Here is a 70374-nt window from a genome sequence, read left to right as displayed (position 1 = left end):
TCTTCTTCACGATACAAAAGAGCAGCCAAGAAGCCAAATAGAGAAGAGCCGATGGGAATGTTGGCCACCACCACGTTGTGGTTCACTGAGGAATTCTTGGTGCCAAATAGCTCCGTGGTTGTGGACACACAAGTGGAAGTGATAGCTCCAGTACACACTCCAATAATCGCAGTACTGGTGTAGAGAGCAAGCTCAGTTTTGTTAAGCAGCAAGAAGAACGATCCTGTTATTGGAACCACGAACACAAGCGTTGATGCTGCTCTTGAAATTCGGACCTTACCTCTGAAAGTTTGAACACAGTACAGGTCAAAACAACTTCATAATTTTTAAAGATTCAATCATATATAGTATTATGTTCGTATATGGAAGAGTTCGATATCAAATATTTTACCGGAGTTTTGCTTTTCCAGTTACCTGCAGAAGTAGTCCATGAGAGATGGCATGAGACGGCCAAAGAACCCAAAGGATGAGGACAAGGACACCAAAGACGAAGTAGAGGAGCCTCTGGATTCAGCAATTTGCCCCAAGTTGTTCAGATATACTAAACCGACTGTTGCACCAAAGAAGTAGACGAAGAAATGTAACCAGAAGTCTATTCTTCTCAGCATTAGCTTCACTCCGATTTCTTCTCTGACACGAACCTCACGAAACTCTCTGCTGGTATCCTCCTCTTCTTCCTCTTTGAGCTCCCTCTCCATTCTGCTCTTCTCATTAGGATCGTTGTTCTCCTCCAAAGAACCATGATGGACGCTTTCGGCTTCTTTGTGCGTTTGCCATGACCCCACCAAGTCGTTGATTTTCTCTGAGATCGGAACCGAAAAAGGCAAGAGAAGGGACACCAGCATGCCAATCAGATTTATCGTTGAAGAAAGATTGCTCGGCACAAATTGCAAGCTGCTTAACACAGCACATATGCCACTGGGAATGGTAATAATGAACATCAGAACAAACCCAACGCCCAGTCTTTTAGGCCCTGCGACTTCAATTTCTCCAGTCACAGGAATTGCAACGAGGCTGACTATCAGTGGCAAGACAGAGTTCAAGAGAAGGAAGGCCTGAGCTTTTCTGTGAGGAGAAAGAACATCAACAATTTCGGTATAGATCTTTGCGCTTAACCCTTGATAACTTGTTGATAAACCCAAAACAAGTTGGTGATCAGATGGGAAGTTTCTCAATGCGATGACATTGCAGACAGTGTTAATCCAACAAATGCTATTTCCCGCCAGAAGAGTTAGCAAGAAGACATGCCAATAGGACAGAGAGGAAATGTGGTCTGTGAGGAAGAGATATGGCACTCCATAACCAATCAACCCAAGGCTTGAACCCGTGATGAGGACACGCCAGAGGGGAAGGCGAAGAGAAGCCATGCCGGAGAACCAGCCAAGGAGTTTTCCGGCATCGGAGGCAAAAGCAAGGTTATTGAGCTGCACTTGTGAGATGGAAAGGGTCTGCTTCAGTTGGGTTGAGTATGAAGGGAAATTGGTGTTGTGCCATTTATGGCTTGAAGCCAAATGATGCCCACAAGACCTAGCCATTGGAGAGCAGTTGAAGCCATAATGAAGAAGAAGTGCTGAGATTGATGAATATAACGACAATCTCAAAACGGGACAGATGAATGGGGAGATGGATGGATGCAACGGGAAATATTGGGGAGTTAGATGAGGCTCGTACGTGATAATAAAAAGCCGTGCATGTCAAGGAAAAAAGTTTACACACAAATATAGAGAACTTCAACTCGCAGGTCAATCCCATTTTACGTCTACGTCGTCAAGAAAAAGATCATTACTTAATTTTAATAAATTTTTTACAAAGTCTTACCAAAGTGACTTAAAATTTCCTTAAAATTTGTTACGAACGTTTAGGAAAATTATTTATCCTGCCAGCTTCGATCGGATGCGTCGTCCGTCTTAGTGTGGAGCTCAAATAATTACTCTCTGGAAATACATACTTATATTATTGGACGAGATGAGAGAAGTGGCTCGAAACATATAACTATAAACAGAAGTTAAATTTGTGGTTGAGGCAGCATTCGTCAATTAGGGCGTACAAGTGTTCTAGGCCCTTCAGGTCAACAGCGTAGGAGGAGGGTTAATTGGAGGTGTGGCTGAAGTTTTAGCCAGCAGGTCCTGATCGAAGCCATTGCTGAGTTCTGCATTAATGTCTTCCTCAACCTCCTCATCACATCCCGACACAATTGCTGGACAAGTACCCACGACCTCCTCCTTTACTCATCCCATTTAAGATGATGAGTGCTACGTCGGTAATGATGGTTAGACCCATTACCACGTCCTTCAAACCATCCATTTACATTTTACTTTCGGTATTATATTGGTACACAACATAATCCCGGGCCGACCGGTCAAGACTTGCATGTAAGTGAATCAAGAACCTGATGAGGGAGCGAGCTAGACTTTAGTGTAATATAACTAATTCTACTTTTTACATTTTATATAAGAGGTAGTTAAAAATTTAATTTGATTCTAAATATAAGACTCAGATTTATTTTGTCTTTTATATTTATTTTTGTCCCCAAGTCATTCCTATAGTGATTGTATAGGTTGAGAAGTTTTAATCAAGTGGCTGTTTCAATACACATGATTAATAGAGTATTTTAGAAAAGATAACATTCATTTATTATAAACAACTAATTTAACTAATTTTTTTAATATTCACAAATTAGTTACCTGATACTAATGACAGGAGGTAGTATATATATGCTTAGCTTCTACAATTTGTATGGAAAATTTCTGGCGTCCAAACAAGGATTCAGTAACAGGCATGAACTATGAAGCGGCTTTGTATTGTTTTTTTTTTTGGGGGCCAGCAGGTATAAAATGGTCCTCTTAGCTTTGGGGGGAATGATTAAGGATCCGTTTGGATCAGCGATTGAAAAAGTAACTTATTGAAAAAGTAACTTATAGAGAAGTGAAATTGGATAAAAGCTGAATTGGATAAACTAAATTGTGTTTGGATTAGAGTTCAAAAAAGTTAGATTGCAAAAGTGATATTGGTAAAAGGTTGTTTGGATTATGATTGAGTAAAAGTAAGTTTGGTTGTAAAATGACTAAAATAGATATGAGTTTTAATAAATAATGAAACATGATTAAAAAAATAATTTCACATAATACAATGAAATTAAAATAATTTAATATGAAGAAGTCATAAAAAATATTTTAAATATAAAGTGAAACATGAAAAAATAAAAGTATATTTTTAGGAGCATATTTAAAAATAAAAATATATTTCTAACTTATTCATTACTTTCAACTAATTTTAATTGATTTTTTATTATCTACAAATTAGTTATTTGAGGCTTATAATAAGAACCAAAAGAGGTAATAAATTTTTTAACTTTTTCTCTCTCCATATTTCAAAAGCCATAAGCCATAAGCTATATTTCAATATAATTTAATAAATGACATGAATATTTAAATATTATTTTTATTTTAAAATTATTATTATTTAAAATCACTTACAAAATTTATGTGTAGTACAAATATTAAATAAAAGACCCCATATAAATAAAAGATGAACGAAAATATAAAAAAAAATTTGATTAGCAATTTTAGTAACATAGATAAGGAAATTGAATCTTCAATCAAAATTATAACTAAGAAATAAAATTTAAAAGAAAACATTTTCATATTGTATTTTTTAAAAAAAAATTAAAATAATTACCATTAGAATGAGAGGTAGATTGGAGAAAATTTAGTTACTGAAAATTCATCGGGATTTTTCAAACGCATAAGCTATCTTTTGTTGCTTATCCTAAAAGTGCGGTGAGAGGATAAAATCACGATTCATCGGGATTCTATAAAAATTATCCAAACACCCTAACCATGCTTCATAAGCACTTATTTGAATTTAAACGGACTTATTTGAGATCTCACCGCTTAACCAAACAGGCTCTTAAGCTGTTAATTTTAGCTTATAGCTTATTGTAGCTTTTCAGACAAAAGCCCGATTGCAGAAAAGCTGATCCAAACAGACCCAATTTTGTCAATCGAACTTATAGAGCTTATAAGCTACTTATAAGCTCCAAATAAGTGATGCCAAACAGGCACTAAGTTTCCTAAACGCACGACTAAACGTTCGCAATAAGTCTGAAGAAAATTCTGCTAATAACTTTCCTAAAATCTCATAAAACTGGCTATTACTTTATATGCTGCTCTTAAATATAACATTTCAATCTTTTTGTTTTTTGGTATAATAATTTTTGTTTCTTTTAGCAAAGCATTTCTCCTTTATTGGCTGTTCCCTTTTTTAGTCTATTGTTATATGTACACACGTGTGTGTGTGCGCGCGTGTTACATATCGGGTGTCTGAATAAAATATATGGCGAGCTGTGTGCTTTTTTAACAATATCAATAGCCCAAAGAAAAATACAAATTAAATTTAAGTTTGGTGTGAAGCAAAAAGATAGCAGATGAATGTTGAAGTCATGAATTTAGACGATGATTCGTGTAGTGAGCTTATTAACTACTACTTCCGATTCTTAATATAAAAACTCGTTTGACTTTTATTTTGATCCTAAATATAAGATCCCAATACACTTTGTCTTTCATTATTATTCCCAATACACTTGGTTAGTAAGAATATATTAGGAAAGACAATATTTATTTATTACAAATAATTAATTTAATAACTAGTAGTCTCTTTAATCTATTCAAATTAGTGAACTAGCTTTTATATTAAAGATCGGAAATAACAGTTTTCTTAGCATGGCTGAAAACAATGCACTTGGTATTTTGAAAAAAAAAAACAAACAAAAACGATTTATGCGACGTGCAACTATCAAATAAGTCAATAAAAATACATAAATTAAGAGACATTTAAGAAATTCACTTCAACAATATAATTCTTTTACTTGGTCATTAGATTAACCAGCTCTTGATTAGCGAAAGTTGGATAAAATTAAATTACCACCCTTTCTAATTCTAAATATAAATCATCATACTAATAAAAATAGTTTAAAGTATTAAATTTGTCATAAAGTTTTAATAATTTTTAATATTATTGTTATTAACTACTATCTTCTGTTTTTAATAGAAGAGTTAGTATTTTTAATAAAAGAGCTAGTTGACTAATTAATTTGAGTAGATTAAGAAAGTTTATTAAGTTAGTTATTTGTAATAAATATGCCCTATTTTTCCTAATATACTCTTACTAATAATGTATATTAACTAAAATTACCATTTGATAGAATTTTTAACATATGCAACTACTATAAAAGTTACTTTAAAAAAATAAATAGATATAAAAGACAAAATAGATTGAGATTTTATATTTAGAATCAAATTAAATATCAAACTATATTCATATTTTAAGGATAGAGGTAATATATTAAACAATGACATCATATTAATTTCTATTTTATTTTTCTGCCTTTATTAAATATGACTGCGTATAAAAGAAAAATATTGAATACTTTTTAAAACTATCAAATACCTTGTTACCTAAAAAAAAAAAAAAAGGACTGAAAATGCCTGCTTACGGGACCAGAGCCGAGAGTACCACTCCAGGACTTTGTTATTGATGGAAAGGTATAATAGGTAATTCTTCCCGGTCTTCTCTGAGACAATGTTTGCAAAACCGGACCGGAAACCGGCGAACCGGCTCCTCGTCCGGTCCGATTCATCCACTCAACCGAGAGAATGTCAAACGGATGTAAACCGGCCTAACTCGGTGTGAACCGGACATAAACCGACCAACCCGCAGGGTCAAACGAGTTAGTCCGGTGGTCTGAAAGAAAACAGATGAAGAAGAAACCAAACCCAAGAAGAAGAGGTACAAATAAAAGAAAGACTGCTGACCTTGATTTATTCACTTTTATCTGATTCTGCGGGTGCCTCTTAAACGAAAATGAGGTGTGAAGGCATAAAAATGGAGGATAGAAGAAGAGAATCTGGAACGAAGAAGAAAAAGAGAAGGAAATAAAAGAAGAAGAAGGGAGCAAACAGGAAGAAGGAAAGAGAATAATTAAAAAATGAAGAGCCTCACTCCCTGTACCTGGCGACGTTTAAAAGAAGAGAAGCCTTGGAGATAATAAAAAGAGAGAGAGAGAAATAAAATTTGAAATATATTAAATTAATATTCATAATATATTAAATAGTATGCTAAGGTTAAGTTTCTCCAGAAGATCTGAAACCACAAATTAAATTGGGGATGGATTTGTCTAATAAATATCTATATTATAGAGTTTTATTTGCTATATATAATTCTCGGAATATACATCCTTAATTTTACACATATTATTATTAATTACGAAATAAGTCACCTGTATTCATTATTATTTGATATTTGTTTTTATATTTTATCTTTATTTTTATTTAAAATAACTAACATACATATATATATATATGTATGACGATATATTACATTAATTAATACCGGTCTAACTTCGGTCCAGCCCACTAACTCTTGACTTACTATTTTGACTGAGTAACAGTTTTTAGTACCTTGGTTTCTGTAAATGGAACTTGCGAGTCCTTGCATGTAGGATGAATGCCAAGAACGTCCCAAAGAAACAAATGGAACCCCAGATGATGAAAGTGCTCCTATAGCATTCCATGCCCATACATTTCCCATCTCCACCTTCTTCTTCACGATACAAAAGAGCAGCCAAGAAGCCAAATAGGAAAGAGCCGATGGGAATGTTGGCCACCACCACGTTGTGGTTCACTGAGAAATTCTTGGTGCCAAATAGCTCCGTGGTTGTGGAGACAGAAATGGAAGTGATAGCTCCAGTACACACTCCAATAATCGCAGTACTAATGTAGAGAGCAAGCTCAGTTTTGTCAAGCAGCAAGAAGAACGATCCTGTTATTGGAACCATGAACACCAGCGTTGATGCTGTTCTTGAAATCCGGACCTTACCTCTGAAAGTTTGAACACATGTCAAAACAACTACATGGTTTTTAGAGATTCAATCACAGATGGTATTACGTTTGTACATGGAAGAGTTTTGTTTTTTTTGTTTTTCCTTACACCAGAAATACATGGAAGAGTTCGATATCAAATATTTTACCAAGGTTTTGCTTTCCCAGTTACCTGCAGAAGTAATCCATGAGAGATGGCATGAGACGGCCAAAGAACCCAAAAGATGAGGACAAGGACACCAGAGACGAAGTAGAGGAGCCTCTGGATTCAGCAATTTGCCCCAAGTTGTTCAGATATACTAAACCGACTGTTGCACCAAAGAAGTAGACGAAGTAGTATAACCAGAAATCTATTCTTCTCAGCATTTGCTTCACTCCGATTTCTTCTCTGACATGAACCTCACGAAACTCTCTGCTGGTATCCTCTTCTCTTTCTCCCTCTTTCAGCTCACTCTCCATTCTGCTCTTCTCATTAGGATCCTCGTGCTCCTCCAAAGAACGAGGATGGATGCTTACTGCTCCTTTGCGGGTTGGCCTTGATGACGCCACCAAATCATTGATCTTCCGTGAGATTGGAACCAAAAAAGGCAAGAGAAGGGACACTAGCATTCCAATCAGATTACTCGTCGAAGAAAGTTTGCTCGACACAAATTGCAAGCTGCTTAACACAGCATATATGCCAGTGGGAATGGCAATAATGAACATGAGAACAAACCCAACGCCCAGTCTTTTAGGCCCTATGACTTCAATTCCTCTGGTCACAGGAATTGCAAAGAGGCTGACTATCAGTGGTAAGACAGAGTTCAAGAGAAGGAAGACCTGAGCTTTTCTGTGAGGAGAAAGAACATCAACAATTTCAGTATAGATCTTTGCGCTTAACCCTTGATAACTAGTTGATAACCCCACAGCAACTTGATGATCAGATGGGAAGTTTCTCAATGCGATGACATAGCAGACAGTGTTAATCCAACAGATGCTATTCCCAGCCAGAAGAGTTAGCAAGAAGACATGCCAATAGGATAGAGAGGAAATGTGGTCTGTGAGGAAGAGATATTGCACTCCATAACCAATCAAGCCAAGGCTTGAACCCGTCATGAGGACAAGCCAGAGGGGAAGGTGAAGAGAAGCCATGCCGGAGAACCAGCCAATTAAGGAGTTTTCCGGCATCGGAGGCAAAAGCAAGGTTATTGAGCTGCACTTGTGAGATGGAAAGGGTCTGCTTCAGTTGGGTTGAGTATGAAGGGAAATTGGTGTTGGTGCCATTTATGGCTTGAAGCCAAATGATGCCCACAAGACTTAGCCATTGAAGCGCAGTTGAAGCCATAATGATGATGATGATGAAGAAGAAGAAGAAGAGGGTGCTGAGATTGAGTAATCACAATCTCTAAACGAAACGGACGAATGGGAAGATGTATGGATGGAACGGGAAATATAGGGGAGTTACCATGGGAGATGCTATGGCTCGTAGGTGAGCTGATAATAAAACCGTGCATGACACGAAAAACATATAGACAGAGAACTTCAACTCTCAGGATCTGTTTGGATTAGCGATTAGAAAAGTAGTTTATTGTCAATTTGATTTTTGAAAAAATGAAGTGAGTAAAAGTTAAATTAGATAAGCTGAATTGTGTTTGGATTAAAGTTTAGAAAAGTTAGTTTGTAAAAGTGATATTGATAAAAAGTTGTTTGGATCATGATTGAATAAAATTAAGTTTAGCTTGTATAATTACCAAAATAAGTATCGATTTTATTAGATAATGAAAAATAATTAAAAGATAAATTTTACATAATACAATAAATTTAAATTAGTAAGTTTAATTTTTAAGATTACCCAAATCAGTATGAGTGTTATAAAATAATGATAAATTATTAAAAAAATAATTTTATATAATACAATAAATTTAAATTAGTATTTATTTATGCGAATTCTGTGTATAGAATAGCAATCCTGCATTTTAAAAGTGAACAAAAGAGAATCACGGTGGAAGCTGTGATGCTCTGCTTTCTTTCCCTGGGAGGATAAAAGAGAATCAGCCGAGGCTTTCGAATATAAGAGAATGAGAGAGCATAAAATGAGGGAGAGTGAGAGAGAAGCTACGTGACACTTTGTAATAATTATTTTAACAGTACACTCTCACCAGCCACAATCACCAACCACAAGTACGATGAAAATGGAAAATAAACTACTCAAAGGAGCTTCTCTGATCGAGCCATGCAGAGTGTGTTTGGCATCACAGTTATACCATCCAAACCAACTTCTCTACCGAAAAATGATGAAAAAAGCAACTTTTTGTTTAAATGTCATGTTTGGAATGGTGATCGAGGTAGATGAGCTTTTATCTAAAAAGAGCTTTTTTCCAAAAGCTCAAATTCATTGCTTCTAATTTCTCCGGGCAAGTTTGGATAGGTGGGGTCCGCGAGGGATGAGAGAGAATACTTTATGCATGATGTGTGTGTGTGTTTTTTTTTTCAACCTAGCCACTTGAGGTGGTTCTTAATACTATCTTCAATCTTTAATATAAGATTTTATTTGATTTTTATTTTGATTCTAAATATAAGACTACAATCTATTTTATTTCTCATGATTTATATATATAATTTCTTTATAACAATAAATTAAATTTCCTTATTTTAATAATTTTATTTTCATTACTTCATTTAAAATGGTCACATTATATATATAATTTCTTTCTAATAATAAATTAAATTTATTTACTTTTAATAATTTTTATTTTCCTTACTTATTAAAAAATAGTCACATTATATATATCTAATATTAGATATGTACTATTTAATAAAATTCATGTCCTTTTAAGTCATTTTACATTCAAACTTACTTTTATATTTATCATCCAAATAAGTTTCAGCTTCTTAAACTGGCTTTTTTTCAAAATCCAATCCAAACATAAATCACATTATCCTATCTGACTTTTACTTAGGGTGTGTTTGGATTAGCGGTGGAAAAGTAATTTTTTTTTCAATCTGGCTTTTACGGAAGTCAGATTAGATAAAAGTAGCTTCTTTGAGCTTATTGTATAAGTCTGTTTCAGTGATAGAAGTCAGATTGCAAAAATGTGATTCCAAACACGTCCCAAATCAAAAAAGCTCTTTTTGCCGGTAGAGAAGTTAGTTTGAAGATCCAGATGTGATTCCAAACACACCCTCAATCTGATTTCTGCAGAAGTCAGATTGAAAAAAAGTTACTTCTGTCACCGCTATCTCAAACACACCCCCAGTCTTGCTTTTCGGTCACAAGTCGGCTCACATAAAAGTCAAACCAAACAGGTCAAAATTTAAAATCCAGCTTATGGCACCGATAAGCTCCTTTTTGGCTCCTGAAACACCCAGCCAAACGGGCACCTAGTCACAATCTTGTCAAGAAATAGATCATTACTTAAATTGAAGAAAAATTTTACTGAATTTTTACCAAAGTTACTTAAGTTTTTAGGGAAGCTATTATTAAAATTTACGACATATAGTAGTCTTGGGCAAATTATTTGTCGTGCCGTCAATGGGACGTCGTCCATGAGAGTGAAGTTGGTCGGCCTGATAAATTGTGAACGCTTAATAGCTTCTGCGTTGATTTGTTCCTCCTGTTCCACTGTCCACATCAGTCCATCGTGCCGTGTTTCACGAATCTATGACCTAACAAGTCAACTCTGTTTTTCACTTTCCTATATCATAGCAACATATCCTTCCGGATAACATGGAAAACTCTTCTCTGCGTAAATCCTGTTCGTCATTTCATCTACGAAACGCCATTAGTAGTCACTGCCAGGTCCAGCTACAAAAGTAGTATAGCAGTAACCTAGGTCATAATTCTCTTGAGAAAGAGTAACTTAGGGGCCGGGGTTTTTGTGTTCAGATTCTAAGTGCAAAAAGAGCCCAGTTATCTAGATGATTGGAATGTGAGGCTGATTTTACAAATATCTAAATTGCATTATAAAACGATTCTTACATTTAGAACCGGAAACAGAAGAACACATGATAAAGTGTGATTGGATGATTGGAAAACTTAACATAATAATTATAAAAGTATTATCCTACCATAAAACACGTGTTGAGAAATGAGAAATTAGGAAGTAAATAAAGCTTAAACGTTTAATAATTGATTGCTCAACCAAAAAAAAGAAAAGAAAAAGAAGAAAGAAATTATTGTAGTTCTTCTTAATTATATTTTATTCTTCCAATCATGCCTCGGGTCCAGGATTCATCGAGAAACCTAAACGAAAGAAAACAATGGCAGCCTCCTTCAGCCTGTTGTATCATTTTTTTCCATCAAAAGCACGGTACAAACTGAATCTAAAGGGGTGTTTGGCAAAATCAAAACCACGGTTTCAGAATCACTTTTCCGCAAAACGAAGTAACCTCCTCCACATACTTACTTCGTAATCCGTAAAAGCACTTCTGAAACCATGGTTTGGTTTCTATCCAAACACCTCCTAAGTGAAGCAAATTTTTTTCCCCGGTGAAGTGAAGCAAAGTTTTATAGCCGTAGGATGAGTAATATAATTGCAAAATTAAAATACTTGCAATTTGCTCTATAACTTGCTAATATTTATTTTTAATCTCAAAATCAATCAATAATTTAGGTAATGTCTAAAACACTTAATTAAGCTCAAAATTATTATTAAAATTCTAAATAATAACTGCAGGATAAAAAAAATAATATCTCTGATATTAAATATAAGAATTAATTGACTAATTTAAGTACATTAAGAAAATAAGTTAAGTTAATTATTTATAATAAATATGTATTGTCTTTCTTAGAATATTTTTGTTAATAATATGTATTGATTAGAATTATTATTATTAGAAAAACTATTTTAAAAAAATAGATTAATATAAGAAATAAAATAAATTAAAATCTTGTATCTAAGATTAAAATAAAAGTAAAATGGATATGAAAGTCTTTGACTAGTCAGCAGTTGCAGTTGTGTCTTGACCAGTGTAAAAAAAAACCGGACCGGACCGGCCGGTTCAACCGGTAAACCGGTGAACCGGTCAGTGGTCCGGTCCGGTTCATAAGCTAAACCGGAGACCGGTTCAAACCGGATTGAACGGTCAAACCGGTGTGAACCGGTGAAAACCGGTAAAAACCGGTATGAATCGGTATTGAACCGGTTTAAATAAATATATTGATATTTATCCTATTTTTTCTCATTTAACTCCTAATATATCAATTATTATAGATTTAAATGAATTTTGATGATGAGTTTGGCATCAATAACTATTAATTTTAGTTATTGAAAAAATTATAAAGATCAAAATTCTCAATATTGTTGTACTTTATTATTATTACAATCAAATTTTTATTGTATTTCTTTATATTTTGTTATTAGTAATTATTATTATTGTTATATTTTGTCATTTTTAATTAAATTAAATTATTTTAATATGACCGGTTTGATCCCGAGTTGACCCCGGTCTAACCAATTAACCCTTGAACCACTACCTCAACCGGTTTAATGTCCGGTCCGGTTTTTTATTCCTTGGTCTTGACCAATAAGCGCGCTTCAGTTGAACAGTGTTATGAAGGCCTGGGGCGGGTTTGGTTGTGCGGTCCGCGCCAGTCCAGTGCCGCGCTGCCGCCTTCAGACCTCAAACTCGGTCCTCGGCATCCGCACAATTCAGGAATGGCTTGACCCATTACTTTTACTCGTTCCAATGTTTGATTTGGTGTGATCCATCTTGTTCTCGCATTGGGTGTTATACGAACATATTTCACCCAGAACACAACATCAGGGGACAAGTCAGGACTTGTAAGTGAATTTAACTACTTCTGGTTAGGGCTATTCACGAATGGGACGGTCCGTTTTTTCTTTTTCTTTTTTAAAAAAACTATAATTTTTTGTATAAATTTTTCATGTTATAATGTTTATTTTTTATTAAACTTCTAAAGATAAAAATATTATGTAAAAAGCTCAATTATATAGTATAAAAAATATGTAAAAATAATACTGTAAAAAAACATTAAAAGAAACATTATATAATGGTTTTATAAATTATTTTATTGAAGAAGGAGATTTTGTTGAGATAATACTGCAACTTAAAAGCTGAAAATCACTATAAAAATAATAATAATTATTAATAAGTGAATTAAATGATCTAATATTAATTATTAATAAATATTTTAAAAAAATTACTCTGAGATGAGATAAGACGGGACAACACTGTCCTGTGTCCCATCTCGTTCCATTCTGAAATTTTTTTTTCGTCCTATCTTGAACTGACTCAGATTGGGACGAGACAAGTTGAGTACTTCTACTTTTAGCAAACAAACATGGGGGGTGCAAGACTGGTGTTTGGAAACTATGTACAAAGGTTTTTTTTTTTGTACTTTTGAAGAAAAAAATTATTCTTATATACTACCTTTGATCCTAATTATAAGAGTCAGTTGACTAATTTGAGGAAATTAAGAAAAGAAGTTAAGTTAGTTATTTGTAATAAATAGGTGTTGTCTTTCCTAAAATATCCTTACTAATTAAGTATGTTAGCTAAAACTATAATTATTAGAAGGACTATCTTAAAAAAATTGTGTAAATATGAGAGACAAAATAGATTTTAGTCTTATATTTAGGACCAACACAAAAGTCAAACATGATCTTATATTAAGGACCGAATGTAGTATTTATTATGCATAGTGCAAAATTATTTGGAATAAACTAATCCAAACACTTAGCTTGGTTTTTACGACTTGTATGAATTTTTTCTTTCAAATTAAAGAACGAGTCAAGATTATAAATGGATCGAACCTACCATCCCTCACTTACAAGAAGAATTTCATGCAAAGCCATTGACTTCTATGGAAAATGTCTACCGTCCCAAGCAAGGGTTCAGCAACAGGTATAAAATGACTTTTTTGTGTTTTTGACAAATTCCCCAAAGCCATGCTTCAACATCTGTCCATCCGATGATTGGGGACTAACCATCTCAGGTTTGGGCCTGATCATGATTTCCACTGAGAAATCCATAGGCCGGCCCCACGTAGGAATAATGCCGTGGACCAATCAAAGTTGGGCCCAATTACGGCATGACATTAGTAGCTCTCTCTTTTGTTTGGGGGGGGGGGGGGATCCGTCCAACATAGACGTTTCTTGACCATCCGTAAAAATTTCTTAAAATTCCTCTCCTCTTCGACCGCAGGTTGAATATTTGTCAAGTGAAGTCAAATTAATAACATACTAATGATGTTACAAAAAACGAAGCTTATCGTATACAAGCTTATATATGATTTAAGGAAAAACCATTTTGAAAGTACTTGTATTTTTTTTTATTTTTAATTTGGTACTTATATATTTTTTTCTTTTAATTAAATCTTTAATTTCACTTTTTTAATATTGTTAGCTCTTGTACGGAGACTAAAAATACTAATAGAAAAAAATTATAAGAGCTAATATTGCTAAAAAAAAGTAAAATTAAATGATTTAATTGAGAGAAAATAAACACATAAGTGTCAAATTAAAAATTAGAAGAAAGTATAGGTATCTTAAATATGATTTTCCCATGATGCCCACAAGACTTGGCCATTGAAGAGCAGTTGAAACCTTGATGATGAAGAAGAAGAAGAAGATTGAGTAATCACAATCTCTAAACGAAACGGATGAATGGGAAGATGCATGGATGGAAAGGGAAATACGGGGGAATTACCATGAGAGAAGCTATGGCTCGTAGGTGAGCTGATAATAAAAACCGTGCATGACACGAAAAACATATGAACAGAGAACTTCAACTCCTAGTCATCAATCTTGTCAAGAAATAGATCATTACTTAAATTTAAGAAAAATTTTACTGAATTTTTACCAAAGTTGCTTAAGTTTTTAGGGAAGTTATTATTAAAATTTACGATATATAGTAGTCTTAGGCAAATTATTTGTCGTGCCGTCAATCGGAGGTCGTCCATGAGAGTGAAGTGGGTCGGCCTGATAAATTGTTTGCTGCATGAAAATTCCGACGTTATGTGGAATATAGTTCAAGAAAGGTCTAGTTTTTGTAGTGTTGTTGGGGCCAATAAGAGCGGTTCAGTTCTACAGCGAAGACGCTGTCCCCCCTCAGCTCACCCTAGCCCCGGGCCTTTTGCTCTTCTAACGTAACGTAAGCTCCAAGGCTTCACACCAAGTCTTCACTGACATAATATGCATGCTTAAGTTATTGTGAACGCTTAATGGCCTCTGCGCTCATTTGTTCCTCGTGTTCCACAGTCCCCATCAATCCATTGTGCCGTGTTTCACTAAACTATGACCTAACAAGTCAATCCCATTTTTCACTTTCCTATATCATAGCAACATATCTTTCCGGATAACATGGGAACCTCTTCTCTGCGTAAATCCTGCTTTTCATTTCATCTAGGAAGCGCCATTAGTAGTCACTTCTAGGTCCAGCTACAAAAGCAGCATAGCAGTAACCCAGGTCATAATTCTCTTAAGAAAGATTAACTTAGGGGCCGGGGTTTTTGTGGTTAGATTCTAAGTGCAGAAAGAACCCTATTATCTAGATGATTGGAATGTGAGGCTGATTTTATAATCTAAATTACATTACAAAACAGTTTTTATATTTAGAACTGGAAAAAAATAGAACACATAACAAAGTGTGATCGGAAAACTTGGCATAATAGTTGTAAAAGCATTATCCTACCATAAAACACGTGTTGAGAAATTATGAAGTAAATAAAGCTTAAACATTTAATAATTGATTGCTCAACCGGAAAAAGAAGAAGAAAGAAATTATTATAGTTCTTCTTAATTGTATTTTATTCTTCCAATTGTCCCTCACGCCCAGGATTCATTAAGAAACCTAAACAAAGGAAAATAATGGTAGTCTCACCGATAAGGATTAGATCTAGCAAAGTTAGTTCCTCACAACATGACAATTCAAATCGTTACTGGGAGAGGTACTCGCATTTAGTACTCATCAGTATCTTGAATAGGATTACTTCCAATAGGAAGATATCTATGATTTAGCGGAAAAAAAAATAATGATAGCCTCCTTTAGCTAACTGTATTATTTTGTTGGGACAAATATATTCGTCAAAAGGACGTTTTGCCCACTGTACAGATTAAATCTAAGTGAAGCAATTTTTTTTTGGGTGAAGTGAAGCAAAGTTTTATAGCCGTAGGATGAGTAATATAATTGCAAAATTAAAATACTTGCAATTTGCCCTATAACTTGCTAATATGTATTTTTAATATCAAAATCAATCAATAATTCAGATAATGTCTAAAAACACTAACTAAGCTCAAAATTATTATTGAAATTCTAAATAATAACTGCAGGATAAAAAAAAACTATCTGTGGTCCTAAATATAAGAGCTAGTTAACTAATTTAAGTACATTAAGAAAATAAGTTAAGTTAATTATTTATAACAAAATATATTGTCTTTCTTAAAATATTTTTGCTAATTAAGTGTATTAGTTAGAATTATCATTATTAGAAGGACTATCTAGAAAAAATAGATAAATATAAAAGATAAAATAAGTTAAAATCTTATATTTAGAATTAAAATAAAAGTAAGATGGATATGAAAGTCAAAGACTAGTCATTAGCTGTGCTTTAACCAATAAGCGCGCTTCAGTTGAACAGTGTTATGAAGGCTTGGCGCGGGTTCGGTTGTTGACAAATTCCCCAAAGCCAAGCTTGAACATATATGTCTAACAGAAGATCGGGATAAATGTAGTTAACCATCTCAGATTTGAGCCTGATAGTGATTTCCACTGAGAAATCCATAGGCCGGGCCTATGTATGAATCCTATCGTGGACCAATCAAAGTTGGGCCCAATTATGACATGACATTGGCAGCTACTTTTTTGGGGGCCAAAAAAATTCGGTGCAGCATAGCCGTTTCTTGACCATCCGTAAAAATTTCTTAAAATTATTCTCCTCTTCGACCACAGGTTGAATATTTGTCAAGTGAAGTCAAATTAATAACATAATAATGATATGATAAAAAACGAAGCTTATTGTATAAAAGGTTATATATGATTTGATGAAAAAAATGATGAGCACCTGCAATAAAAAATATCCACACCACAAAAAAAAAAAATTGCTTCATAAGAATGTGTCGATCCTACTTGAAATTTGACATGAAGAATGAAAATTATATGCCTAATGTTAAGCAAGAAGTGTGTCATCACTAATCCCTTTTCTTTTGAGATTAAAATACTCAGAGAAAATTTGTGTTTGTGTGTGCATATATTGTTGGAAAAATCCTACCGCTAAATGGACAAGCCCAAATCTACTTTAACCGGGGCATAAATGAAAATAAAGGAATATATGAGGCAATATATGCAATATACCCCTTATGGAATAACGGGAAATTTTAGTTTTTGACATGCACCGATGCACATACTTCGACATGCAAAATCACTGTGATACTACTCCTCCGGTCCTAATTATAAGACCCAATTGACTTATTTGAGGAGATTAAGGAAGTAAGTTAAGTTGGTTATTTATAATAAATAAGTGTTGTCATTCCTAAAATATCCTTGCTAATTAAGTATATTGGCTAAAACTATCATTATTAGAAGGATTATCTTGGAAAAAAAATGCATAAATATAAAAGACAAAATGGATTGGGTCTTATAATTAGGACTAAATAAAAAGTCAAATTGGGTCTTATAATAAGGACCGGAGGAGTACATAGATATTATGTAAATTACCCATAGATATTACATAGGTCATTTTGTGACCATTTCGTTTATGGGGCCCTAAGATATTATTTTGCGAAGTCTCATGTGTTAAGACCATGGACATTGTGAACAAGCGAGTCTGTATGAAAATGTTGCGTCCATAAGTAAAAATTATTACCTCCGTCCTCCGGTTCTAATTATAAAAGTTGATTGACTAATTTGAAAAATTAAAAAAAAAGTTAAATTAGTTATTGTAATAAATAGATGTTGTCTTTCTAAAAATATCCTTACTAATCAAGTGTATTGATTAAAAGGACTAACTTGGAAAAAAATATAAATATAATAGACAAAGTGGATTGTGGTTTTATATTTAGGACCAAAATAAAAGTCAAACAAAGTCTTATACTACCTTCGGTTCTAATTATAAAAGCCAGTTGACTGATTTGAGGAAATGAAGAAAAAAAGTTAAGTTAGTTATTTGTAATAAATAGATGTTATTTTTCCTAAAATATCATTATTCAAGTATATTGCTAAAACTATAATTACTAGAAGGACTATCTTAAAAAAATTAGATAAATATGAGAGACAAAATATATTAGGGTTTTATATTTATGACTAACATAAAAGTCAAACAGGATCTTATATTGAAGATCGGACGTAGTAATTTTTTTTTTGGTTGGTACACAATTGACTAACTGAGATAGATTTGAATGTTTTTTGGGTCGAACTGAATTGAAGGATTGAGGACCGGGAACAAGCCCTTGGGCTGTGGCTGATTGATTGGCTTCGCTTCAGAACGCAGCGGGTGGTCCTCACGCTCTGCTAAACGTGTGATTCTAGTTTGCGCGCGAAATTGCGGCAAATCATTAGGAGATCTCTCCCTTTCCTCTCACTACTCGACACGTGTGATTTCTGGAATGACTTGGATTTTCCCTTTCAGTGGGAAGCGGCACACCGAATCCTATTTCCACCCCCCATACCGAAATAAAAAATCCCCCCGGCCCAAAGACTGTATTCTCATAATCGAATGTGAACGGTTCAGATCTTTCACTTCTCTCTAATCAAACGGCTACCTTCACTTGTCGGATCACCCTGTCTTCCGCTCTCCGGGTCTCTTCTTCTTCCGATTTTAGCATCATCGGTTCTCTGAAATTATATCCCTGAAGCTCGTCTGTATGCATCTGTACAAGGATACGAACACCCTCAGGTTTTGATTTTTTTTCTTATTTCTGGGGTATTTCGGAATGTCAGCGTTGGAGTATCTTTCGCCGTTAACTTACAGCAAATTCTATCTAAATTCGAATTCGAATTTCTATCACTGGCAAGGATGGGGCTTTTCCCCACAGAAATCGACGTTTTTTTGCAAGAATTCGAGTCATTACGTTGCGAATTCCGGGGCGGTTCCGCCCTTTAGAGCTTACAAGCAAGTTAATTTGTCGAGGAATTCAGAGAGGTTCAATTTGTGGGGAGGTTTTGTGAGGAACTACGGACTCAGAAAGGGTTGTTGTAGCGTTAGAGCTAGCGGTCAAGAAAGCGATTCGACCGCGGCGGGTTCGGGTTCCAGTGAGCAGAGTGAAGCTGCGAAAGCCAGCGAGGGTCAAGGGGTCAAGAATTCGCCGACTTCCGGTTCGAACCGGAGGAGGGAGAAACATGGGAAAGGTGGGTGGTGGTGGAGTTCTAAGGGAGGGAAGTGGAGATGGCAACCCATAGTTCAGGCTCAGGAAATTGGAGTTTTGCTCTTGCAGTTGGGAATTGTGATTTTCGTTATGCGGTTGCTTCGCCCCGGGGTTCCATTACCTGGGTCGGAGCCGAGGACTCCCACTACGTTTGTTAGTGTGCCATACAGCGATTTCTTGAGTAAAATTAACAGTAATCAAGTGCAGAAGGTGGAGGTTGATGGTGTCCATATCATGTTTAAATTGAAGTCTGATGTTCAGGATAGTGAAGTTGCGGGAGCAAGTAAGTTGCAAGAGTCAGAATCGTTGATTAAGAGTGTCGCTCCAACGAAAAGGATAGTTTACACAACAACAAGGCCAAGTGATATAAAAACTCCGTACGAAAAGATGTTGGAAAATGAGGTAGAGTTCGGGTCACCGGATAAACGTTCTGGTGGATTCTTTAACTCAGCTTTGGTAAGGAAGTTGCATTTGAGACTCGAGAAACATTTTATGCTTTTGTAGAGTTAGCCACAGGCGTTAAGATGGTGCGGATATGGTGTTAGAATAATCAGAAATGTTAATTGCTAATGGTCTTAACTCGGGAAGTAATTTGTACATGTGTGTAACTAATGTATTTGAATTTACATTGATTATGAGGACTTTGATGCAGGGATAATTTATAAAGAGTTTAGAATTAAATGCTCTATTTTTTGTACCATGAGGAATCAAAAACCAAGGGAACAAAAAAGAACCAGATGGTTTTAATGCTGTTTAATGGAAGCTTCTTTTTTAATCTTGATTTTATGAGGTAAATCTGTCTGTATAAAACCCAACTTCTTTTTCACTACTGCTAACTATTCCACAGTGTAGATTGATATCTAGTTCCTTTTTACTGTGATTGTATAGTATCATGACTACAGAATGAATAAGAAACCTGTTTTTATACATTTGCCATGTCACCTTTTCATTCTATCAACTTTTTTTCATTTCATTCTACATATAGTGTGTCATACTCACTACATTATCGTATCATATGCACAGATAGCCTTGTTCTATGTTGCTGTGCTTGCTGGGCTTCTGCATCGATTCCCTGTGAGCTTTTCTCAGGTGGTAGATTGCTTGCCATGTCTTTTTAAGGCTTTCTCCCACTTTCTAGATGGTTAAAATGCAACATTTTTTTTTTTTGGTGAAATAAAATGCAACATTTTTCTGAGTGTATATATGCTCTGTACAGCATACTGCTGGTCAGATTAGGAACCGGAAACCAGGTACCTCTACTGGTGCAAAGTCATCTGATCAAGGCGAGGCTATCACTTTTGCTGATGTTGCTGGTGTTGATGAGGCTAAGGAAGAGTTAGAAGAGATTGTGGTAGGCTGGACTCTCTTAAGCTCATATTCTGCACTTCCCATCTGTAGGGTGTTTTAGACGCTAAAAGTTTTACAGCATGATCTTCTTTCATTCTTAGTTCTTTCCATGACAGAATTTTCTTGTCCCTTGTGCCCATGCCAGGAATTTCTTCGAAACCCAGACAAATATATTCGACTTGGTGCTCGTCCTCCTCGGGGTGTTCTCCTGGTGGGTCTTCCTGGAACAGGCAAGACTCTACTAGCTAAGGCTGTTGCTGGGGAAGCTGATGTGCCATTCATAAGCTGTTCTGCTAGTGAGTTTGTGGAGTTATATGTTGGCATGGGTGCCTCCCGTGTGAGAGACCTCTTTGCACGGGCAAAGAAGGAAGCTCCATCCATAATATTTATTGATGAGGTAAGAATGCGCATTACCTTGTTCATTGGGATGATTGGGTTCAACAACTACTTATCAGTATTTGATTAATCAGAATCTATTTTGGCATACAGATAGATGCTGTGGCCAAAAGTCGTGATGGGAAATTTCGTATTGTCAGCAATGATGAGCGAGAGCAAACCTTAAATCAGTTGCTCACTGTTAGAATCCCTTTGAGATCATTTCTTATTTTCTGATTATTAACTAATCCGTCTCTTTAAGGATAATGGCTAAAATCACTTTACAGGAGATGGATGGGTTTGACAGCAACTCTGCCGTTATTGTTCTTGGTGCAACTAATCGTGCCGATGTTTTAGACCCTGCACTTCGTCGACCAGGGAGATTTGATCGTGTAGTTATGGTTTGTGTTCTAGTTTCAATATCCCATTTGGTTTTCAGTATTGAATTAGTTCGTGGCTCTCCATATTTTTAGAACAACTGCCTCATTTATATCCCCTTTTCTATAGGTGGAAACTCCTGATAGGAGTGGAAGAGAATCCATCCTAAAAGTTCATGTTGCCAAGAAAGAACTTCCTTTAGCCAAAGATGTTGACCTCAGTGACATTGCTGCTATGACCACTGGTTTCACTGGGTAAATGCATTGGTTTCCTTGTGACTCCCTTTTACTTTGAATATGCTAAAGTTGAAATTTTCATCTGAATTATTTCACGCATCATTACAGGGCAGATCTTGCAAACCTTGTAAATGAAGCTGCCTTATTGGCTGGAAGACAAAACAAAATTGTTGTGGAGAAAATTGATTTTATTCAAGCCGTGGAGAGATCAATAGCTGTAAGTCATGTTTGTTATTCTAGCCAATATCTTTGCATTACTTTTCTATCCAGAGTAATAAGAGACATTTCTCATTTAAGAAATCATCTATCTGATTTCATTCCACTCTATCATCAAAATGGGTCTTAAGTTTGACCGTTTTGATTCTGTTGAAAAGAAAATGTCATTGAGGCCATGCATCTGAGGTCAACATAAATGTCGTGGCATCTATGAGCTAATTCGTTCTGGGTTTGGATGATAATACCTGAGGTTAAAATGACACAGTGTCTTTTCACCCCCCCCCCCAAAAAAAAAAAAAAACACAAGCAGGAGAAGAAGAAGAAAAGAGACAGTCTCTTCAGTGAGCTTGCTTTTCTAAGACACATGTGAATCAGTGTGGGGATGATTGAGTGGGAAAGAGCAATATATAATTACCAGAACTATTCAGAAAGTTGCAAGCTTAAGATGCATGGATAATGATTTAGCTGTGAGCTTGATTGTCAATGGAAACTACATTGTAGCTTCCAATATATTATGCTTTATGGTTATGTGGAGATTTCATCCAAAGAATTGGTTGTTGATAGAATACAATGGTGCTGTTCTCAGAGTACGAAGTCATTCTAACAAAGTGTCCAGCACTTATATGGGTCCTTATTTGCAAAACGTTACGTGGGAAAGATTGTGCGTGCTCATTTCTTTTTTCTCTTTTTTTTTTTGGGGGCCCGGGGGGGTGTCCTGTTACCTGTCTTTTGCCTGTGTCTGTGAAACTCACTTTGAAATTAATTATCATCGGTCATGTCATGGCAATATCATCTTTGTCCTAGTTCTGTTAATTAGAAGTTAATAACATCTGGAGTTTCAGATGGCCAATAGTTGACTCAGTTGGAAATTTATTTCCACAACTGAATAGTTGATTTGACGTGGGATGTGTGGCAAGAAGCTATATTTTACTGATTTTTATAATAACTAGTATTCCAATCACTAGTCTTAACTATTTCTTCATGTATTTAGTTGTCGCATTCTCAATAATTTTGGGTCAATTTTTCTTTCTTTATAATGGATGAGCTATGTGTAACATGCTATGTAGAAAATCTCAGTTTCATTAATGCGACTCTAGTTTAAAGAGTTGGTCAAGAAAATGAACCAAGCTGCTTTTTTCAGGGTATAGAGAAGAAGACTGCCAAATTGCAGGGCAGCGAGAAGGCTGTGGTTGCACGACATGAAGCTGGTCATGCTGTTGTAGGTACTGCAGTTGCAAATCTTCTTCCTGGACAGCCACGTGTTGAGGTAAACTATGGAAGATATTAGGTTTATGACTAAAATATTTGGTCACACTCTCATGTATTGATGCTGTGCTTGCATTGTTGTGCTTTTTGTGTTCAACCCTTTGGCATTCAGCTCGAAATTTAAGAACTGTGCCTGTACTCATAGTTACTTTGGTAACTAACAATTTTTGGCCCGTGTAGGCTAAATGTGAGATTTATACTATTCAACCTTTGAAAAGCTTTTTATTCTTATTCCTTTGAATTTTCTAATCAGTTCATGAATAAGACCTAGGTTTGATGAATGATGTATAAATTGATATTCTCAACATTGTGTAATTATAAACCAAGACTTCAACAGGATTGGAGGTTTTCGCTGTCACTAAATGCTTTGGCCCTTAGTCTTTCTTTTGAAAAATAGCGACTGAGTTTGGATGACTGGCAATCAGGGATTGTGCTCTCTCTTGTATGTAGATGAGTTTGGGTACTTGGAATACTATGTATGATTTTTTTCTGCAAGGCTATGCATATTTTTTGTGTTATTGCTGCTAGTGTGCGCGCATGCAATGGGTAAATTCTGTATTTGAAGTTGCTAGTTGCCATGCTGCTTATCTTTTCATTAATTATTGCTTATTATAGATTTCTCAGTGCCTTACTTCATTTCTTTTTTGTTATCAGAAATTAAGCATCTTGCCAAGGTCAGGAGGGGCTTTGGGATTTACTTATATTCCTCCAACCAATGAGGATAGATATTTGCTATTCATTGATGAGTTGCGTGGTCGCCTCGTTACCCTTCTTGGAGGACGTGCTGCAGAAGAAGTTGTTTACTCAGGTAGAGTGTCAACAGGTGCACTTGATGACATTAGGCGAGCAACTGACATGGCATACAAGGCAGTAGCTGAGTATGGTCTTAATCAGACCATCGGCCCTGTTTCAATAGCCACACTTTCTAATGGAGGAATAGATGAGTCTGGAGGAGCAGTTCCTTGGGGAAGGGATCAGGTCCTGCAGTTTATTTAGTTCTTTCTTTCTCTTGTTCAATTTCTTCCATATGCTGATTTCAGTCTGAACACTAACAGGGGCAACTTGTTGATCTGGTACAAAGAGAGGTGAAAATGTTGCTGCAGTCTTCTCTGGATGTAGCACTTACCATCGTGCGAGCTAATCCTACTGTTTTGGAGGGTCTTGGTGCGCAGTTGGAAGGTAATATCTTCTAGTATTTACGGATATCTGGTTTGGCACAGTTTATGATTGATAGCCGACAAATAAGTGATGAATATATATTTTAATTTAAATGAATGGGTATTATGCACGTCAAGTTCTTTTAAGACGTTGCTATCTCAGAAGAAGGCTTAGGCTAAAATCTTTAAATACATAGCTCTAGGTTCATTCTAATTTGTGAGAAGCAAGGATAGTGGGGGAAATGTACTTTCTTTTCTGTAGCAGCCATAGCTTCTTAGCCTCTATGAAATGTTTCTATTGCATTCTATCTCATCACATCCCAGTTTGTCATGCAATATCTTAGAATTGCTGTCAATACCTCGGTGTTGATCCATGATACTCCTTTGTTTTGCAGTCTAAGGATATTTAAACAAGCCAATTAAGAATTCTCAAATGTGTTAGTACTAGCAAGTGCATGTTCAATGCAATCATTAGTTCTCCCTAGAGGCCCGGATTATCATGAGCAGACATATTAATGACAAGGAAAGCATTTTAGCTATGTTACTAAATGCTTGCTTTGCTTTTGTAGCCCATATGCTGTATCGCACCATTAATCGATAAATGAATGAATGGACGAGTATTAATGATAGATTCAGGTTTTGATCTTTAGATGGTAGTTCAATATATAGCGCTCTTCTGAAGGGATTTTTTTTTTTTTTTTTTTAAATGACCTCATGATATGGAAAACAGCTTATCTTTTGGGCTTATGTTATACACTGATGATCTTTAATCACTCTGTTTGGGATTATCACGCATGTTGTCTTAAACTTATTCTTCAGAAAAGGAGAAGGTGGAGGGTGAAGAGCTGCAGAAGTGGTTAAGATTGGTGGTTGCACCAACGGAGCTTGCACTCTTTGTCCAGGGCAAGCAAGAGTCTCTTCTCCCTTTGCAAGTGGGTTCCTGAGAAGCTGAAGAGTTCTCTTATGTGCTAGCAATGTGGGGTGAAACCCGGAGTATTATCTTTGACGTACATACATGGCCAAGCTGGGGAGCTTGTCCCCCAGCTAGCATTAGCTTACCTTCACAACCTTTGTATATTCCTTACTGAGGTAAAATTTGGCGCCATTTTTAACACATAGCCAGCCTGTCTCGTGTTGACTTGCAATTTTCTCAGCCGAAGTCGAGAAGTCAAGATGAAAGAAGTACATACATCAGTGCCTCGTCACAGGTTCCATAGCTGTTGTCACTTTAACTACTTTCCTTACATAAGAGCAGATAGTGAAATCTGTTGTATATTGATTATTATTCATGTGATATCCCGCAGTCTGCAATTGTAATTTTTATACAGTTGTATACATCATGATTTTGTGAAATATATAGTACTCTGATATATGTTACTCCAAAATATATTTACTGCTACTAGATGGGATTTCTGTGTATGGCACGGAGCTTGGGAAGTGATTTACGTTGTTAGTTTCTTGTGAGTAATGTGACTTGTTATAGCTTTTATGTATATTGATTACAAGTGACATGGTCGAGTGGCCCTTCAATACAGTGCTGTGTGTAGAATGATTTGTCTGTTAGAAAGGAACTTAGGGTGAAGGGAATTGTTGTTTTGTGTGTGAGGAAGAGGGAATTGACCCCATGTGTTGTTGAGTCTGCATCATCACTGTCTTATATGGGCAAGTGACTTGATCAGACTGTTGCTAGTCTTTTGCCCAGACGTGAGTGATTGCTGTGATTTTTGTACTCGTTATGGCCATGATCTCTGATATTTTTGAAGGGACACTAAAATATCTGTGTTGCTTTCTCAATGCATTATATCTTTGAACTAGTGTTCGTAGCAAAAGCACATAGCATGCTTTTGGTTGGACCGTTCTCCTTTGTGGATGAGTTTTCTTGAAAGGGAACAGTGCCATGAAATTGATTTCTCGAATTTAAATTATTTAGAGTTATAATTATCTTATATATTAGAAGAATTTCTTTTATTTAGATTTAGAAGTAGTTTTTTTGTTGTTGTTAATTTTGAAAGATCAAATCATAATTTTAAGGAGTATGAGTAATTCCACAGAATAACTTCTATTTAAGATTGGGAGGAATAACTCTTTGTGATAGATATAATACATTTTATATGGCAAATGAACTCAGCCATGAACTTGAATAGAAAAGATCAAAAGAAAGAAAGAAAAGAAAATGGTAGATTTTAACTTGATCTTTCCATATGTTGGAAGATAGAAGATATTCTTGATGTCGCATGGACGTGGACGCTTCACTACCGGGGGAAAAAATTTAGGTAGAATTATCACGACGAAAATTGGATAATGTGTGTGCGCGCGTCCGCGCGCGCGTGTGATTTATTAAAACGCAGTTGGTATGGTTAGTTAATTATTTACGATTGAGTTTTTTTTTTTTTAAAAGACAAGTTCCGAATATGCATTTTTATTAAGTTCTAAATATCAACTCACTAAAAGAAAATAAAATAGTTGTGCAAGAGTGTTTCTGATTCAAGAGTGCAAACAAGGCTCATAATTTACATATAAATAATACTTCCTATTTGTTATATTCCGTGCCAATATATAAGAAAACATGCTTATGTTTAATGACAAAAAATATTTTAAGAAAAAATAAAGCAGAAAAAAGACATGTTAATGTCATAGTACTATTTTGATTAAAAGACAAGGAGGACTGTAACTAACAAATTAATGGTTGAGATGATAAATGATCTTATTTTCAAAATAGTTTGAGAATATTCCAAATTATACGCTAAAAAAAGGAAGGACAGTAACTAAGGGAGCAATCCTTTTTTCCCCCTCCATGTAAGAGAAGTATTGACTGTTTAAGAAATTTCCACCTTTTGGGGGACAAATTACTTCTAAATTGGATTAACAAACTAATACGGCACCACATTCTCAGTATAACCTAAATTAGTATTAGTTTTGTCAAATCAAATAATAATTTGGGAAGTTATTTTTAATCCTCCCTGTCCATATAAACCCTTCAACATAACACAAATTCATTAAACTTTGACAAAATAAAAAAAATTAAATTTGAATAACTTTTTGTAAATTTTAAATAATAAGCTATGTGATTTTAACAATATAGCAATATTTGGTTGCATACAACATTTGAAAGTTGCTAGAAGCCATGTAGGCTGAAATTTTTATTTACAAATTTTTTTAAAATAAAAATAAAATTATCGAAATAAAAACAATATATTCTAATATGTTTTAACCATGTTACAAAATTCAAAATTTTCATCAAACAGCTTCAAACCTGACTCTCTTTTCTTTTGTTTTTTTAAGGGAATAGTTGCGAAAGAAGCTGATAAAGACTAGTAATCATTTTGATGCAGCATTTGGTATCAAAGAAATTTAGATGAACGGAATGTCGTAGTAATACAGATGAAACTTCGAATTTGCCTCTTTTTTGCATATAAAACATAAATAATTTAACTCATTTTTCATGCTTCAAGTAAAACAATGCACCAAACAGCGTGTATAATTGTAACCATGGAAAGCAAACACTTCAACTTGAGTAAGCATAGTTTTGGGTTGCTACTGTTTTATATTCCTCCGATTCTTAATATAAGACCTATTTAACTAATTTGATTAGATTAAAGAAGTTAAGTAAGTTAATTAATTATAAGAAAAGTGACACATTTTTTCTAAAACACCATAATCATCTTTCTTAATACCCCATTTCCCTCTTCTACCTGATCATAGTTGAGGGAGTATTCATAGGGATAATTTAGAGAAAATTGATAAATATGAGAAATGGGTCTTATATTTAGGACCAAAACCAACTCAAAAATTGAATCTTATATTAAGAACCGGAGGAATAGTATAATATAACTCCCCCTACTCCACTTACTCCTTCAGTCCTAAATATAAAACTCCTTTTATAGTGTAATTTACGTTACAAAAAGAGTCTTATATTTAGGATTAGAGAAATATATACATATAACCTTTCTCTACTTGATATAAAATCTAATTTATATTTAAACTATAGAATAATTCTTATGTTAACAACAGAAAGTAGTATAATATATTTTTTAAAAATAATTAAATACTTTTCAAATTCCAATAATATAGTAGAACAGGAACACTCAAAAGATTGTCTACTTCTTTGTCTGGTGTAAAAGGAAAACTTTATCATTGTTATCCAAGAAAATTATGGATTTTCATATCTTTTCAAATAATTCTCGTGTTATAGTTTAACAATATCGAATAATTCTTTTAATTTTTTAAATATGAAATTGAGTTTAAATTTTTCAAAAACAATATAATAGTTATATGAGTTATGATAAAAAAAAACTGTTTATTTTACTACTCTTATAATTCATCCATTCACTCATATATTTATCATTTTATTATTTACCATTTATCATTTAATATGGAGTATTATTTACAATGAGATACGACAAAAAATATAAGAAATTTTTTTCCGGTCACTATTCTTTGTTTGTTTGGACCAGATTCTGGTCCCTGTTCTTTATTCTTGTATTTTTTTTTAAAACAGTTTTTTAATTACAACCACAAATATTAAACAATTATAATATATTATTGGGATGATGACTCTCGTACAAATATCTGAAAGGTTCACAAAAGATCACGAGAGACCCAGGGGCGGAGCCACGTCATGTTTCCTTTTTGAACACTTTTTAGCGTCGTTTCTTCTTGAAAGATGAGGATGACGCGAGGTGGCCACGACCATAAATAAATACTACATGATGTTTATATAAAAACTAATAAATTAATTTAAATAAATTAAAAAAATTAATTATTTATAATAAATAGATATTATTTTTCTTAAAATATTCTTATTAATGATTAGAATTACTATTATTCTAAGGATTATCTTAAAAAAAAAAATTAAATATGAAATGCAAAAGAATTAAAGTCGTATATTTAGTACCAAAATAAAAATCAAACGAACTCTCATATTAAGAACTTGAAATAATATATTTTAATAATCTACTGAAAACTTAAAGATATTAAAAAATTTAAAATTATTAAATTCTAAATATAACAACACTTTAATGAAGTTCTATAACATTGAATTTGCAAATAAGAACATGTTTTTATAAAAAATTTATTAAGAAATTAGTACTTTCAAATTGTGTTGATATAATATAAATACTTCTCTTTTGCCCGAGATTAGGACAATAATTTTTTTTCTTTATTTAGATTATTCTCACTGGAAAGGAATCCAGAGTGCGTTATCTGTGGCTTCCTAATCCCTATAAAGCTGGCCAACTAACGCGCCACTTATTGGGCATTGGCACTCCTTTCTTCTTTCACTCGCTCACTCGCTGTGACAACACCAAGCGTTTCCGTTCAGGTTCTCTCCCATTCTCTCTCTCGGCTTTAGTTACATTTTCTCATCCTTTCGTAATAACGTTGCAATTCTCGTTTAGATTTGGTTTTTAAGTAGCATCTTCCCTGGGCTGTTTCTGTTTCTGCTCTGTGAAGGTGAAAATTCTCACTCCATTCGTGCAGTAAGGTGAATAGAGATAAGTTAGGAAGATGTAGCGTTGAAAAATTCGGATTTTACATCTGTGGCACATGCAGAACATTTGAGAAGGGATCTGCTTGTCCTACGGTAAAATAGATTCCTGTGGTATGACGTTCGTGGTTGAGCGTTGGGTTCTCAATAAAATTTACTTTATCTGCCAGGCTAGAGCTTGGCCGTAGGGTTCAGTCGTGGGAATGGTTGTGTAGTCTCAATCTTCACCCGGTTTCCTGAAAAAAGAAAAATAACAGAAAGTCTTAATCCTTAATATTATTCAAATACAAAACTTTGCATGTCCTGAAGCTGTCAACTCTCCGACAATTTTATCTTTAATAATGTTTAAAACATAAAAATTGACACATAAATATCTTAGACTGGGACTTGTGAGAGTGAAGTGAAGGAACGAGTTAGGTGAGTTTTTGGTTGTGTCTGCAATCCTTCACTTCAACGGGTAAATTTTACCTTTATCCACCAGGCATATCGGAATTCTGATCATCCTTACCGGTTTTTCCTTTGTCAGGTTCTGAAATTTTTATGTAGAGCCTTTTGCCCCTTTTTACCGCTTCATCTCCTCCCCACACCCCCCCCCCAAAAAAAAAAAGAAAAAACAAACACTTTGCTCCAGTTTTACCTGTCTTATTTTTCCCCCCCTCCTGTTTTTGTGTCTGGTTTAAATTTAGACTGGGAAGTTGCAACAAGTGCATCTGGGTTAAAAGCTTTTATTCTCTAAAAATTTTTTCTCATCATGTTTTCTTTCATCTGCATGTATAGAAAGTCTTTTTTCTCCAAATTTTGTTATGGAGGTTTTTAGTTGCTACTATTGTAATTCTAATACAGGCCATTGGCTTGTCTAAATGCTTACGATGATAAATGTAATTTCTCTTCCTATAGATTTATGTTGGTATCTTTAGACATTAAACGTACATATCTGTTGTCCTTAAAATGAAAATTGATCGACTTTTAAAACTTGAATTTCTCTAGTTCAGCATCAATATGGCGTCAGTTCATGCTAATGCGACATCAATTGTTGGCAAGAATGGCAATCATGTTTCTCAACCAAAGCTTGCCGGTACTGCATTCTTGCCTGGATTTGATGTTACTGGGCGCGTTTCCAGTAGTTGGAAGAAAGAACTTGTCCCATTTTCCATGGCCTTGGGCCCTAGAGCTACATTGACATTTGATCCTCCAACTACTAATTCAGACAGAAGCAGACAAAAGAAGAACACTGTTGACCCTGCTTCTCCAGATTTTCTGCCTCTTCCTTCCTTTGAACAATGCTTTCCAAAAAGCACAAAAGAACACAAGTATGCCTTGCATGTGTCTCTCATTATTTTATACAATTATTTGGTTTTATTTCCAGCTGTCATGGCTTTTCAATTTTTCATAGTTGTATTCAGATAATACATATAAGATGTCTTCAAATGACTCAGGGTTTTATATTATGATGTTTTAGGGAAGTTATACATGAAGAAACCGGTCATGTGCTCAAAGTTCCCTTCAGACGAGTTCACCTGTCCGGGGATGAACCGCACTTCGACGCCTATGATACTAGTGGCCCTCAAAATATAAGCCCAAGGATTGGTATGCTGATCAAGCTTAATTCTATAAATTCCCTATATTACAATTTCTTGTGACTAGTGTTGGGTAACTTGGGCTCATAAGGAATCAAGACTGATTGTTTTTTGGGTGAATCAACCGGCATTTATTCTTTGTCTTTGTCTATCAATATTTCCTGATTATCTTGATCTTTTTATTTTTTGCATTTCATGCTATCTTTATTAATGAGGCACTACAGCTAAATTATTATTTTTGTTTCCATTCTATCACTTGTTCTGTTCGTTTCCTTTCTGAGGTGTGTCAAACTGTTTCGGAAGAATTCTTGCAACTAGCTTAAACTTGTAATTAATTGGCTCTTCCAGTCCTCTTCCATATGGCAATCATTTATCAATGAATTTACTAAGATGCTATAAGTGGCTTGTATGCAATCTTGTACCTGAGCTTTTTTTCCTTTTCCTTTTTAAATGGTAGTCTAGTATGAGGTTTTAGTGTAGTTTTAGTGTAGTTTAGGGCTTCTCATTTTCTCCACTGGGTGTTTATTATGTACTAAACTAACCAAGGCTCTCATTTCTCGGACGTGGCACTGGGCATGCTCATGCATTCATATAAAATCACATCGAAATATAGTGTTGCAAATGAAAGATAGTCAAATAAGCATTTTCTTTTTAATTTCTTTTATCATCTAGACTTTCTAACTTCCATTACTATTTTCGTAAAAGACAGAAGTGAATGATGGGATTAGTAATTTAATTCGAAAACTATAGTTTGGCTTTTCTATCACACCAAGACTCAAGAAAGACTTGTGGTTTCTTTTCTGGTGGGTTTTGATGATCAGGGCTCCCTAAGTTGCGCAAGGACTGGGTTGACAGGCGGGAGAAAATAGGTGCGCCAAGATTCACTCAAATGTATTATGCTAAGCAGGGAATCATTACTGAAGAGATGCTATTTTGTGCTTCCCGTGAGAAGCTTGACCCAGAGTTTGTCAGGTCAGAAGTTGCTCGTGGACGAGCTATCATCCCTTCCAACAAGAAGCACCTGGAACTAGAGCCCATGATAGTTGGAAGGAACTTTTTGGTGAAAGTAAATGCAAATATTGGAAATTCAGCTGTTGCAAGCTCTATAGAAGAGGAAGTCTACAAGGTTCAGTGGGCAACTATGTGGGGAGCTGATACAGTCATGGACCTCTCCACGGGTCGCCACATTCATGAAACTCGAGAGTGGATCCTACGGAACTCTTCTGTACCAGTTGGGACTGTACCAATCTATCAAGCACTTGAAAAAGTAAATGGAGTTGCTGAAAATCTCAGCTGGGAAGTTTTCAGGGATACCCTGATTGAACAAGCTGAACAGGGTGTTGATTACTTCACCATACATGCAGGAGTGCTTCTAAGGTATATCCCATTAACAGCAAAACGCATGACTGGAATAGTCTCCCGAGGAGGATCCATTCATGCAAAGTGGTGCTTAGCTTATCACAAGGAGAATTTTGCTTATGAACACTGGGATGACATCCTTGACATTTGTAATCAGTATGATGTGGCCTTGTCCATAGGTGATGGGCTACGACCCGGGTCCATCTATGATGCAAATGACACTGCTCAGTTTGCTGAACTCTTGACACAGGGAGAGCTGACCCGTAGAGCATGGGAGAAGGACGTGCAGGTGATAGATCTTTTATGTTTCTTGATAGTATTTTGGTGATAAAGATATGGAAAGATAAATACCACAGTCTTTAATCTCTGTTTGAATTGAACTCATAATATGCACATAAAACTGTTGAATGCTTTTCTTTTCATCTTTTGTTTGGTTTAAATCTTGCTGGATTTCTTGGGACTAACCTAAACAGCTCTTATTTGTTTTATACGCTTGGGTTTGGATAGACCAGTACTCTGGTGAGGGGGATATTTCAATTGCTCTTGAATTTCGTACTTCTATCAAGGCTAGTAAAACTACCAGTTGCTCTTCCTGTCAAACTTTAACATGGTGCATTATTTATAAGAAAACTTGCTCCAGGCTCGCCCTATCTTTATTATACCATAGCCACTACTTACATCAGCTAAAGGAATACCATTACTGTCAATACTTCCTTGGCAAAAATGAGCGATTTTATTTTCTAACAGGTGATGAATGAAGGACCTGGCCATATACCAATGCACAAGATTCCTGAAAACATGCAGAAACAACTGGAATGGTGTAATGAAGCTCCATTTTACACTCTTGGTCCTTTAACAACTGATATAGCTCCTGGTTATGATCACATCACCTCTGCAATTGGTGCTGCCCATATTGGAGCACTTGGCACTGCTCTTCTATGTTATGTGACTCCAAAAGAACATCTTGGGTTGCCAAATAGGGATGATGTGAAGGCAGGAGTTATAGCTTACAAGATATCTGCTCACGCTGCTGATTTAGCAAAAGGTCATCCACATGCTCAATCCTGGGATGATGCATTAAGCAAGGCTAGATTTGAATTCCGATGGATGGACCAGTTTGCCTTGTCATTAGATCCAATGACTGCTATGTCCTTCCATGATGAAACACTGCCATCAGAAGGTGCCAAGGTAGCCCATTTCTGCTCTATGTGCGGACCTAAATTCTGCTCTATGAAGATAACAGAGGATGTGCGTAAGTATGCTGAGAAACATGGTTATGGGAATGTTGAGGAAGCTTTAAAGCATGGGATGGATGCTATGAGTGCTGAATTTCAAGCTGCCAAGAAAACTGTCAGTGGGGAACAACACGGTGAAGCTGGTGGAGAAATTTACCTGCCAGAAAGTTACATAAATTCCAAGGAGGGGTAAGTTTTACTCCTGCATGCATTGTAAATTACACCTATCTTTAGAAGCTTCTTCACTGTCTTATGTCAATAGAAATGAGGTGGACTTCTTTTCAATTTTCATGACATTTGTTTCCAAGTATCTACAGACGCCTTACTCTGCCGCATAAAAAATTTGTCTGCCTGTTATGTAATAAATAAAATGAGAGATAGTTAAGGATTGGGTTTATGAACTATGGTCTATAAAAGGGCACAAAAGGTTTCCCATCAGCAGATATGGAAATGTCTTACGAAACTTCTCATGCAGGCCCATATGAATGGAGTGACTGATCGAACATTTGAAATGGAACTTGGAGCTGGTTGCATATTAGGCGTATCAGATTGGTGAAGAATAATTTTCAAGTTTCAAGCTGCCGGAGAATGCAAAGTTCAGTTTGTTAGACAATCTTTTAAACTCTATCCTTATTCTGTCTGTCTGGTGTCCAATAATTTCCATGAACAAACCTATCATTTTAACTAGTTCCACCTTTAGATTGGTCTTCATCTTTTGGGAAATCTTATTAACATCCAAGATGCACCAGGGGTGCCTTCATCTGCATTAGCTCCGGCTTTGAAGAGCTGGGATGCTAGCAGATCGGGCTGAGATAGTCCCTTTGAACCTGAACAGGGTAAAGCCTGCGTAGGGAGCGTGCATTGTTCCTTTTTTCTGCGTTTTTGTATGCATTGCAGCAGTGCAGGGAGTTTGCGTTGTAATCTGGTTTGAGCTAGCTAGCTAGCTGACTTCTGGGAAGCAGATTCTGCATGACGATCATGAAGTTTCAGAGAACCAAATCTTTACATAACGAGATCTGGCTCATGTCCCTTGGCACTTTAAGTTGGTGAACTACTATGTGAAGGGTAATTCTATGGAGCCTTCTATTTCTTGGAAGATTTTTATTATTAGATGCATGCAGTGACAACATAAAGATGCATCTAATAATGAGAATGTTTAAAGTTTTCAGAAGTAGAATTCCCCATAAAATTATTTTAAAAAAACTGCTTACATCGTAACATCAACAAATTTCAGAAGTGCTGAATTTTTCGATTGACGTGTGCCGCTGCCAGTCAAATTAAAATTATATCGCTGAAACAAATTGAAACTGGTGCCATCTTACTATGTTTGCTGAATCATGAGATTCTAACATAATATATTAAGCAATACTTGTACTGAAATTCTAACATACTTGATAAAAGAATATTTAAGTAATATTCAATCACAATCTGTTTTGTATCCCTGAATGGAATATTTTGGCTAGGCAAATAAGCTCATTGGATATGGGATCTTGTTTTTATCTATTTTTATCTTTATGGCTGTAAAGCTGTGCAAGAAGCTTCCCAATTTTAATTGAACTTTTACCTGCACTTAAAGTATAACTATGCAATCGAACTTTATCGATCTTGTGTGACAGAATTCTGCTTTTATATATCAAAATTTAAATCCTTGAAACTTTGTTTATTGAACTGCCCTTTTTATCTTTCTAGATTTCACATTTACATGCGAATGTAAGACGTTTAGTTTATTGTTAAGTGAGATTTATCATGTCAACTTGTTCACACTTGGAATTACACCTTTCTGAGTTTGTAATGACATGATCGTGTACCGAGGTGGTTGTGGGAGATGAGTTTCCTCCTTTTTCCTTTTTTTTTTTGTTATAAAAATATTTTGGAATGACTTGTAAATTACTTTTTCAGTTTTTAATATAAGACTCATTTAACTAATTTGATTAGATTAAAGAAGTTAGATAAATTAGTTAATTATAAGAAATGTGACATGTTTTTTTTCTAAAATACCATAATTATCTTTCTTAATACTTTATCATCATCTTCTTCTATTTGATTATGTTTGAAGAAGTATTCATGGAGATAATTTAAAAAAATTAATAAATATGATAAATGGGTCTTATATTTGGGATCAAAACCAACTCAATAATTTGGTCCTATATTAAGGACCGGAGGAGTAACATTTATATACATAATGATTCTTTAAAGATCCACTCTCTTATGATCTTAAAATTTAAAAAGCACCCACCATGTACTTTTAATTTGTACATTACTATGAAAATCTATATATCTATATGATTAGTATACGTGCTATTTTTCCTCTCTTAAAAGTAGGTTCTTAGGCACTATTATAAATACCATTTCCTCTCTAACTTGCATGCGTTTTTGTGATGTCGATACAATATCTTTGAGGTTAAAATGCAAAAATATACTTATTTACCAAAAAAAAAATGTGTTAATATGATGAACCAAGTATATATCAGTCGATACCGGGGCTTTTAATGTCAAACAAAAGAATCAAAATGTGAAGTGAGATTTAAAAAGATAAAGTAATCATTGCAACAAAGTAGTCAGTAGTATTTTCACCAAAAAAAAAAAAAAAGTTAGTAGTACTCATGGTTTTGCTTTCCTCCAAATAACGGCGAAACCATTGGCAGTTTTCTGGTCCCTTGTTGAATTATGAGTGGGTCACCCACACACACACACACATCTCCCTCACATACATTTTTTTTAAATTTAATTAATGGAATAAAAGGGGGGTTTCTTAGATAGTAATTAACTTAATATGCCTCTTCCCACTACCTGCAAAAGCACAAAAGGGTGAGCATGTGGCATTGCAATGAATCAGAAAAGTAAACAAACAATGGAAAAGTGTTACACTAAACATTTGTATCTTCCTTCCCCTTTTTACCCATCCAACCTCTTTTTCCCACCGCCTTAACCCACTTCCCTGTCCTTTCCAAAAAAAAATTCCATTGTATTTGACTGTGAAACACAGGTAATTAACATTGAACTTACAGCTAATGGACAAGAGTGGATTTTTTTTACCCGATTTTTATCCGGTAGTAGAATTTTTGACCGCTTTTTCTTATCACTTGGAACTGAAGAATGTAAATGGCTTGATGAAGGCTTTTGAATATTTTATTATAATTTTTTTTTTTTAAAACAAAGAACCTCTCACTGCATAATTGCGATATTCCTCCACCAAACTCTGCTTCTGGGTCTCACCTACACTTTCTTCTCTGTTCACAACCACGTCACGACATAAAAACACCTTCTATTCCTCCTCTGTTTCACTAAGCAGTAACAACACAATGAACCAAAGAGGATCCTTCAATCGCCAAACAAGCTTCTCATGGTCTCAGAAGTACACTTCTGGAAGTAAAAATTCAGCCTCGAGCAGGTACATGAGAAGCTGCACCTTCGGGTTCATCCCAGATAAGTCTGAGTTTTCAGCTATGGAGTTTCTGAAACATCTTGCAGAGAGAATGGCCAGAGCTATAAGATTTGTGTCTGAAGAGAGAAGAAGAAGAAGAACGAGAAGAAGAACAAGAAGAAGTAACTTGCCACAAAATCCATCTCCTTCCTTGGGAAGATCAGATTCAAGAACAGGTAATGGAGGCTTTGTGGATTCTTACAGGTCTGATGCAGTGGAGGACTGTATTGAGTTCATTCATTCCTCCTTTTCAAGATCAAACTCCACAGCCAACTCTCTGACTACTCAATAATGATCCATTTTGGGAACATTATAAACTTCCTTTGAATGTGTTCAGGTCTGCAAAAACGGCAAGCTTAGAAGCTACCATCCAGAAGGCTACTCTGTTTAGTATAGATTCTTAGACTCGTTAACGATCAAATTAACTTGATCTATTTTATCTTCTATAAGCTGAGTTTACTTTTACTGGGATGCTGCTTTGCTGAGATTCTAAGGGTTTGCATTTGCGATTTCAGCAAAAAATAATTGGATTATGAGACAACACATCAGGGTTTCTTCTTGTTTTCATTTTCTGCCTTCCTTCCGGCTACCTCACTTTGATTTTATAGAATCCAGGTGGTTTCAGTCTCGTTCTGTTCAAAACTTTAAACAGAAATCCATTCTATGTAAATGTCATTCCACTTTCTCTTAGAACATATAAAATGGGCGGATGAGATCTTAAACAAGAGAAGAAGATTGAAACTCTTTGAACAGTATAGAATCTGAAGCTGACTTTTTTAACTGATGAGTATGTAATTATGTAATAGGATAGGGGTACATTAAGGGGAAAAAATCAAAGACAATGATTAATTTAATTAAAATTATTGTAAATTGAAACGGCTCCCCCAAACTTTTAGCATCCCAAAGGTAACTGATAAAAATTCAGTAACCACGTTGTTTTTTAATGTCATTCAATTCAAATGTTGGGTGCAACCTACTCTGCTTCTTCTGCTCCTCTTGTCCTCTAAATAAAGTTCACTCTGTGCCACTCCTGTCTTACAAAATACCATATGATTTTATTAACAAGTGATACTAACGGCTTGTTTGAAATTTTTAATTTTTATTTTTATCCCCATTAATTGTTAGTTAATCTTACTGTATTAATTATCTACTCACTCATTTTTTTTCCTCCATAAATGAGGGTGTTTTTAAAAAATAAGTTACATTTTTTTACATATTTATTGTATTTAAATAATTTCCATCAACATTTTGATTTACATAATTTGGTTATTTATATTACCTGTGGTTCTAATTATAAGACCTCGTTTGTAGTCTATAAACAAACCTTATAATTAAGACCGGAGATAATATCTTATAAAAAATACCAGCAGTAATTTGAAATTGAGATTGTATTAAGTGATAGAAGTTATGGGACTAGTTAATTGACATATATTAAGGTGTTTGGGTAACCCAAAAGCACTTCTCAGAAACACTTTTCTGCAAATCGAGACAAATTCCTTCACATATTTATTTTATATACCGTAAAGTATTTTTAAAACATAGTTTTGTTTTAGTCAAAAGTTGAAATTGAGAAGTGGGAAAACAAAATAAAAGTACCTTACAGCAAACTTCAATCTGTCAGACAGAAATATTAATAATATCGATAACCAGTTGGAAGTACCTGACTACCTGACACAGTGAATCAATGTGTTTGTTAATTACAAGGACCCATAAGCTAATTAAGTAGTATCTCCGGGATGTAGTTTGTAGTTTAAATTAAGTACTACCTTCCATCCCAAATATAAAATAAATTAAGTACTACATTTAGTACTATGAAACATGAAAATAAAATCTGGCTTGAGGATGATTTGTATATGACAAGTCACATAACTGCAATTTTTTTCTCTAATTTCTTGATCGTTAACCTTTTTGTTCTTTTTCCTTCAAATTTCGAATGGTGATGGCCTGATAGCCAACGGATCTCAAAATCATTAATCCACTCTCTTCAATTTAAATTAAAATATATATATTATTAGTGAGATGCGTTTTATAAATTGGTTGTATCTTATCAGATCTCTAAGGCAAAAGTTGAACAGAACAGAACAGACTTAACCGCAGCATTATGATTATGTGTTATCACATGCAATTGGATGTTTCTCTTTGGCGATTATTTTCTACTTTTAAGGTTCAGCTCTGAATGTCAATACGAAGTGTAAAAATTTTAACCAATCATATTATTTATGGACTATGAAAAATGTGGCTCACTACTCATTAGCCAAGACCCAGTCTATGGACACAGCGGCCCAATTATTAGACAACATAATAAGGCGTGGCCCCAGTTTAGGATAAACATCCAATCATATAAAACTGAGAGATGGACCCAATTTGAGAAGTGGGTTTGCATTAAATAACGACTAAATTATCCTGCCTCATGTCTTTAATATAACATGTAATTTAATTAATTTGGATAGATTAAAAAATTAATTAAACTATTTATTTATTAAAAATATAGATTAAATTTTTTAAAATACCTTTTTAAATAATTTGCATTAAAACTACATCTAAATACGAATTTATTAAACATGTACAATTAATAGGGATATATGATTTAGGAAAAAAAATTATATATATAAAAAACAAAATAAATTAAAATCTTATATTTAAAATTAAACCAATTCCTTACAGGTTATACTTTTACACGAGAGAGACAGAAGAAGATAGCATACAATCAATCATGTCAAAATAATCTCTCTGATGTAAAAATTTGTTATAAAATTTTCTTAAACTAAACTTTTTTGTTGAGTGGAGGGAAACAGTTTACCTAAACTTTTAGACCGACAAAGATAGATATCTTTTTTCAGATCTCTTGGTAATATCAACTCCTCCAATATCAAACTACAGGAATATAATACCTTCTTTTTTTTTGCATATTAACTAAATTTCAAAAATCACATAAGATTCCAGGCTGGATCGTATAGGTGCAAAATTTTCAGAACATCTTTTTAATCCGCAATAATAAAATTAACGGTATATGCACAGATTTAAAAATTCAAGAGTAGTTTATTAAATTTTAAAGGCAAAACAGAATTTATCCATTATTCAAAATATTAAAAAAGTCTGGCAATTTGGCTGAAGAGAAAACTAAATAGAAGACTTAGATACTTAACTTATATGCTTCTATCCAAACAAATTATAACACTTGAATTTTAAAGTGTTAACAATATTAACAAATAGGAAATTTATTATAAAATAAATAATATAGTTAAAAATTCCACTCGTCTTTATTTAATCAGAACCCAGCACATACTTACAGTACATAAAATTAAGTGGATAATAAGGTTTTGCCATAATACTGAACCTCATTGTAAAGTATAATTTAAAAAAGAAAAAAAGAAAATCCGCATAAAGAAATGAAAACTTCACAAGTTCAATATATATATATATATATATTTTGGTGAAAGTTCAATATTTTTTTTAAAAAATAAATTAATACCAGCCACAAGGCAGAAGAAGAGTATATCAGTATATGCAGAATAGAGTCAAGGAGTGATGAATCCGAACACCATTCCGAAAACGCGACTCATAATTTACATTGTGATTGATGAGCAGAGCATTTAGCAGTGTGTAATACGAATCACAATTGCAGAGAACAGTAGCTACAAATTAGGGTTCCTTTATAATCAAAAGATCGAAGCAAAATACTAACACGGAACAGCAATCAACAATGCATGCTTTTATGTATTATGTGAATGAGGTACTTGCGAGAGTATGTTTCAATTCTTGGCAAAAAGCCCTCCGAATCCACCATTCTTCTTCTTCTGTGGCACCGCCACGGAGTTCTTCCGGCCACCGGTGGTTCCTCTTCCGCTGGCCGTGCCTCTTCCGTCGCCGGCCTTGTCCTCCACTTTCTGCAGGATAGGATCGGTCTCGTAGAACTGATCTTCCTTCTGCAACCCTCCAAGAATCCAATCCAGAAAGCCTTTCTCCTCCTTGCTTCCTCCGGCGCCCTTTGCTGCCGTCGCGGCGAAGACTCTTGTGGTTGGAGGAGCGAACGACATAATCACAGAAGCCATTTTTTTTTGTGTGTTTCTGAGTTGTGGAGATTGGAAATGGAAATGGTGTGATTTCAGTGGTGAGGGTCGTGCGTGGTGTTATTGTGGTTCTTTGTGGCTATTTCTGTCCAGACAATGTGAACCCTTGGATTGTTACCCAAAAACAATGTGAGCCCTCGGATTGGGTGTGTGGCCACCACGAGCTCTCCCTGCGAGATGTCTTATCTTTATTGTTCCTTATTTTAATTTTTTGGCACCTCAAAATTGTGGTCTCCTCTGGCTGTGGGTGATAAAAATCAAATTCCTCATAAAAAAATTCTTCGATATAAACTTATTGAAAATTTGACGGATATTTATCTATCACGAAAAAAAAAAATTCTGCGTCCCCCAGACTTAATTCATGCCTCAAGACACACTTAAATTAGTTTTTTATTTTTTATATTTTTTTAAAAAATTATAAATGTATAAAAATAAAATACTCCTTTTAAACTAGCGTATTCTGTTATTGAAATCAGTACTATTAAATATTAAAAAGAGAATTTTGCTCAAAAAAATATTAAAAAGAGAATTATAATAAGATCTCAAGCGAAGAAAACAATTAAAAAATAAGTCAGAGGTTATCATTCTTACTATAGGACTTATTATTATAGGCTGTTAAGGTTATTATTGTGACCTTTTGGTAATTATTTCTCTTCTATGAGACTTGATTGTAATTCTCCCAACATTAAATATAAGCACGTTTTTTAACAGGGTTTTGAACATTCGTTTGTAAATTAACACGTCGTCCAATTACATCAATAAACTCACACAAGTGTATGTTAATGGATTTTACCAGCTGAAGGTGACTTGAATAATAAGCCATCACAGTTTAGCCCATCAAACTGAGCCAGTAGACACCACAAATTTGGGTCCAAAATTTTGGTCGGTATTTCACCAAAACTATTGGCTTTCATGCCTTTTGAGCTGTTCATGATTTTGAAAAATTCAAAGCTGGCCTGAATTTTCTTAATATTTAAATACATATGTATAATTAATATTTTTATATAACTTTAGGGGCACAACAATTTGTCTCAAAATATTAGCGTATAATATAAAATATTAATTCAATTTAATGTGATGAATGAAATGAAGAGCTCAATTTGAAGTCTCGGAGAATTAATATTGCCGTTTGTTTTGGGGATGAAGATCAGCTACATTATTTGATTTAAGAAAAGAATTCCACAGGATTTTATAATTATTTTAATATTTTTTGCTTTTTTATTCAATATGCACACTTGCATCTAAACATTATCTGTCATTACGAAATAAAAATGACAATAATATTTTTATATGTATTATATCTTTATTATTATTATTTAAAACGGTGTTATTCTTATCTATTTTTAAAATAATTTTATTTTTTTATTTTCATTCTATATACCATTACCAAACCAAAACTAGTTGTCATTTGAATGGATCTACGTGTAAGAAGTGGCAGAAGTCCATCTAATTTCGGCATTAATTAATTGACACAAACCAGTAAGAAATAATTAATAAGTGCGGGGTTGGGTTAGTTACCTCAGAAAGGGCCAAAAGGAGGGCGTTGGGTGTTTTTTCCCAATTCCGTGGCTTTCTTGGCGTCAACGTTTCGGTACCCTTCCCACACAAGTTTCTGGTTTAGTAAACCCTTTAGGTATTTTCAATTCTTGATTCTTATGAGGATATCTATGATCCACAGATATATGAATATCTATTTCTTTGTTTCGTTTATTTTTTGTTTATTAATTAATTTTGTTTCTGGTCTAAATCCTGCAGCAATCCCATTTTCCCACTTCGGGTAAACCATCTTTAACTACTCCTTTCCTGTCTCTTGCACTCCACACACCCACTGTGTGCTTGCCCTCCACCAAGAATATCAATAAGAGAAAAAACATGACACGTTTTCAAACATCAGCATGTGTATCATATAAGTAATTTTTTCCCCTCTCTTTTTATGTATTGTAGAGTGAATTAAAAATGCTAATGCATATAGGATAAATCAATTGTAGCAGCGTTAATGGGATTTACTCAAACAACATATATGACGTCATTTTTACAAATTAAATCCGATTCGTTTTAAACAATCTAAGAAAATGAAATGAGCTTGTTAAATTGTGTCCAACTGAGCATGTGTTATGATGGGCTCTTCCAAAAGAAAATTTCTTTCTTAATTAAATATCATAATTTAATTAAAAAAATTTTATGCAACTTCTGTCACGTATTATTTTCTCCTCTACCCATTAGTCAAATAATAGAGTAACAAGCAAGAAGCCATTCAGCATGCATTCAGAATAACCATATACATATATATATATATATATATATATATATATAACTTCATTTTCGATCGATATGTCACTCTCATCGGGCAACAAAAAGCTGAAAATGATTGAATCATTAGTCAACAAGAAAATCTAAAACAGAAAGAAAAATGAAAATCTCTCACAGATTATTAAGAGTATAAAGCATATGTTTTCTTGTTTCTCTCACACAGTTCCAATATCAACCTAACAGAGACTCTGCGAAAGCAAAAAAATTTCTCAACCAACTCTCTCCTAAATCTTCTCCTTTCCGCATCCTATACAAATATATATAAACACCCTCCTCCTCTTTTCAGTTCCAATAAACCATTGATCTCTCAAAATAGTCACAAACACATATGGAGACCCTTCCTCTTGCCATCACTCTCGCAGCTGCTCTCTCTGCCTATGTCCTCTGGTTCTACCTTGTGTTGGCTCGAAGCTTAACAGGTCCCAAGGCCTGGCCTTTTGTGGGAAGCCTCCCTCTTCTTCTCAAGAACCGAAGCCGAGTCCACGACTGGATCGCCGGTAACCTTCGAGCCACCGGAGGTTCTGCCACCTACCAGACTTGCATTATTCCTATTCCTTTCTTGGCTCACAGACAAGGGTTCTATACAGTAACTTGTCATCCCAAGAACATCGAGCATATCCTCAAAACCCGATTCAGTAACTATCCCAAAGGACCCAAATGGCAAACCGCTTTCCATGATCTTCTGGGCCAAGGTATTATATTGCTGATGTTTCATGACATGAGCTTCAATATATTATGGAATAGAAATAAGTCTATCAATGGTGGCCTCACATATGGAAAGGTTATCAATGCAATAGAAAAGAGTAAAAGCTCATCTTCCCCGTACATTTAATCTGCGTAAATGACGTGTGTTTTCGTATCCATTATGAATGTACTATAGATATCTCTGTGTTTTTTCAGGTATATTCAATAGTGACGGAGAGACATGGCTCATGCAACGTAAAACGGCAGCTCTAGAGTTCACGACCCGAACCCTAAGGCAAGCCATGGCTCGCTGGGTGAACCGGACCATCAAGAACAGGCTATGGTGTATTCTAGACAAGGCAACGAAGGAGAAGATGTCAGTGGACTTACAAGACCTTCTGCTTCGCTTAACCTTCGATAACATTTGTGGATTAACCTTTGGCAAAGATCCTGAAACTCTCTCTCCAGAATTACCGGAAAACCCGTTTGCCGTGGCTTTTGATACTGCCACGGAGGCAACCATGCGCAGAATCCTATACCCGGCTCTCCGATGGAGGATACAGAAACTTCTAGATATCGGAGATGAGAGGAGACTGAAAGAGAGCTTACAAATCGTGGAAAGTTACATGAACGACGCCGTCTTGGCTCGCAAGGAAGCTCCATCCGATGATCTGCTCTCGAGGTTCATGAAGAAGCTCGACGCCAATGGAAACCCCATTCCGACTCCAGTACTCCAGCGAATTGCTCTGAATTTCGTACTCGCCGGAAGGGACACGTCCTCAGTGGCTCTCAGCTGGTTCTTCTGGCTCATCATGAACCATCCTCGCGTAGAAGACAAGATCATCGACGAGATCTCCAAGGTGCTACGGGAGACTCGCGGGGTAGATCATCGGAAATGGACCGAGGAGGCCCTGGACTTTGACGAAGCGGACCGGTTGGTTTATCTGAAGGCTGCACTGGCTGAGACGCTCCGTCTGTACCCGTCAGTGCCGCAGGACCTAAAGTACGCCATCGCCGACGACGTGCTGCCTGACGGAACGTTCGTGCCAGCAGGATCGACGGTGACGTATTCAATATACTCGGTGGGGAGGATGAAGGAGATTTGGGGGGACGATTGCATGGAGTTCAAACCAGAGAGGTGGCTGTCAGTTGAGGGAGACCGGTTCGAACCGCCCAAGGATGGGTTTAAGTTCGTTGCCTTTAACGCCGGACCGAGAACCTGCTTAGGGAAAGATCTGGCTTACCTGCAAATGAAGTCAGTGGCGGCGGCGGTACTGTTGCGTTACCGGCTAGCTCCGGTTCCCGATCACCGAGTGGAGCAGAAGATATCACTCACTCTGTTCATGAAGAATGGGCTCCATGTGTTCTTGCATCCACGTAAGCTCCAAGGAGCAGCCTAGGCGCGGGGTATTTCTCGTTATTGCCAAGAACGACACGGAAACAGAATACAGGGGTAATATTGTCATTTAGTACTATACATTAATACATATGAGGGTGTATATGTGAATTACTGTTCCTAATTATTGTTTTTTCATAAATTTATTAAATTAGTAACGAGTCTGTCGGGACGGGGTGGGTAAAATGTGAGTGTCAGTCGATCAACTAAATTGGAAAGGCGGTGTACTTGTTTATGTTGCTCCATATCCCAAGATGTGGGTTTTCATATTCTTATTGTTTGTCAATTAATAAATATTATATGAAGAAGTTATACCTTTTCTCTTGAGTTCATTATTCACATGTTGCTTTCCGTTCTGTTATGGTTATTCTAGTGATCTACAAGCCACTAACTCCTTTCAGATACCTTGATGGAAAATTTCCCCTTGAAATTTCTAAATTATTATCTCCAATCTTAATTATAAGTGTTAGTTGATTAATTCGAGGAGATTAAGAAAATAAGTTAAGTTAATTATTTGTAATAAATAAGTATTGTCTTTCTTAAAATATCCTTATTAATCAAGTTTATTGGTTAAAACTACTATTATTAGAAGGACTATGTTGAAAAAAAATACACATATAAAAGACAAAGTGGATCGGAATCTTACAATTAGAAACAAAATAAAAGTCAAATAAGATCTTATATTAAGAACCGGAAGTAGTACTTATACTATATCCAATCCTAATTATAAGATCTCATTGATAAAAACTACAAATAAGATCTTATGTTTAAGAGGATATTTAGATAGATACAAAACCATAATTTTAAAAATATTTTTATAATATACAAAATAAATATGTGAACAAATTTACCCCAACTTATAAAAAAATATTTTTGAAAAATACTTTTTAAGTAATCCAAACACTCAAGTAGTAATTTTTTTTCCCGCTTTGATCCAATTAAACGCAACCACGTCAGCGCTGGGCTTGTACCATACAAGAATGACATGTTACTGCGCCACTTAGGCAACTTGCATTTTTGTAAATTTGATGACAAACACAAACCATAAAACATTATCCACAGTAACCTGTCAACATTTTTTCCACTTTGGGACCAAAGCGTTTAATTACGCAAGTAAATGCTATGAGCAGGTGACCATTTCAAAAGAAAAAGGACCATTATCATAACACAACAGAGTCCGCAACAGTAATGTCACCAACTAATTTGACCAAAGAAAGAAGACAGACAGATAGGAAATGAAAGAGGAGGCGGGAGAAGCTTGATGAATAATATTACATCATAGAGTAGTTTGCCGCTTCGTCGCAAAAATTGATTTTGTTTCGTTGAATATTATATTTACATGTGTGTTGTTAACTCACCCAACTAACACAATCTTCCCACACAAAAAGGGAAGAACAATAGAGGAAGAGGAAAATAGTTCTATAATCTAAAGTCTATTCCCTGGTAGAACACCAGGGTTTATACTTCAAATGATGCCAATTCATCTCCCAAGAGCAAAAGAGAACCTTCACTTTCTAATTCACCTTGGTACGTAAATATTCTGGCTTTCCAAATACTTGTAAACTAAAAAAGTTGAGCATGAAATGTGCCCAAAAAAAAAAAAACCAAAAATATCTATGTCCTAATATTATTGTTTAAAAAAAAAAAATCAAACGTGTGATGCTCAAATATCTTATAAATAAGTTTTCAAGTGCTTGGAAAATTAAACTAACCGCTTTCCAAAAATTACCTCAATGCTCGATTTGTCAGGCATGAATTCTCAGTAAGACAGGTTGCTTCCACTTCAACCATTTTATACTTGTAGTTGTTTCATTCCTCGCTTGCGTGGGAATTTAGTTTTTATCTCATCCACAGTTACCATGTAGCAATATCAGTCGGACACTTCAAGTTAATCCAAGATCTTTTCACCAGTTGAGAAAAGGTTCCACACCACAGTTCCAACCAAGTACAGCACAACTGACACCTTGAATACATCGGCCCAGGAACCTGATAATAGTTCAAGATGATAAAGATAAATGTACTTACTATATTCCTTCGAGCTAAAAAAACATGTACGTAAAAAATTCAAAAATATAGTACTAATCCATCATAATTCAAGACCATGAGCTTTTGCACCAAAGTATCACAGCATCAAAATGGTCGGATTTCTTCAGTAGCTTAGGATTAGATGGTATGAAGTACTTACCACGCTGGAGAATAAATCCTGTAGCAGCTGTTCCCAAAACACCAGCCAGTACTCCAGCAGTATTAGATAGACCAAGCAATATGCCCTGACAAGGAAAGTAGGAAATTTAATCAAAATCTTATCCTTCTCTTTCTAAAACAACATAATCGTGTAACTAATTAATGGAAGGATGCCGAACATAGATGGACATACATTAGCATGCACAAAAAGATAAGTCCGTGCCAATCGTTCCCCAGATCAAACATAAGTTACATGCTGCAGAAATAATTAGGCACAATAAATCGACTTACTGAATATCGCGGGGCTATATCTTGATGGTTGGAATATAAACCGGACTGAGAGAATGCATCAGTTGCCTATTTAGAGAGAATAGGAATCAAATTAGTAATGTTGAATCTCAAATGTTGAACAGTTAAGGCAAACCTATTCAGTTCAGCTAAGGTTTAATTTCACAGCAATTTTGACCCCAAAAAAAAATATAAAATGGGAAAGAAAAGTAAGCAAAATAGCAAATCATTAAACTTCCTTAAAAAGTTCTCAAACCTAATTGCAAAAAAATTTAACTTTCCAAAGCTGCCATATTTGCATTGCCATGCATTATGAACTAGAAACCAAGATAAAATTCCTTGATTGGCACTTATATGTGAGATATTCAGATGAGAAGAACTTTCTATCCAGAGAAATTGTTAGATTCACACAGAAAAATAGAAGATTAAAAATCGATGTTATTCAGAGATTTCCAAAACCAAAGCAGGCAAAAAGTAAATATCATAACAAATCAAGATGCAAACCTGACTGCATGTCATACACAAAACAGCCATTGCAGGAGAAGTTATCCGGCTCAGCTGAGTTAAGAAGAAAGCAGGGCCAAGAAATCCAATTGTTTGCATTATCTACCAAAAATAAAAAGTATACTGTCAGAACTTTGTAGAACTTAATTCATATAGAGCACAGGAAAAAAACTACAGAAAAAGGAGAAAAAGAGGACAGAACTAAAAGATTTTATAAAAATCTCAATCTCTTGACTGATGAATATGTTGCATGTTGAAAAAATGACTTAAGACTGACAGGCAAAGAGATAGATGTTCAGTTTTTTTTTTCCCTTGGAAAAAAAAAAAACGTGATATTTGAATTGAGAATAGGATACAGGTCCAAAACTCTTCAGGCACAGTGAAACTAGGAGGGAATATATCGATAATATTATGTTCTCAAGAGGAAGCGACCAGAAAAATAAGAACAAGATGAAATTGATACCTTCCGAACCCTTGTAACTGATAAACCCTTGCTTACGAGAGTGTCTGCAATCCAACCCCCAAGATTTGCAGCAAGTGCCATTGTAAGCCACGGTAAAACGCAAAATAGACCAGATTCTGTAAGATTGAACTTCAGGACCTATTATGACAGAGAAAAATACGCTTTCGGTTAAATTAGATGTTAACATTTGTGTTACCAAGAACATCATGCATCAAGATATTTACATTATGATAGTCAGCTAAAATCCATAAAATAATGAGAGCAAAGAATTGAGGCTTGGCAAGACGTAAGGTTACTAGAAAGACTTACTTGGTTGTAGTATGTTGGCATCCAGGTAAGAAGAATAAATGTTCCCCAGTTGTGACAGAAATGAGACACTATTAGAGCCCAAACAGGTGCTTTTGACAAAATTAATCTCCAAGGTATAGTTTTCACAGGTTTCTTGGAAAAGCTGTTTGTGACAATTAACTTCTTTTCTTCAGTCCGCAGGTCAGGATCATCAAGAGGTGAACTGTGTGCCTGCAGCAGCAGCTCCCAAATGAACAGGAAAGATATGCAGAGCAAATAAAAATGCTAATAGGATTGGGCTTAAAAACAAACAAATAAATAAAGCAGATAGATAGCAGTGAGGTAGAAGAAATTGAGTGATAAAAGAATTCCTAAGAATACATGCATATGGATATTTCAAATTCAAAAAGGACAAACCGATGAAAGTAAATAACTTAGCATGAGTGAATCTTACCTTACTAAGCCAAACAGAGAACCAGATCGCGCCTAATGAACCAAAGGAGTAAAATACTGACGGCCATCCAAACTGATGAATTAGCATGGGTGAAAAGGCTAGTCCAGTGACTGATCCAAGGTACATGCCACTGTATACCAGTGATAATGATCTACTTCTCTCTGCTACAGGAATCCATTTTGACATGATATTATTCATGGCCGGCATAGCTACACCCTGAAACAAGCAAAAGAAGTAAGCTACATGCGCATAAATCAAATCACTGCTAGAACCATGAACACCATAAATTACAACGATGAAACATTTCTTTCTTAATTATGAAAAAAATATATGGCGGAACTTTGCTGTTTGAAGCTTTTCCTACAAGTAGAACGCGAAGCAAACTCTTTACAATCTCATCAACAATACCCACCTCACCAATACCCATGAATGCCCGGACAACGAGTAGAAAGGGCAACCCAAGTTTTGCAGCAACAGGAGTTAGAGCGGTGGCAATAGACCACCAAACTACGCCAAATCCCAATACTGGCTTCCCCCCAATTGTGTCTGCCCATATTCCACCAGCAATCTGCAACCAATGTCTATGATTCAGAGTCATGAACTTTTAAGTTCATATTCGTATATACACAAGTAAGAAAAATAACTAATTAAACTTAAGTCCATCAACATTAACTTTTACCTGAGTAAGCATGTATCCCCAGAAAAAAGAAGACTGTATTAAGCCAACAGTGGCGGTGTTCCATTTGTACTCAGCTGCCATTGGAAGTATGGCAATGCTCATGTTCACCTGAAAGTGTGAAACAGATGGATTTATTAAGAGTATGAACAAACTGAAAAATTGAGGCCTTCCAATGGCATGCAAGGAAGGGGCTATGCGACTACTGGATCAAGCCTTGAATAATGAAAATTATTTATTTTTCCCTTTCTACGTGATAAAATAGTCGCCTGTAGGTATCAGCAATTGAGATCAAGTTTTTCAAACCTACGCATTCGCTTTATCTTTAAATGCCATCACAGAAATAGAAAACTAGGTTTCCATCGCTTCAAAAACCCAAATCATGGTGTTCAACTTTAGCAAGTAAAAGCGACCAATTATGCAGTTACACTACTTAGCTTCTCACACGAAAAATACACAGCGATAATTGCGGCATTTCTTAATTGCAAAAACAGCAAACAACCAAACCATTAATAGTACCACATACGCCTCAAAACAGGTAAGAGAAGCTTACTCTGTCCATATTGCAGAGAATAAACGCAGAAAAGCACAGAAGCACAATGACCCATCTCTTGGGGAATTCTTTCCACCATGGGCGCACACTATCCAATTCCACCTTCTCACCGATAACGTTGCCCACTACATCCCCGAACTTCACCGGTTCCGGTACGGACTCCGGGACATCGTACGGCTCGGATTTCACATCTTCCCAGACTTTCCCAGCTCCTCTCTCGCCGGAATTCTGGACGGAGACGTGAAAGCGAGGTGCATGCGAACGTAAGCGCAGCCATAGCAAGGAGGGATGGGCGGTTATGTGCTTCACATCAGATGCAAAGGGCTTTCTGGAGACGGAGAGAGGAGAGGAAGGAGTCTTGGGAGCGAGAGGATAAGGGGAGAGCAGAACTCTGGCGTTCATGGGGTTGAGTTCTGCGAGGCTTGTCCACTTGCTCACCTCTTCTCGGGGGAAGATGGTCTGAAGAGGATATTTGAGAACATTGGCCCCGGTTTTGACACGTTGTGGTTACGCACGGTGGACTTTTATTCCCATGGCAAAGACGCACATTAAAGTATTTACTTATGCACAGTTTGAAATGACGTCAATACTAATATATGGCCACAAGACCATGACATAAAAATATAAAAAATTTGGAGTCTTCATACGTACGGATATTATAATTTATAGCTTCCTTATACTAATTTATACATTTTTAGTTAAAATGTATAAAATAAAAGTATGATTAAAAGGGGTAATTATTAATTATTTAATTTGGTTTTTGAGCTGTATTTTAAAGATATTCGGCTAATTACACTATTTATAATTTACTAAAAAATATTTAAGAAAATAAATGTCTTAAAATTGTTGGGAATATGCATTGAATATGCGTTAATGCTTCTGCTGCTGAGCACAGTACAGATGCATAATGTACGTGACCATGTTTCCCACCGAGATTTAGTTTTCTCTCTGCCATTTTCTGAAGGCTGGGTTTGTTGGATCGCAAGATGTGAGGAAGAGAGAAAAAAAGAGAGAAAGTACTTTTGTTATGTTTAATTAAATAACAAATTGTTAATGGAAAACATTCCGTGTTTACCGAGAAAGTTTTCATAATTTTTATTTCCTTTCTTATTTCTAATTTATCCCAAACAGACTCAAAGTTTCTTAACAAATTCGCTATACCATTTCCAATTCTTAATATAAGGATGAATTGATTAATTTAAGTGAATTAAAAAAATTTATTAAATTAATTATTTATAATAAATAGGTGTTATCTCATTTTCATTTAAAAAAGGTGTCGTCTCTCTTAGAATATCTTTACTAATCATGTGTATTAGTTATAACTACCATTTGATAAAATATTTAATATAAACAACTATTACAATGAAAACTTTAAAAATGATAAATAAATATGAAAGATAAAGTATATTAACATTTTATATTTAATATTAAATTAAAAGGTAAACTAATTTTTATATTAATATTTAATAATATATTGGCTCAGATAAAACAGCTTCAGAAAATGAGAGGGAAACGAACAATGTTGGCGGACACATCGACCCATCAAGTTGTGGGGAAAATGTATGGAGAACTGGCGGGGAGCTGTCACGGCTAACGTAGCAAGAAAAACAACAAAGAACCGGACGGAAGGCTTCAAGAACTTTTTTCAAAAGAATCAAACTTTAGAATGGGCCTTCCCCAAGCCCAATATTAGTTATTGGGCTTAAAGGCGCCGAATGAATTGTAGATCCAAATCCTCTTAACGGTGGGAACTAGGGAGGAAGAAAACATGCCAACTCATAGTAGGCATGCGTGACAGAAGCTAGGATCTGTCCAACCGAGGGCGAAGCAGTAGGACGTCACTGAAATGACGAAAATTTATATGCTGTAATGATATTACAAGGCCATTAGCAAACCATTCTCACTTTAAAACGGTGAAAATTAAATGAAGTCTTGGCCTTTTGAGATAAATGAAGACTTTGGAAGAATGAGAAAGCAATAGAAGGTTTTTAGTGGGACCCTGAGTCATGAATGATAAGAAGCACAACGGTTGAGAGGAAATTAAACCCCTAAATTACTTGAAATAGTTGCAGAAGATGAACATGTTGTGTCTGCAAGTACACCAATCTATGATAACCAGAAATGATGACCAACCAAGAAAATAGATGAGCTTCAATTATTGCACTGCTCTCTCTGTCCCTCTGGGTCTCTCTCTTCAACCGCATGCTTTTATTTTTTTATCTCTTAACCCAACCCTATTCTCTCTATCTTCTTCTTCTTCTTCTTCCTCTTTATTTTATTTTGTCTTTTTCCTTTTGTTTGGAAGAGAGTCCTAGGAAGTAGGAATAGTCAAGCCTTCACTTTCTTGCTATCATTGAGACGACCCTTTAGAGACTGGCCCCCCTCTTGTATACTTTGCTGCCTTACCTCCTCAACTTTTTTCTCTGGTTTGTTACAACGCCAAATTGCCATTTATTTTAAAATTATTAAAACTTTTTGGTTTTTAGATTCGTTTCAAGCCAGACCGGCTCTCACGGGTTGAACAATTACGTGGAGAGTATTACTATATAGGCCAGATATTGGTCCAAACCTATGAGCGCTTTAGACTCTTCAATTTGGAGCTTTGCAAATTTTTCAAAAGAAAACTTGATTGTTACTTGGGAGAGGACGACTTATTATATCATTCCAATGATGGTTAGCTTTTGTTGTATATTACTGCATCAACTGACGAAATTAAGGGGGTGTTTGGATGAGGCAAAATCATGGTTTGGAAGATAGCTTCTGGAGAATAGTTTTTGGAGAGAATGGATTTTCTGAAAAAGTGATTCTGATAAAGTGAGAGTGTTTGGATAATTATTGTCAAAAGTGCTTTTTGATATGTAGAAATTACTAAAAAGGATATAAGTTTAAATGATAATTACATGTAAGATATATTTCATAATATATGTTTATTTAAAGTAATAAATTTGTTAATAATATATATTTTGGCAACATAATAAATAAGACATAAATAATATAAATAATAAAAAATTAATGTGTATATATATTAATAAAGAAAATAAAAAGGACATGATTATTCTTATATATAGTGAACAATTTGATCTCTCATGGAGTCACGAAGCCGAGTTATGTGAGATAAAGATTCTATTAATGAAGGTATTAAGACCTTGTCTACATATTAACTCTCCAATTAGGTTTTATATTAATGACCAGAATAATAATCTTACATTTAAAACCAATATTAACTCTCCAATTAGGTCCTACATTAAAGACCGGAATAATAAATTTATTAATTTTTTTTGCCAACATAATAAACAATATATAAAAACATATATTAATTACTATATCCAGTTCTAAATGTAAGAATTAGTTGACTAATTTGAGTATATTAAAAAAATAATTTAAGTTAATTATTTGTAATAAACAAGTGTTGCCTTTTCTACAATATCCTTATTAATCAAGTTTATTGGTTATAACTTGAAAAACGATAGACAAATATGAGAAATAAAATAGATTAGGGTTTTATATTAAGGACCAAATAAAAGTCAAATGAGGTCTTATATTAAAGACAGGATATAGTAATTGTTAATATGTGTATATATAATTATAAAATATAAGATTATGTTTTTAAAAAAATAAATAATTGTTTTCAACAAAAAAAAATTACCGTAGGGAGTGGGGGGAGAACCACTCAAAAAGCAAAAATTTTTTGCTTATTACAAAACCTTGGTTTTGATAGGCAAACCATGGTTTTGTCATAAAACTATGGTTTCAAAAAATTGATGGGTGTTTGGATAATTTTTTTCCAAACCATGGTTTGGGCAATCATCCAAACACCCCTTAAATAAGCTTGGCAAAACTCAGAGGATTCTATTGAGAATAGTTAGATTGAATAATAAATTAAAAATATTCCATCTCTTTTAAATAAAGTTCAAGAATTCAAACATTATAAATTAAAAAAAATCATATTGAATATATGTATTTATCATACTTAGTCCAAATTAAAGAAAATGACTTGACAGTTCTCGCATCATAATATCAAATACCAAATAATTATATTAATCAGATAAAAGAGACTGTAACTATAGGTGGCATAATTTATGAACAGCTAATGATGCACTAGAGATTTTATATGATGCTGCAAAGTATTTAATTGTTAAATTTATACCCTTTTTTCAGTGGGTTTTGTTTCTTGTCGTCTTTTACTTTTTTGGGGGGCTAAGTGGGAAATGGTGATTAACACAGGAGCCCATCAGTGCACATTTATTTAACAGATAATACAATTATTAGGAGCATGCTTTTCATAATGAATAACAAATTAAAGTAGTTCAGAAAATGGGGACATGTACCCATTATATTGTCCACAAACTTTGGTTCATATAATTTCATGCTTTACATGATGTATACTATGTACCCACCACAAGAAAATGATATATTCTTCTAACAACTTCAACACTCATCCACACTTATTTTAATAAAAAATTCAAGTTTTGTGGAATCTGTAATGAAAAATATATCTTTTTTTCCAAAAATCATTTATGTTCATATAATTTAAATCTAAGTTTCGTGTTTAAATTGTCATAATAATCTCTAATCCATATATCTATCCGCGTCACAACCTTCCATTCCTTTTACCTATATCAAGAACTCAATTTTTCATGCAGTTATGTTGCTGCAATCATTTGAATCCACACTAGTTATTTCGAGACAAGACGTTAATCTGATACTACATAACATGATTCATGATATTTTATCATTTAAAGTGTTCAAATACTCAATAATAAACTAAACTTTCATTACATATCAATTTATAATTCTATATAAATTTAGTGTTCAAAATAATCTGCACCTTAATTTTTCAATAAAATTTTTTGGTAGCTTTTATTATATGTTCTCTTGCTTCTATGGAAGGGGGAGAATATGTAAGATAGTTAGAAAATAAGAATAATGACATTTTATTTCAATATAGTTAGTTTTTTTATGCTATAAGTTATATATTTAGTAACGTAACTTTCTTACTCATTTTACTTCCTTTGAAAATATAAGTATTCAAAAATAAATTCCTTACTTTGGAAAAAATACTACTATTATAATTTGATATATATTGGAAGAAAATAAGAGTGGGTGGCAGAATCATATACCTTAACGACCATTGTAAAATTGTGTCGGCAGCTTTGTGTTGAATGGCAAAGTGTGAAAGAAGAAGAAAAAGGCTTTAAAGCTTAATAAAGCGTTTCCATTTAAGGGTCCGACGATACCAACACAAAGCTTTCTTTAACTGCATCCCTCTCCGTCTTTCACTCGTTCCTTCCTCTTCAAGGGTCAAGAGCCTGGTCAAACTTTTGTATTATATTCTCAACTCATCAATACTATATAAAACCATACTCTTTCATTATTAACTCTGTAATCTCATTGTTCTTTTTCCTCTCCATATCAACCAAATTCAATATAATCAAAGCTTAATTACTTTAGTTTAAGTTAGACTTAAATTATAAACTATTACCTGCAATCCTTAATATAATAGCTTGTTTGACTTTTATTTTGATTTTAAATATAAAATCCCAATCCACTTTGTCTATTATATTTATTCATTTTTTCTAAAGTGATTATTGTAATAATGGCAGTTCTAACCAATATAAGACCTCAATCCACTTTGTTTATTATATTTATTTATTTTTTCAAAATAGTTCTTATAATAATGATAGTTTTAGCTAGTACACTTGATTAACAAGGATATTTAAAAAAAATAACACTTGTTTATTATAAATAACTAATTTAACTAATTTTTTTAATCTACTTAAATTACTCAACTAATTATTATACTAATGAATAATGACAAGAGGTAGTATCACTTTACTCGAGGTTGACTAGCTCAATCTCAAGTCAATCAAGCATGGCCGAACAGTGAACTAATATAATAAGCTGATTTCTGAGAATTTATAGGTTGCTGATTTCTTTTCAATGGGTGAAAGGTTACGTGCTAATTTAGTACTAGGCGAGTAATTTTAATTTCTTGTAATTTGTAAGAATGATTATAATATTTGGTTTGCATCTCGTCCTTTTGTTTTAAGATATGATGGAGTTAGATAACAGTAACAGCGCAGCCATTAATGGAGGACATAAATGGAGGGAAATGATGAGGATGATGCTTCTATGAAGTCTCGAAATGAATATATATAGTGGTTAAGCAAAAAAGATTAGATGCTGATAATGAGGGCCCCTATTGGAAACAAACCTAGAATCGCGGATAATATATCTGGCCCGCTTTGAAAATCCTGTCTCCCTGGTCCCTAAGCTCATCATTCATTACCCCAGTCATGAATACACAGTATTGCTTCATGACATATCAAAGGGAAAACCCCCAGGCAAATTACAGAGAACCACATGTGTATGTAGCAACATTGATAGTAGTTATTATTACTGTGAATTTTTTTAAATGTCTCCAAAAGAAGTGAAGTTGCAGTTATGGGCAACTCTCCATCTTTCTCGCTCTGAGTTTCTATCCAATTTATACGTTCTGTGTTACTCATACTTTTGTTTTGTGTTGTTCTCAAAATATTAAAATAAAAATTAAACGAGCTCTTACATTAAGAATTGAAATTAAACAGTACATTAATATGCAAGGCTTTTATCAGTGCGGGCGCGCGCATGAACAGGTATGTGATTTCATTTCGGGTAATGTGAATGGGAACTGATACAAAGAACCTAAAAACCAGAGACCCATCGTCAACATTGAAAGTTCCAACCTCAAAATGCTACACATATCAGTTCACACTCTAAGGCAGCCACCCAGTTTGCCTTGATTTCCTTGATCCATCATACTTCAATTTACACATCACGCCATTTTATACGTTGCATTGGTATTTGAAAGTCGAATGTGTATTTGATATATAGCTACGCATCAAACATTCAAAGGCATGCCTGCTAGTTAAGCATCACAAACCAACGTCTCATTATCGCCAAGTTGTTTTGCAGCTTACAGTTACAAAAATGGAGCATAATCATATAGAAATTAACTAACTTAGTTTGGGATACAAGAACACATGCGAAATTAAAGAGAAGAAAGTAAAATACCGTTGTTGTTAGAGGTTGCTATGCTGTACTAAAGGCCAAAAGTTCCTATGACTCTCATGTGCCGATGCATGGCCCCCAAAGCACTGTGACATTTGTCTGCGAGCCAAGGACACACACACTGCACAGTACAAATCACAATGTTTTAGAGATTCATGTATTTGAGTGTATCTGTCTCCAAATAAACTTTAATTAATTCAGGCAAACAACGTTTCCCACTAATAATCTTCACGGTTACGTATTCCTCTCTCTCTATTTGTCTATTTAACCTTAATTAAGAGACTTAGAATCCGAAAATGCGTGATGAGCGAGAGAGACAAAGTCATGTGTGTGGGTGTACTGATCGAATCTTGAGAAAGAATAGTTATAAAAACACCAGACAAACTCAAGTGTTTCGCTTAGGATTCTTCTTGAGATAAAAGATTACACATGCATTATTGTAGCTTCTATACGGCTCTTGCTGTGAATTCTATTGTTTTTATGTGAAATGTGGCAGCTAATTTCAGATAAATCCGGGATGAAATGGGGCGATTGATAAGGAAGTGAGGCACGTGGGACTGTCAGGTGCTTGCCATGTCTTGGAAATAACATGAAACCCAGAATTCTTCTGCTGATTATCCAATTAATAAAGATTCTTAAGACGCAGCACACGCATGCATGCATTTCTTGGATCAAAATATTCGGCAGCTTCTAATGATCTCCACATGCCCATGCATGATTTCCTCTCGTTTGCCTGCCATTCATTGTTTGGTGACATCCTTTTCGTTATTAATTTTTTATCATCCTAGTTCTACCCATTTAGTCCAGCAAAATGATTATCTCTCTCTCTCTATCTATCTATCTTAAATCCCAATATTTAATTGAAATTATATATATTGACATCAAATTAATTACCTAGTGTAGCACAACTATTTGTTAAAAATTAAATGAATTATGTTTTATAGTGATCAAAATAGATTTTGTTCCCAACTAAAAAGAAGAGCTGAATGTCTAATGGATCCTTCAATTTATTTCTTTTTGGTCACCTCAAATTAGTGAAGAAGTAAGATCGGTTGGATCATAATTGCTTAACCGTGTATTGATAACTCGATTTCTTGCCTGAATTGGAGGGAAAATGAAACAAGAAAGGAATAGAGAGAGATTCACAGACCGTTGCTTTCTCTCTCGCGCCTCTTGCGAGACTCTGCCTTTTTATATTATAATCCAAATATTGGCCACCACACCACCATACTGATTGATTACTGCGTCACTCACTGTGCTTCACGCCCCATCCTTCAATCACCGGCAAAGTTGCGTTCCACCCACTCTTTTTCACCTTTAGCCTTTATTCTTCTTCTCCTGTCCCCCCTACCCTCCCGCATAGGCATCAATCTCTCCTTTTTCCTTTCTTTTTCCCTCTCTTCACGCTGTCTTCATCATTCTCGTCTTTCCTTCGACCTGCCCATGATCCTTTCTTCCTCATCCTTCATGGCCTACTAAGCGAGTTCGCCGGTCAAGGTTCTTGTTGCGTAACTTATGGCAAACTTTGTTGGTTTCTTGGGCAGGTTCGTCTCTCTTTTCATCGTCTTTGTCCACCTCGGCTGCTTCATCTTCTCCACCGCGGCCGGCAGTGGCGGTGAAGGGGGAGGACAAGGTGCCCGAAAGTCTTCGTCAAAGAAACGCAAGGTATCCCCTGTTTCGCACTCGCGGCAACCTTCGCCTTCCCATCCCAATTTCAAAACCCGTAAGGCCCTTTCTTCTTCTTGGGCTTTCGTCAAGCACCTTTTCTCCCACAAACCCTGCAAAACCAGTGACGTTGCTCAGGGATCGCCGCAATCCTCCGCCTCCACCGCTATTTCCGCTGCTTCCGCCGTCTCCGCCGCACTGCCTTCTTTAACATCGACCAGATCCTCCCAGCAGTCGTTGGTCTCTCTGGCTCAAGCCGAGTCGCATCCGCTGGATCCTCCCGGGAAAAAACCATGTGCGTCGTGCCCAGAATCCGATATCGCCGCCGACAACAATCACTTCTTCCCCCTCCGCAATGACATTTTCCCCTGCACCGCCTGCGGCGAGGTTTTCCAGAAAGCACAAGTTCTCGAACAGCATCAATCGCTCAACCACGCCGTAGCGGAGCTGGTGGAGACCGACGCTGGTCACAACATAGTACAAATAATATTCAAGTCGGGTTGGACCAACCCACAGAAATGTCCCAGAATCAATCGGATCCTAAAGATCCATAACAGCCAGAAGATACTATCCAAGTTCGAAGAATACAGAGAGACGGTGAAGGCCAAGGCCGCCCGAAACGGGGCCGTAAAGAAGCGCGACGAGAGATGCATAGCCGACGGCAACGAGCTCATGAGATTCCATTGTTCCACATTCCTTTGCGACTTGGGACTCAACGGGAATTCCGGCATTTGTGGCCAGCAATACTGTAGTATCTGCGGGATCATCAAATCGGGGTTCTCCCCCAAGTTGGACGGAATCTCCACGCTGTCGACGAGCTGGAGGGCGCACGTGGCCATCCCGGAGGAGGTGGAGGAAGAGTTCAAGTTCATGAACATAAAGCGGGCCATGCTGGTATGCCGAGTCATAGCGGGCCGAATCGGCACTGACTCGGACGAGGCCGACAAGGAGGACGGGGGTTTTGATTCGGTGATGGCGCGAGGAGGAACCGGAGTTTACACCCGGCTGGACGAAGAGGAGCTTTTGGTGTTCAATCCCAGAGCCGTGCTTCCATGCTTTGTGATTGTGTACAGCGTGTGATCGACGGTGGCAGTGGCTTGTGATTTTGATCGTGTGGTGGTACTGATCAACACTCGGAAATTTCTTTATTTAATTTTGTTAAGAAAATAAGGATTGTGCAGGAAATACTAATCTAATTTTTTGGTTGTTTGTTTGTTGTTTTTGTGTAGTTGGTGATCACGAGGGCCAAAGGCGAGGGCTGCTTCTTGTGTAGTTGATTGGTATTGTTAGGGTTAAAATGTTGTAATGTAAGAAGGCAGAGAGCTTTGTGAAAAAATTTCAGGCTTCATCTTCAACTTCAACAGTTCTGGTGCAAGAATCCAATGTCATGTGATGATAATTAATCATATTGGACATTTTAGAAATTATGTGATATATATATATATATTCAGTTCTGAATTTCTCATGGGGCCAATTTTTTTGCGTCTTTTTATGAAGTCCGACTTCTGTTACAAAATATGACATTTCGGCCTCAGAAGGGGACATAAGATGAGGTTCCTGGAGCTTTATTTTCAATTTTTGACCTAATTCGTGGGTCTCAATTAGAGCCATTAACATCACAGACGACTTTGATCCTACTGAACCGAAATTTTTAAGAATATATATAAATATAGGCGAGGCGTCTTTTCATGACATCCTGACACTAACGAATTCATTCATTGAAAGTGACTGATGATCTTATGAACCAAACCCCACCATTAATGATCACCTTGTTTCACCCAATGTATAAATATTAAGGCTCTATTTGAGGGTTTAGGGAAAAAGGAATAGCTCATAATAAAATGTAATAAAAAAAAGGTCGTCTTTAATTATGTCATTTGCGAGTTTAATGAATAAAGTTTTAAGAGAGAGAACCGTTCTACCATCATTGAAAATTAAATCTTAACCAAATCAACTGTACATATGAACTTGACCCTTGTAACTGGGGAAAAAAAACCTCATCATCAACAACGTGACTCTGGCGAGATTTTAGTTGAATTTTCAGTTTCGTCAATCTAATCATTTTTCGATACAGCAAATTGCTCATATTTGTATCTTTAAGAAATATCTCACAATCTACATTATTCATGATCCATGAATGATATGAATTTTCTCAATATTTTATTTGTAAATCGAATCAACCCCATTCATGTATTCATGTAATCATGTAATCAAAGAGAAACATACAAAAAAACAAAAAAAGACTTGTGTACAAGATTCATCCTCTTATAATGGTATGCCCATTACCCCTCCTTCCTCCACCAATTTCTCAATGTATCATATACAATCATTTCTGTAAATGTAAGGAATGTGGATCTATGTATTGGTCAGGCAATCTGGCATGAAGCCTTGGAGAGACGTGCTTGCTTCCTCTTTATCCCCTTTTTTTCCCCTTCTTGTAATTGTTTTCGTTTCTAGCTTCCTTGGGACTCAGAGATTTGATCACATCTCCACAAGTGAAGTTGCAATTATCCATGTGTAAGCTAATCTATGACCTTTTCACCAGTAGAAAAAAGGTTCCACACCACAGTTCCCACTAAGTACAGCCCCACTGAGACCTTGAAAACGTCAGACCACGAACCTGATCATCATAATTCACGAGGTCACACATAAATGTAGCATCAGATTCTTGCCTCCAACATTAGACGCAAGTTACTAAAGAGCATGCCTGACACATTTTTATGTTTATTGTTTAAGTCTAAATTATAAGCTTTCATACTCGTCAAATTTATCCATCACATGTCCCCAATATATATATATATATATATATATATATATTAGTCAATGGTCCATGTCAAAGCACCAAGGTTAAAAGGATTGGAGCTTCTTTGGGAGCTAGGATAGGGTAAGGAAGAATTACTAACCATGCTGTAGAATGTAGCCTGTGGCTGCCGTTCCAAGAACACCAGCCAATACTCCAGCAGTATTAGATAAGCCAAGCAATATGCCCTGAGAAGAGAATTATGAAATAAATACTAAACTTAGCTTCCTCCTTCTAAAATAATATAGTCATGTAATTAACTGATAAGAATATGGTAAATTACAACACTCGAGAAGACAGGTCTGCTGAACTCTTATTCCGTGGATCAAATATATATATATTAAAAAAAAAATTACATACTGCAGAAATATCTAGGCATAATGAATGTACTTACTGAATATCGTGGGGCTATATCTTGATGATTGGAATATAGACCAGACTGAGAGAAAGCATCAGTTCCCTATTTAAAGAGAATACGTAGCAAATTAGTATTGTTCAATCTCAAATTTTGAACAAGCAAACCAACCCAATCTAGTTCGTCTAAGTGCTTCACCTAGTTTAATCATAAACAAAATATTTCAATAAAGAGGGAAAGAAAAGAAAATACTAGTAGCATATAGTTAAACCTTCATAAAAATTCTCAAGACCTTATTGTAATAAAATTTTACTTTGCAACGCGGTCAGATTCGCATGTTCATCATTTTGAACTAGAAACCACAGTAAAATTAATTGATTGATACTTAAATGTGAGATTCTGGCCCAACCAAAAAAAGTACTTAGATGTGAGAAACTCTGATAACAAGAGCTCTTTATCCAGATACAACGGACTCACACTAATACAAGAAGTACTTAAAAAGTGAACAACATTCAGAGGTATTCAATACCATAACAGGAAATACGTAAATATTAGCAGAAATCGAGGTCCAAACCTGACTGCATGTCATACACAAAACAGCCATTGTAGGAGAATTTATGTGGCTCAACTGAGTTAAAAAGAACGCTGGGCCAAGAAAGCCAACTGTTTGCATTATCTGCAAACGAAATAATAACAATATACTGTCAGGGCCCTGTATAACTTAAATTGCATAGAGCACCTAAGTTGCCTTGTGTCCATGGTAAAGAAGTCAAACGAGTTTCTCCCTCACTATTCATAAAACATGTTGAAGTTTGGCCTCAATAATCTTAACAGAGAAAATGTGCAGAAAAAGATGAAGTAAAGGTTGATGACAGATATGTTTCTTTTTAATATTAAAATGCGGGAAAAAATTCATATGATAAACCCCTCAAACGTGAACTAATATACCCATCAATCATATTGTACGTGGAAAAAAATTCAAAGAGGACTTAATATGAAATAACAGCTCAAACGTGGATTGATGTTTCCTAAACACAGCATAATAAGACAAGAAGAATTACCTTCTTGTTTTTTTGGCTCAAAACGAAAAATATTAAAATAATGAAGAGTATTATTCTCTAAAAACTTACCCAAAAAAAAAAAAAATCATACAACAGTTTTCAAATGGGTCAAAGACAGATATAGAGATTTATTTTCTGTTTTGAAAAGTTAAGTTTTTGAATTCGCAATAATAGGTCCCAAACTCTTCAGGCACAAGGAAACAGGACAGGATACCTTGCGAACCCTTGTAACTGATACACCCCTGCTTACAAGAGTGTCTGCAATCCAACCACCAAAATTTGCAGAAAGAGCCATTGTAAACCATGGTAAAACACAGAATAGGCCAGATTCTGTGAGATTGAACTTCAGGACCTGTAATTACAAAGGTAAATGACCCTTCTGTTAATGTAAATTTGACATTAACTTCCAACTTGCCATGGCCATTCAACATCAAGATACAATAATGCATAAAATTAACGCTTGGCAAGACTGAAATGAAGAATGCTTGACCGATAGAAAGACATACTTGGTTATAATATGTTGGCATCCAAGTCAGAAGGATAAATGTTCCCCAGTTGTGACAAAAATGAGACACTATCAAAGCCCAAACAGGCGCTTTAGACAAAATCAAGCCCCAAGGTATATTTTTCACAGGTTCCTTGGAAGAGCTGCTTGTGGTAATCAATTTCTTTTCTTCATCCCGCAATTCAGGATCATCAAGAGGTGAACTGTGTGCCTACAACATCAGCTCCCAGAAGAACAGAAGAGATAAGCACATGAGCAAGCGGAAAAAATTGCTACTAGGATCTGGCGAACTTCTTATAAACTTAAAAAAGATTTTGTAAATGGATAAAGAACCAATTTAGAGACTGAAAGTATTCCTTAAAAAACACGTCTGGGTATTTCAAATCCAGAAAGGAAGAGACGCTGAAAAAAATAAATAATTTAGGGCGTGCTAAGCTAATCTTACCTTACTAAGCCAAACAGAAAACCAGATAGTCCCTAACGAACCAAAGGAGTAAAATACAGATGGCCATCCAAACTGATGAATTAGAAATGGCGAACAGGCCAGTCCAGTGACTGATCCAAGGTACATGCCACTGTAGACCAGTGATAATGACCTACTTCTCTCTGCTACAGGAACCCATTTTGATAGAATATTATTCATGGCTGGCATTGCTACACCCTGAAACAACAAACAGGCCAAATGAAGAGCACTCCATTTGCATATATCAAAATCACTGCTAGAACTGGGGACAACATAAAATACAGTAAACCCCCAAAAAAAAAAAATCCTTTTTATTGATTTCATGAATTACTTTGGAGAACTTTGCATCTGGAAGCCTTTCTTACAAGTAGAATGCAAACAAATAAAATGTTAACAGTCTGACTAACAAAACTCACCTCACCAACTCCCATGAATGCCCGAACAACTAGTAGGAAGGGCAATCCAAGTTTTGCTGCAACAGGAGTGAGGGCAGTGGCAATAGACCACCAAACAACGCCAAATCCCAAAACCTGCTTTCCCCCAACCGTGTCTGCCCATATTCCACCGGCAATCTGCAGCCGGTGTCTAAGATTCAGAATCATGAACTTTAAGTCCACGTTCGTATATGCCCAGGACTAATCAAACTTATGCTTATCAATATCAACTTTTACCTGAGTGAGCAAGTATCCCCAGAAAAAGGAAGACTGTATTAGACCAACGGTGGTGGGGTTCCAGTTATACTCTGCTGACATAGGAAGTATGGCAATGCTCATATTTACCTGTCAATGTGAATCAGATGTCGATATTAAGAGTTCGAGCTACTTGAGAAATTGAGGACTTCCAATGGCATGCAACGTAAGGCAATATATTATTCTATGGCAATACTGGATTAGCTAAGAATTTTCCTTTTTATTAATAAGAAAATCAAGTGACACATGAGACCATTGTATATACCAGCGATTGAAATCAAGCTTTTTAAACGCACGCGTTCAGTTTAGCTGTCAATGCTATGAGTATTATTTATAATTATGCTTCCATAGCTTTAAACAAGTTTATCTCCTTTATTTTGCCTACTTTAGCAACTAACAACGACTAGTAATGTTCCTGTAGCTTCTCGTGACAAAATTGCGAGCTGCATTTATTTTATACATACCGATAGCTGCGGCACTTCTTAATTGCAAAAACAATAAAGAAACAAATCATTCAACACCATCAAACACACAGAAAAAAAAAGGTTAGAAAATCTTACTCTATCCATATTACAGAGAAGAAACGCGGAAAAGCAGAGAAGCACAATGACCCATCTCTTGGGAAACTCCTCCCACCATGGGCCCACATTATCCAATTCCTCCTTCTCAACGACGACGTCGCTCCTAACATCGCCAAACTTCACCGAGTCAGGTACGTTGATGCCTTCCCAGACTTTCCCAGCTTCCCTCTCTCCAGAACTTCGCGCGGAAACATGAAAGTGCGGTCGGGGCGACGGTGAGCGCAGCCAAAACAAAGAGGTATGGGCAGTTAAGTGCTTAACATCAATAGATTTTCTGGAAACGGAGATAGATGAAGAAGGAGCTTTTGGAGTGGAAGGGAAAGAGGAAAGCAGAGCTCGGGCACTCAACCCCATGGGGTTGTGAGAATCACTGAACTGTTCACCAGTTCTCGGGGAAAATGGCTTTAACGGACACGAAGAAGATTTTAGAGAATGGAAGGGATATTTATCAACACTGGCTTTGGTTATGACACGTGGAGGTTGTCCTCCGGATCCTAGTCCCGTGTAACGGTGTAAGGCACTAATTGCAAATTTTTTTCCTAAAAAAAATTGACCTGAAAAAAAAAAAAGAAATTGATATTATTGAGGAAGAATTACAAAGAGGTCTCAAAAATATAATTACCAAAAATTTCTAATAATAAATAATCAGTATGGGTCTATTACATTTCTTACTCTAAAACTTATCATTATTTACTTTGCACTTATAAGTAGACTTTCAAGTAATTAAATCCCTTCCTTGAGATTTGTTTGTAATTTTTTCTATCGTTAACAATATATTTGTAATTTGATTTTCAGATGTGTAAAAGGATGTATTTTCTAAAAGTTTAAAATTTTGGGAAAATTTATGAAAGATATTTTGAGATATTTCTCCTTAAATTTTTAATGTTTATAGGTTAAAATGTTAATTTAAAATATCTATTATCAAGATTAATTAAGTAATAATTTCTTCATCTAATATTCCTAATAAATTATAAAACATTTTTGCTAACTAAACAAATTCTACTTGCTAATAATTTTTATTCAGGACAATTTTGACGTTTCATAAAAAATAATTAATTAAACTTACAAAAGGTAGGACGTTAGTAAGGATTAACAAATATAAGCGGCGAGAGAGAGTATATAGAAATCATTCCGCAAACTCACAAGCTCTGGGGATGTATGGATTTTGACCCAAGAAAAAGAACGTGTGACATGATAAGTTAACATGATTCTTTGTGTTAATTTATGTGTTTGAAGATGAACTCCTATCCAACCTATCACTATGATTAGGGAGAATTTGAAAACTTATAAAAGCATTTTAAAAAAATGATTTTACATAGGTCAAGATTAAGAGCTTGTTTGGTTTTCTGTTTTGAAAATAATTTTTTGTTTTTAACAAAAAAAATTTGTTTAGTAATTTGCTTTTAGTTGATTGCTTTAAAAATAATAATAATAACATGTTTTTAAAAACTAAAAAAACCAAAACAACTTTTACATTTTTTTTTTTTGTTTTTGTGTTTTTTATTTTTTGTTTTGAAAAACCAGAAGAAGAAAAAGCTTCTTTTTTTACACACTAACTGATACTTATCACTATTAGTGACAACTATCACTTATCCAAGTGTGATTTTTTATATTTTTTTTAAATGTGTTTTTCAAAAATTATTCTCCAAACAAATTTTTTTTCCCTTCCAAAACTTGTTTTAAAAGACAATTTTATAAAATTATTAGGAGAACAAGAAAATAAAGAGAGAGAAAATTCCTAAGAGGGTGTTTAGTTCCTTGTTTTGACAATAATTTTTATTTTTAAAAACAAAAAAACTTGTTTAGTTATTTGTTTTTAGTTGATTATTTTTAAAAAAAAACAATGACATGCTTTTAAAAGCTAAAAAACCAAAACAATTTTTATATTTTTTTGTTTTTGTTTTTGTGTTTTTTATTTTTTGTTTAGAATCTTCTCACCTATTATTCACCACTTATTATTATCAGCGACAACTATCACCTAATAAGTGTATTTTTTATAATTTTTCTTGCAAACATGCTTTTTTAAATTATTATCCAAACAAAGTTTTTTTTTCCCAAAACTTGCTCTAAAAAATAATTTTATAAGATTGTTTTGAGAACAAAAAAACAAAGAACAAAAATAATCTGATCCTAAATTTCTCTCACATACTTATCTATAAAATCACTTTTAAAAACTAATCTAAACACCATTTAGGAGAGAGATCCAGAATTACAAATCTAGTAAACTAAAGTGGAGCGCCAAAGCAATGAAGAATGAACGAATTGCTTCCAACCAGTCATCTATTTTCCAACAGAAGTGATGCAGCAACCATTTTTAAAAGCATATTAGCATTTGGTAGTAGTAAAATTCATGGTGCTTTCTCCAACCCATGAAATTTGAAAATAAAGTGTTTTTTTTTTAATTTTCTGAGTACACGCGGAATCGAGAAAACTAATTTTTCAAGTTTTCTGGATGAATAAAAAGTCTATTCAATAAAAATAAGGACATTTAGTTTAATTTCTGGATGAATATATTGGAAGAACGTCAATTCACTTCAAATGTAATTCTAAAATTTTTCTCCAGAGGAATGAAATCTCTGTTTTCCGAAACATCTCCTTATGTTGTCTCTTTAAAAATGAAAAGAAAAACAAATCTTTTTACGTTCAATCCATTTCGTTTTATATCTCCAATATAAAATACGTCATCTGATTTTCGGGTTGACTTTAAGTAATAATCATATTTTCTGTAGACTTTTCGGTAAACCACGTCAAATAAGTAGTAAAAAATAATAATATAATAATACTCACGTCAACTCACAATGAATTAATATTAAAGCAGTGTTTAGGTAAAAATCAAACCATAATTTTAAAAGTAATGATATGGTATGCGAAGTAATTATATAGATGAATTTATTTTAATTTATTAACTCAATAAAATATACTAACTTCATATTTAATATAAAAACTAGTTAACTAATTTAAAAAATTAAAAAAATAGTTAAATTAGTTATTTATAATACATAAGTTGTTTTTTTAAAATATTTTTATCAATCAAATATATTAACTAGAATTATACTTATTATAAGAAATATTTTAAAAAAATAAATATGAGGAATAAAGTAGTAATTTCCGCATGCCAGCCTCTTTTTAAAAACTATATATATATATTTGCCGCCGAGCTCCATGTTCCTTCGTTCGCAAAATCCGTCATCACGTTCTTCCTCACTTCTTGCTCCTAAAGTCACAGCTTCTTGCTATTCAAGTCACAGGCTCCCAGCTGCTTCTGTTCTCTTTGACTTTGCGAGCCTCGGAATTCGTTCCTTTCTCAATATTCTATTCCTTTTGGCGGTTCTCTTCCACCTGGAATCTCGCCTTCTGAAGATGACAAAGGCCAGGTTTCATGAATTCTCCAGATCATTAATTGCTCGCTTCATGGGTTCCCCCCTACCATATCAATCCCTTCTAATCCAAGCTCGTTTGCCTTCACTTTTCCGTTGCGTGCTACTCTGAAAGCACAATCTCGCCTTCCGTTTTTAGCATGATCTTTTGCAATTCGGTTGGTAAGATTCTTCAACCGCCAAGATATTTTGAGTTCCCTTCAATTTATCTTCATAAGGCTATCGGAAAGGAAATTCAGTGGCGTTTTCTATTGGTGGATGGACATACTGTCGATACTGTGCGCGAAATAGATATCTGGTGCATTTACCTGAGATTCGCACGGGTCCGGTCGGTATGAGCTGCAGTTTATTACTCCTATTATGTCTTTAATCATAGTTTCTTGTTGGTTTAGACGTTATACTAACATTGATCTTCTGGGGTATGTTTTTCTTCTGAATTATCGTCTTTCCATCATTGCTTTTGTCCAAGTGGGCTGACGGTTGGAAAGGCATGCAGTGATTGCATCCCGTATCACGTGGTTCCAGCAGGCGATAATTTTTTTTAGATAAGCGTTTCCTAGGAGAAGTTATGAAATGTACTTTGCTTAAGAAACGTTTCCCAACTCTGTAGTCTTGACATTTAATGACCGCCCTCAAAATTTGCAATAGCTTTTGGTTATGTGTTAGGTTGTTAGCTTTAAATTTTCATTTGCTCATTTAAGAACTTTTTGAGGTTTGGCATAA

General features: G+C 35.1%; 8 protein-coding genes and 2 pseudogenes across 15 annotated transcripts in view; 5 read left to right on the top strand and 5 right to left on the bottom strand.

Annotated features, from left to right (window-relative positions):
- Positions 1–1555, bottom strand: part of LOC114728694 (protein NUCLEAR FUSION DEFECTIVE 4-like) — a 1694-nt pseudogene extending 139 nt beyond the window's left edge.
- Positions 1556–6451: 4896 nt separating this feature from the next.
- On the bottom strand, positions 6452–8202 carry LOC114728693 (protein NUCLEAR FUSION DEFECTIVE 4-like; annotated as a pseudogene).
- Positions 8203–18586: 10384 nt separating this feature from the next.
- Positions 18587–35424, top strand: LOC114728713 (phosphomethylpyrimidine synthase, chloroplastic). 5 transcript variants are annotated; one of them, XM_028915651.1, is made up of 13 exons: positions 18593–19636; positions 20204–20269; positions 20397–20531; positions 20673–20924; positions 21017–21103; positions 21190–21303; positions 21410–21534; positions 21625–21733; positions 30628–30950; positions 31100–31227; positions 32039–32865; positions 33324–34000; positions 34287–35238. In XM_028915651.1, the coding sequence occupies exons 1-13, from the start codon at positions 18749–18751 to the stop codon at positions 34294–34296; spliced, it is 3741 nt and encodes a 1246-aa protein (XP_028771484.1). In that variant the 5' UTR covers positions 18593–18748; the 3' UTR covers positions 34297–35238. The 5 variants fall into 5 exon arrangements, 4 of the variants coding, with proteins under 4 accessions (XP_028771481.1, XP_028771484.1, XP_028771482.1 ...); XM_028915648.1 differs by lacking the exons at positions 30628–30950; positions 31100–31227; positions 32039–32865; positions 33324–34000; positions 34287–35238 and adding exons at positions 22874–22999; positions 23653–23976; positions 24054–24177; positions 24975–25596 and having other exon boundaries at positions 18587–19636; XR_003738686.1 differs by lacking the exons at positions 18593–19636; positions 20204–20269; positions 20397–20531; ... (3 more) ...; positions 21410–21534; positions 21625–21733 and adding an exon at positions 29410–29475 and having other exon boundaries at positions 34287–34406; positions 34561–35424.
- A 1689-nt stretch (positions 35425–37113) lies between these two features.
- LOC114728692 (josephin-like protein) lies at positions 37114–37527 on the top strand. The gene has a single exon (XM_028915629.1). It carries the CDS (start codon positions 37114–37116, stop codon positions 37525–37527), a length of 414 nt encoding a protein of 137 aa, XP_028771462.1.
- Positions 37528–40717: 3190 nt separating this feature from the next.
- LOC114728709 (uncharacterized) lies at positions 40718–41395 on the bottom strand. Its single transcript, XM_028915641.1, has one exon. It carries the CDS (start codon positions 41285–41287, stop codon positions 40988–40990), a length of 300 nt encoding a protein of 99 aa, XP_028771474.1. The 5' UTR covers positions 41288–41395; the 3' UTR covers positions 40718–40987.
- Positions 41396–43705: 2310 nt separating this feature from the next.
- Positions 43706–45699, top strand: LOC114728691 (cytochrome P450 86A1-like). Its single transcript, XM_028915627.1, has 2 exons — positions 43706–44307; positions 44516–45699. The coding sequence occupies exons 1-2, from the start codon at positions 43944–43946 to the stop codon at positions 45697–45699; spliced, it is 1548 nt and encodes a 515-aa protein (XP_028771460.1). The 5' UTR covers positions 43706–43943.
- On the bottom strand, positions 45677–51581 carry LOC114728676 (sodium-dependent phosphate transport protein 1, chloroplastic). Of its 4 annotated transcripts, none has more exons than XR_003738685.1 (11): positions 51106–51581; positions 50556–50663; positions 50289–50444; positions 49877–50092; positions 49444–49653; positions 49135–49272; positions 48672–48773; positions 48171–48236; positions 47881–47965; positions 47425–47681; positions 45677–45695 (listed from the first exon to the last, which is right to left on the bottom strand). XR_003738685.1 is itself a non-coding variant. In XM_028915608.1 (10 exons), the coding sequence occupies exons 1-10, from the start codon at positions 51505–51507 to the stop codon at positions 47584–47586; spliced, it is 1581 nt and encodes a 526-aa protein (XP_028771441.1). In that variant the 5' UTR covers positions 51508–51581; the 3' UTR covers positions 46833–47583. The 4 variants fall into 4 exon arrangements, 2 of the variants coding, with proteins under 2 accessions (XP_028771441.1, XP_028771442.1); XR_003738684.1 differs by lacking the exon at positions 45677–45695 and adding an exon at positions 46833–47258; XM_028915608.1 differs by lacking the exon at positions 45677–45695 and having other exon boundaries at positions 46833–47681.
- Positions 51582–59413: 7832 nt separating this feature from the next.
- On the top strand, positions 59414–61280 carry LOC114728678 (uncharacterized). Its single transcript, XM_028915611.1, has 2 exons — positions 59414–60939; positions 61050–61280. Exon 1 carries the CDS (start codon positions 59671–59673, stop codon positions 60898–60900), a length of 1230 nt encoding a protein of 409 aa, XP_028771444.1. The 5' UTR covers positions 59414–59670; the 3' UTR covers positions 60901–60939; positions 61050–61280.
- A 784-nt stretch (positions 61281–62064) lies between these two features.
- On the bottom strand, positions 62065–66643 carry LOC114728677 (sodium-dependent phosphate transport protein 1, chloroplastic). The gene is made up of 10 exons (XM_028915610.1): positions 66254–66643; positions 65676–65783; positions 65421–65576; positions 64987–65202; positions 64543–64752; positions 64251–64388; positions 63550–63651; positions 63015–63080; positions 62724–62808; positions 62065–62440 (listed from the first exon to the last, which is right to left on the bottom strand). The coding sequence occupies exons 1-10, from the start codon at positions 66626–66628 to the stop codon at positions 62343–62345; spliced, it is 1554 nt and encodes a 517-aa protein (XP_028771443.1). The 5' UTR covers positions 66629–66643; the 3' UTR covers positions 62065–62342.
- A 3323-nt stretch (positions 66644–69966) lies between these two features.
- Positions 69967–70374, top strand: part of LOC114728679 (GDP-mannose transporter GONST2-like) — a 3434-nt gene continuing 3026 nt past the window's right edge. Inside the window, exon 1 of the mRNA XM_028915612.1 lies at positions 69967–69983. The gene's annotated coding sequence lies outside the window, so the exon portion shown is untranslated. The remainder of the gene's footprint in view (positions 69984–70374) is intronic.

This window comes from Neltuma alba, unplaced genomic scaffold, assembly GCF_004799145.2.
Source record: "Neltuma alba isolate B1F8T4 unplaced genomic scaffold, ASM479914v2 tig00012565_pilon, whole genome shotgun sequence".
NCBI classification, from domain to species: domain Eukaryota; kingdom Viridiplantae; phylum Streptophyta; class Magnoliopsida; order Fabales; family Fabaceae; genus Neltuma; species Neltuma alba.
The sequence above is the reverse complement of the archived record's forward strand: the minus strand, read 5'-3'. Positions and strand labels throughout refer to the sequence as shown.

Excerpts from the sequence above, each read along its gene's own strand:
- LOC114728677 (XM_028915610.1), bottom strand. The coding sequence starts at position 66,628 with ATGGGGTTGAGTGCCCGAGCTCTGCTTTCCTCTTTCCCTTCCACTCCA. Across the intron at positions 65,577-65,675 it reads GGGGATACTTGCTCACTCAG|ATTGCCGGTGGAATATGGGC; the intron begins GTAAAAGTTGAT and ends CACCGGCTGCAG. Across the intron at positions 62,809-63,014 it reads ATATAGCCCCACGATATTCA|GGCATATTGCTTGGCTTATC; the intron begins GTAAGTACATTC and ends TTCTCTTCTCAG.
- LOC114728692 (XM_028915629.1), top strand. The coding sequence starts at position 37,114 with ATGAACCAAAGAGGATCCTTCAATCGCCAAACAAGCTTCTCATGGTCT.
- LOC114728709 (XM_028915641.1), bottom strand. The coding sequence starts at position 41,287 with ATGGCTTCTGTGATTATGTCGTTCGCTCCTCCAACCACAAGAGTCTTC.
- LOC114728713 (XM_028915651.1), top strand. The coding sequence starts at position 18,749 with ATGTCAGCGTTGGAGTATCTTTCGCCGTTAACTTACAGCAAATTCTAT. Across the intron at positions 20,270-20,396 it reads TCCCTGTGAGCTTTTCTCAG|CATACTGCTGGTCAGATTAG; the intron begins GTGGTAGATTGC and ends TGCTCTGTACAG. Across the intron at positions 21,304-21,409 it reads GATTTGATCGTGTAGTTATG|GTGGAAACTCCTGATAGGAG; the intron begins GTTTGTGTTCTA and ends CCTTTTCTATAG.
- LOC114728678 (XM_028915611.1), top strand. The coding sequence starts at position 59,671 with ATGGCAAACTTTGTTGGTTTCTTGGGCAGGTTCGTCTCTCTTTTCATC.
- LOC114728676 (XM_028915608.1), bottom strand. The coding sequence starts at position 51,507 with ATGAACGCCAGAGTTCTGCTCTCCCCTTATCCTCTCGCTCCCAAGACT. Across the intron at positions 50,093-50,288 it reads CATTCATGGGTATTGGTGAG|GGTGTAGCTATGCCGGCCAT; the intron begins GTGGGTATTGTT and ends TGCTTGTTTCAG. Across the intron at positions 49,654-49,876 it reads TCTCTGTTTGGCTTAGTAAG|GCACACAGTTCACCTCTTGA; the intron begins GTAAGATTCACT and ends CTGCTGCTGCAG.
- LOC114728691 (XM_028915627.1), top strand. The coding sequence starts at position 43,944 with ATGGAGACCCTTCCTCTTGCCATCACTCTCGCAGCTGCTCTCTCTGCC. Across the intron at positions 44,308-44,515 it reads CCATGATCTTCTGGGCCAAG|GTATATTCAATAGTGACGGA; the intron begins GTATTATATTGC and ends GTGTTTTTTCAG.